The 70,998-nt window shown below is 44.5% G+C and overlaps 1 protein-coding gene across 1 annotated transcript; it reads right to left on the bottom strand.

Annotated features, from left to right (window-relative positions):
* Window positions 1-12,947: 12,947 nt before the first annotated feature.
* On the bottom strand, window positions 12,948-42,507 carry bnc1 (basonuclin 1). The gene is made up of 5 exons (XM_033986617.2): window positions 42,259-42,507; window positions 29,714-29,816; window positions 28,254-28,489; window positions 21,684-23,584; window positions 12,948-15,580 (listed from the first exon to the last, which is right to left on the bottom strand). The coding sequence occupies exons 1-5, from the start codon at window positions 42,265-42,267 to the stop codon at window positions 14,806-14,808; spliced, it is 3,024 nt and encodes a 1,007-aa protein (XP_033842508.1). The 5' UTR covers window positions 42,268-42,507; the 3' UTR covers window positions 12,948-14,805.
* Window positions 42,508-70,998: the final 28,491 nt, after the last annotated feature.

Genomic DNA, 70,998 nt, shown 5'->3' with positions numbered 1-70,998 from the left:
GGAGGAGGAGAGAGGAGGAGGAGAGGAAGAGGAGGAGAGATAGAGACAGGAGGAGAGAGAGGAGGAGGAGAGAGGAGAGAGAGGAGGAGGAGAGGAAGAGGAGGAGAGATAGAGACAGGAGGAGGAGGAGAGAGAGAGGGGGAGGAAGAGGAGAGAGAGCAAGGAGGAGAGAGAGCAAGGAGGAGGAGAGAGAGGAAGAGGAGAGAGAGAGGAGGAGGAATAGGAGGAGGAGAGAGTGGAGGAGAGAGAGAGGAGGAGGAGAGAGAGGAGGAGGAGAGAGACAGGAGGAGGAGAGAGACAGGAGGAGGAGGAGGAGGAGGAGAGAGAGAGGAGGAGGAGAGAGAGGAGGAGGAGCAGGAGGAGAGAGAAAGACAGGAGGATGAGTAGGAGGAGAGAGAGGAGAGAGGAGGAGGAGCAGGAGGAGGAGCACATGTCTTTTCTCAAACATCATTGGTTCATAAAAATAAACCATGTTGAGGCTTTTGACTCTTTCACTTTAATTCATAAAAAAAAAAACTTCAGGTGAAATTTCAAAAGAGGAAACTGAAATGTTTCATATATAAACATAAAAATACAAACATAAAAATATAAACATAAAAATACAAACATAAAAATATAAACATAAAAATATAAACATAAAAATACAAACATAAAAATATAAACATAAAAATATAAACATAAAAACATAAAAACATAAACATAAAAACGTAAAAATACAAACATAAAAACATAAACATAAAAATATAAACATAAAAACATAAACATAAAACTATAAACATAAAACATAAAAATATAAACATAAAAACATAAAAATATAAACATAAAAACAAAAAGATAAAAATATAAACATAAAAACATAAACATAAAAACATAAAAATATAAACATAAAAATATAAACATAAAAACATAAACATATAAACATAAAAATATAAACATAAAAACAAAAAGATAAAAATATAAACATAAAAACATAAACATAAAAACATAAAAATATAAACATAAAAATATAAACATAAAAACATAAACATATAAACATAAAAATATAAACATAAAAATATAAACATAAAAACATAAACATAAAAACATAAACATAAAAACATAAAAATATAAACATAAAAATATAAACATAAAAACATAAACATATAAACATAAAAATATAAACATAAAAACATAAACATAAAAATATAAACATAAAAATATAAACATAAAAACATAAAAATATAAATATAAACATAAAAACATAAACATAAAAACATAAACATAAAAATATCTGATGTTTTTTAAATTCTACTTTTGTTCATTTTCCAGTGATGTAGAAAATTAAAAACAGTTTAACAAAAACAAATCAAAATGTCACAGTTTCAGTCCTGACGTCACTCACGTGTCTCTGCTGTGACACGCCCCCTGCAGGACACTCAGAGCATCACAGTGTCCCAGCAGGGCCTTCTACAGACAAACACTCTGCTCCACCTCGTGACGTCATCATGTGGTCAGAGAATAGAATCATCTGGATCTTTTCATCTCTGGAGTCGTCTCTTCTCTCGACTAAAGGTCAAAGGAGCCGTTCACTCTGTGACATCACAAGGTGGAACAGAGCGTTTTGAGCTTTGGAGACGTGAATGAATGAATTTTATTTTGAGTGTTTACATTTTTATGAAAAAGACAAAAGAGAAAAACAAAACATTTTCTTCATTAATTTCAACCAAAAAAAAAAAAAAAAAAAAAGGATGGAGTTGAAGTAAATCCATTTATTTAATCAACGTCATAAACACAAACGTAAATGTGTGAAGGAACTTTTTATTTTTAAAGGTGATTTTTAGTTTGTTTGTTTTTTTATTTAGACGGTTTTATTTCAGTCAAATTCATGGTTTATCTTTCCAAAGTTTTATCCTTCAGTCAGACACGTCTTTGTCTCTTTAGTTTTTATTTTATTAGATTCAAACTGAAGGACTGTCAACATTTATAAATATATGTGTAAATTTAAAATATTTGATTGTGCAGTTTTAGGACAGACTCAGATTAAAGAGTCAAACATGAGAATGAAACAAACTCCAGGTCTGTTTTTAAAATCTGGATTAAACTTCACTCATTTTATTATTTCAATGTTTCAGTTTCACCAAATCATTTACACATAAACACCTGCATGTGTCAGAGCGTCCAGCAGAGGGCAGCACAGACCCACTGCTCTGTCACGTGTTAAACTGTGCGTCACCAGCAGAGGGCGCACGAGCACAAGTTTAGTTTTATTCCTCAAAACAGAAGAATTAAATCTGTGACTTTAACTTTTACAAAAAACACTGAAATAAAAATGATTTAATTCTGTAAAAACACAATTTTTATTTATTTTGATTCAATATTTGAGCAAAAATCTGAAAAAAAAAACCTTTAGTCTCAATTTTGTGTCAGAAAATATTTAATCAACGAAGAAAAAAAACAAAAACATCTGCACCAAGAAAAGTCCCACAATAAAAACAAAACTGAGGTCTGTCGCCATGGAAACAAACATGTCCAACAGTCCCACGAGGACATGTCCCTCAGAGTCATGTCCCACAGAGTCATGTCCCTCGGAGTCATGTCCCTCAGAGTCATGTCCCACAGAGTCATGTCCCACAGAGTCATGTCCACTCAGTCATGTCCACTCAGAGTCATGTCCCTCAGAGTCATGTCCCTCAGAGTCATGTCCCTCGGAGTCATGTCCCTCAAAGTCATGTCCACTCAGTCATGTCCACTCAGAGTCATGTCCCACAGAGTCATGTCCCTCAGAGTCATGTCCCACAGAGTCATGTCCCTCAGAGTCATGTCCCTCAGAGTCATGTCCACTCAGAGTCATGTCCCACAGAGTCATGTCCACTCAGAGTCATGTCCCACAGAGTCATGTCCCTCAGAGTCATGTCCCACAGAGTCATGTCCCTCAGAGTCATGTCCCTCAGAGTCATGTCCCTCAGAGTCATGTCCACTCAGAGTCATGTCCCTCAGAGTCATGTCCCACAGAGTCATGTCCACTCAGTCATGTCCACTCAGAGTCATGTCCCTCAGAGTCATGTCCCACAGAGTCATGTCCCACAGAGTCATGTCCCTCAGAGTCATGTCCCTCAGAGTCATGTCCACTCAGTCATGTCCACTCAGAGTCATGTCCCTCAGAGTCATGTCCACTCAGTCATGTCCACTCAGAGTCATATCCCTCAGAGTCATGTCCCTCAGAGTCATGTCCCTCAGAGTCATGTCCCACAGAGTCATGTCCCTCAGAGTCATGTCCACTCAGAGTCATGTCCCACAGAGTCATGTCCCTCAGAGTCATGTCCCACAGAGTCATGTCCCACAGAGTCATGTCCCTCAGAGTCCTTCACCTCAGAGTCATGTCCCACAGAGTCATGTCCCTCAGAGTCATGTCCCTCAGAGTCATGTCCCACAGAGTCATGTCCCTCAGAGTTGAGTTCTGTTTTTGTGCAGCGGGACAAGTCTGAACAGAGACATGTCCCACACACGTCTCACACACACGTCTCACACACACGTCTCACACACACACGTCTCACTACGACTACTACTACTACTACATGAGGTACAAATACTGCAGTTGTGTTTTTAAAGTTCAAACTCCAGTGTGATGTTTATGATGAAAACAAAGTTCACTTCCTGTTTCACAAAAATGACACTTTGTTGAGTTTGATTCAAACCTCAGAGTCCGACGTTCCGACACTTTTTCAGATTCTTCAGGTTCAGTTTCGTTTTTCAGATTCAAGTTTTTGTCGTTTGCTCCAAAGAGTCAATTTTTATCTCCATTTTTTTGTGTTTTTCGAGTCGTTTGTTGTGCGTTTGTGTGAGTCGTTTGTTGTGCGTTTGTGTGAGTCGTTTGTTGTGCGTTTGTGTGAGTCGTTTGTTGTGCGTCTGTGTGAGTCGTTTGTTGTGCGTTTTTGTCGACACTTTTCGAGTAAAAAGTGTGAAAAAGTTTAGAAAAACGTCTTTACAAACCAAAACATTGAGTCTGAGTTTGGGTTTATCCTTTATTTTTTCTTCTTTTTTAATCGATTCTTTTTCCAGACAAAGGTTCAGTTTCATCCCCGTCCGTGTGGAGCTCACTAGCGCCCCACAGTGGTCACGTGATGTCACATGATTTAAACAGGCCGGACAGCGCCCTCTGCAGGACGACCTCTTCAGGACAGGTCCTCAGGTGTGTGACAGTGAAAAAGCCCCTTGTCCCGGTTCAACGTCCCATCCACACGTTTCTGTATTTCATATTTAAATTCCTCCTTAATCCAGGACGCTGTTTGACGTCCTCTGTCCCCGTGACCTTTGCACTGTCCCCGTCCAAGATGTGTCTTAAAGTTTGACTCTTACGTCCAGATTCTGACGTCACACTGTCCCGTAAAACTGTTTGGATCCAGGTTTATTAAATTAAATATTAAAATGTGTCTCAGTGCAGAGTGGAGCAGTTTTGTTGTTGCTAAGAGACAAAATTGAGCAAAAATAAAAACTAAAAAAAGTGTTTTGTCTGTTCAGCGCCTCCTCTTTAAAAATAATCCAGACTTTCATTAAAAAAAACAAAAACGCTGAGTCCAAACCCGCTCCTTTAAACTCGAGGACATTCTTTGAGAGTTTTAAACCAACAAAAGTCATCTGCTCCACATCTGCTGCTGCGCCTCCTCCTCCTCCTCCTCCTCCTCTTACCCCCGCAGACAATCCCTTCCTCCCCCCAGAGGGTCCCAGGACGGAGGGGCCGGATCCGGTGTCAGTGCCCCAGAAAGACCCCTCTCTCTGGGACGTTTGAGGAGGCGCTGCTGGCTCCCAGGTGTGGCCCGGAGCCGGAGCAGGAATCTCAGGGAAAAACAGGGAAAAGTCTGGAGTGAAAGGGAAAAGGGAGGGAGGAAAAAAACGACAGGGACGCACAGAGAGAGAGAGAGAGAGAGAGAGAGAGAGAGAGAGAGAGAGAGAGTGACGGCGGCAGATGGGAACGATTTAGTACGGTCTGGGTAAAGACGCACTGAGGAACTTTTCAGGTGGAGGAGCCGTTTGAACCACCGAGATCAACACTGTAGAGAAAACACACTCCAAATCACTCCAGACATGTTTCACATTCAAATAACTGTCTGAATGTTCCACAGTGCGGCTTTAAAGCTTCTGTACATTTTCTTTGGGTTGTTGCTCAAAAACACCTCCGCCCCTCCGCAGATCTGACCTGTAACTCAGCGCGTTCGTCTCTGTGGAGATGGATAAAACTTTAATGTGAAACTGCGAAAAACGCTCCGGGCAAAGCCGTTACATCTCCATGGAAACGGGGAGGCAGAAAAGTCCCACAGTGCAGCTTTAATAATCAGAAAATACATTTGAGTTTTGGTTAAAAAATGTCAGATATTTGGACTTTTACGACTTTGGACTCCACAGACGCTTCACCTCCTCCTTCACCTCCTCCTTCACCTCCTCCTTCACCAAAGGAACAAACCGCAGTGTTTCTTTCAACGTTCGCTCTGTTGCTAACGGCAACGGAAAAGACGAGACGCAGCACATTTCTCCACCATAGGGTCATGACAAGAAGAGAAAGACTCTGAACGGAACGGGAGACGAGAGGAGGAGACAAGAGGAGGAGAGGAGGAGGAGACAAGAGGAGGAGAGGAGGAGGAGACAAGAGGAGACAAGAGGAGGAGAGGAGGAGGAGACAAGAGGAGACAAGAGGAGGAGAGGAGACAAGAGGAGGAGGAGGAGACAAGAGGAGGAGGAGACAAGAGGAGGAGGAGACAAGAGGAGAGGAGACAAGAGGAGGAGAGAGGTTGAGAGAGAGAGAGAGAGGAGGAGGGGACGAGAGGAGGACAGGTGGAGCGGAGACAAGAGGAGGAGAGGAGAGGGAGAGAAAGAAAGAGGAGGAAAGAAGAAGAGTAGGAGAGGAAAGGGGGAGAGGAGCAGAGAGAGGGGAGGAGAGGAGGAGACGGGAAAAGGAGCAGAGGAAGTTTCAAGTGAACTCCTCCTTTTACCTTTAGTTCAGTCGAGATAAGAGACAACTCCAGGACTGAAATGATCCAAATGATTCTATAAATGAAGGTGTGTGGAGTTTAAAAACACAGTGGAGCACTTCCTGTATCACCACATGATGACATCACAAGGTGGAACAGAGTGTTTTCAGTTTGGGAGAAGAAAAACTCAGCCTAAATCTGCAGGTTTGTGTGTTAAACATGTGAGAATGAAACAAAACACAACTCCAGGTCTGTGTGTGACATTAAACAGTGAAACTAAACGTCACAAACACATTTAAAAATATCAGCTCAGTGTGTGTTTTACTTCATCTTCTCCTCCTCTTCTTCTTCCTCTTCTTCCTCCTCCTTTTCTCTTCCTCTTCTTCCTCCTCCTCTCCTCCTCCTCTTCCTCTTCTTCCTCTCTCCTCCTCTTCCTCTCCTCCTCCTCTCCTCCTCCTCTCCTCCTCCTCCTCTCCTCCTTCTCTCCTCCTCCTCTCCTCCCTCCTCTCCTCTCCTCTCTCCTCCTCCTCTCCTCCTCCTCCTCCTCCTCTTTCCTCCTCTCTCCTCCCTCCTCCTTTCTCTCCTCCTCCTCTCTCCTCCTCTCTTCCTCCTCTCTCCTCCTCCTCTCCTCCTCCTCTCCCTCTTCTCCTCCTCCTCTCTCCTCCTCCTCTTCCTCCTCCTCTCTCCTTCTCTCCTCCTCCTCTCTCCTCCTCCTCCTCTCCTCCTCCTCTCCCCTCTTCTCCTCCTCCTCCTCCTCCTCCTCCTCTCTTCTCCTCCTCCTCTTCTTCTTCCTCTTCTTCCTCCTCCTTTTCTCTTCCTCTCCTCTCCTCCTCCTCTCCTCCTCCTCTCCTCCTCCTCTCTTCCTCCTCCTCCTCTCCTTCTCCTCTCCTCCTCTTCCTCTCCTCCTCCTCTCCTCCTCCTCTCTTCTCCTCCTCCTCCTCTCCTCCTCCTCTCCTCCTCCTCTCTTCCTCCTCCTCCTCTCCTTCTCCTCTCCTCCTCTTCCTCTCTCCTCCTCCTCTCTCCTCCTCCTCCTCTCCTCCTCCTCCTCCTCTCCTCCTCTCCTCTCCTCCTCCTCTCCTCCTCTCTTCCTCCTCCTCCTCTCCTTCTCCTCTCCTCCTCCTCTCCTCCTCTCTTCCTCCTCCTCCTCTCCTTCTCCTCTCCTCCTCTTCCTCTCCTCCTCCTCCTCTCCTCCTCCTCTCCTCCTCCTCTCCTCCTCCTCTCTTCCTCCTCCTCCTCTCCTTCTCCTCTCCTCCTCTTCCTCTCCTCCTCCTCCTCCTCTCTTCTCCTCCTCCTCCTCTCCTCTTCCTCTCCTCCTCTCTCCTCTCCTCCTCTCCTCCTCCTCTCCTCTCCTCCTCCTCTCCTCCTCCTCTCTTCCTCCTCCTCCTCTCCTTCTCCTCTCCTCCTCTTCCTCTCCTCCTCCTCCTCCTCTCTTCTCCTCCTCCTCCTCCAGCTGCTCCTCCTCTCCTCCTCTCTCCTCTCCTCCTCTCCTCCTCCTCCTCCTCTCTCCTCCTCCTCATCCTCCTCTCTTCCTCCTCCTCTCCTCCTCTCCTCTCCTCCTCCTCTCCTCCTCCTCTCCTCCTCTCCTCCTCCTCCTCCTCTTCTCTTCTTATCGACTTTCTGAGTCTGTACAAACCTTTTCCAAAATGGCTTCCTCTTAAAATAGCGTTCCTGTTCCATGTTGGAGGACGGCGTCGCCCTCGCGGCCCACGCGGCCCTCACAGGACGCCCGTCCATAACCCCGCCCCCTTCTGGAGTGCTGTTCTCAAACGCACTCTGTCCACTCGTCCTCGCTAATGCACGCGCTCCACGTGGGCCGGACGGGGGACGTTTGTGGAGATATTCAAAGCTTTCAGTCCTCTGTGTTAGCCATACTTCGGGCGTTGCATAATAAATCTGTGTTTCTTTTTACGGTGTGGTCCTGGCCGTTCCCGCGCGTGACCTTTGACCCCGTGTGCGGATAATGCCGCTCTCCAGGTGAGTGAGAGCCTTTTTAGTGGAACAATGGAGTAGGATTTTTAAAGATATATGCAAATGGTCCCACTCAGGTCCAGTGTTATCTCCCTCTGAAGAGTACGGCGGCTCTTTAGGGAAAAACTACAGCTCCCAACGAATGTGACACTTTAAATGTTTGATTCCATCGTTTACTCATGTTTATGTAAATACACAGAGCTAACCTGCTAGCCGCCGCGGAACAAACAGGAAGTGATCGTGTGCACTTCCTGCTCCATCGACTCGTCATTTTGGTCTTAAATGTTCGTATTAACTGATCCTGGGGTCAACCTTCAGCATCCTGGCTCCTGATTGGCTCGTTGGTTGCTATGATACTCGCTCCAGATTAGCGGCTGTACCTGCTTTAGCCTCGATTAGCTTCATTTGGAGCTGAATGTTAAACGCATCTGTCTCTCGTTTATTCAGTTACCAGTGTTTTGTTTAGTTTTTTACTGGAAAATTCCTTGAAAAACATGGATTCTTACTGTGTGTGGGCTCGCCCCTACACAGATCTGACCTGTAACTTGGCTTATCGGCGTAAATCTGCTCGTCTCCATGGAGATAGTGCACAGGACAGGTCTAGATGATGCTCTAATTTCGACTTAATGTGCTGGATAAAACCTTTTGTAAATATAAATTATAGTTTTACACCAATGACATCACTGATGACATCACTGATGACATCACTGATGACATCACACTGGGAGAATTCTGTTAGAAAAAATGGGTTCAAATCTGCAAAATTGATCGTATTTTCTGGACCATAAGTCGCACCAGTGAAAAAATGGATAATAATGAAAAAAAAAACCATATAAGACGAGGATAAGTCACTTTTTTGGGGAGATTTATTCGACAAAATTCGAGACCAGGACAGACATTTTATCTTTAAAGTCAAATTATAATACGAAGAATTAAATAGAGAACAGCAGTGTCTATTAACAGTGTTATACATCTTTGTGAGATTCTGCTAAAACATAGAGATAAAATTGGACAGGAAGTAGTGATGCTAACAGGAAGTAGTGATGCTAACAGGAAGTTGTGATGCTAACAAGAAATAGTGACCAAGAACAGACATTTTCTCTTTAAAGTCAAGTTCTAATAATAATAATAAAATGTGGACCAACAGGCTGAATATCAGTACATCACGCTAACGCTAATGCTAACGCTAATGCTAACGTAACACATTTATATTTATTCAGCTCCATGAAGCACAGACAGAACTGAACACGTGTCTGGTTTGTTAACGTCAGATATTAACAGTTAATCAGATAAATAAAGAAGAAAAAACAACAAGTTTACTCTGGATCTCACTCCAAATCCATAAATCCACTGAATTCATCCTCCTCGGCGTCGCTTCTGAATAACTCCGCCCACTCCAGAGGAAGATGAAGCGCCGATGATGAAGATGTGAGATTATATATTTGAATCATTCCACATATAAATCACGTCTGAGTAAAAGTCGCACCAACGACAAACTATGAAAAAAGTGACACAAGAAACATGTTTTTTATAATTCAACAAAATAAATGTGTTTTCTTCTATTTTTCTTTGTCTGATATTTTTCTTTTTGTGACATTAGTCCAGTTTTTTTGCTCGGTGACAGTTATGTGTGATGTCATGATTTACAACCAGGAAGTAAAATTTGAAACTTAAAAAAAAAAAAACTAAACTAAGGGAAAAAGTGTAAATAAAAGATAAATCTGAATCTTAAATATAAAGATCTTAAATGTGTTTGTGAAATGTCTCAGAGACAGATGGTTGTTTCTATATGGTTCTCATTCAGTGTTTGTCGTTTTACTCTGAGGGACTTTGTCTCGTTTCAGGTCGATTTAAACCATCACTGTGACACTGTGTCAAATATATTTATAAATGTTTTTATAAAATGTTTTTATAAATGTTTTTATGGCCCCTCAGACTCTGTCTCTCCTGTTGAACTTTGACTCGTCTAAAAACTTTGTCTCTAGAACAAAATGGGACAAAATGTTTATTTTACTTCACAAACTCGACCTGAAGGAAAAAGTGGACAAAACCACAGAAGAAACTTTAATAATGTGACACATTTAAACAACGGACCCTGGATTTAGATTTAAAATGTTTAAAATGTTTATTATGTTTATAATGTTTATAATGTTTATAATGTTTATAATGTTTTAAATGTTTTACAGGTTTTTAATGTTTTTAATGGACATGTGCAGGGTTTGTTTTAAATGTCTCCATGGGCTGACCCCTCCATCTCTCTGTCCCTCTGTCCCTCCGTCCTCCCTCTGTCCCTCCGTCCCTCTGACCCCTCCATCTCTCTCTGTCCCTCCGTCCCTCCATCCCTCTGTCCCTCTGTCTCTCTGTCCTTCCGTCCCCCTGTCCCTCCATCCCTCTGTCCCTCCGTCCTCCCTCTGTCCCTCCGTCCCTCTGACCCCTCCATCTCTCTCTGTCCCTCCGTCCCTCCATCCCTCTGTCCCTCCGTCTCTCTGTCCCTCCGTCCCTCTGTCCCTCCGTCTCTCCGTCCCTCCGTCCCTCTGTCCCTCTGTCCCTCCAGTAGAGGATCAGTTCCAGATGGTTTTGATGTTCTAAGGTCCAGAGGATCGACGGTGGCTCAGTTGGTAGAGGGTTTTGCCCACTGATCTGAAGGTTGGTGGTTCAAATCCCTCTCACAGATGAATGCTGTCGTTGTGTCCTTGGGCAAGACACTTAACTCACCCCAGTGTGTGTGTGCACTGGTGTGTGTGTGTGATTCCTTGAGTGTGTTCAAACCCAGAGTGTGAAACACTCTGGGTTTGAACATGAGCTGAGTGAGACTCTTGTTTTGTTTTATCATGTTTTTGTCTGTTTTGTTTTATGTGGTTTCACTTTCTACGAGCTTTGTACAGCACTCTGAGCCGCTGTGTGTGTGTGTGTGTGTGTGTGTGTTTTAAATGTGTTTTATAAAAACATTTGACTTGTAAAGGTTTGTGATCTCACACCAAACTCTGCCTCAACAAATAAACACAAAAATGTTACTGTTTGTGTCAGTGAAGAGTCCAGACGAGTAAAACATGTGACTTTTATTGAACTGCATGAAAACATCAAGAGTGAACAAGTGTGGAGTGAACAAGTGTGGAGTGAACATGTGTGGAGTGAACAAGTGTGGAGTGAACAAGTGTGGAGTGAACAAGTGTGGAGTGAACATGTGTGGAGTGAACATGTGTGGAGTGAACACACGTAAAGTGAACATGTGTGGAGTGAACATGTGTGGAGTGAACACTTGTGGAGTGAACACTTGTGGAGTGAACACTTATGGAGTGAACAAGTGTGGAGTGAACAAGTGTGGAGTGAACATGTGTGGAGTGAACACTTGTGGAGTGAACACTTGTGGAGTGAACACTTATGGAGTGAACAAGTGTGGAGTGAACACTTGTGGAGTGAACACGTGTGGAGTGAACACTTGTGGAGTGAACACGTGTGGAGTGAACACACGTAAAGTGAACACGTGTGGAGTGAACACTTATGGAGTGAACACTTATGGAGTGAACAAGTGTGGAGTGAACATGTGTGGAGTGAACACTTGTGGAGTGAACACTTGTGGAGTGAACACTTATGGAGTGAACAAGTGTGGAGTGAACATGTGTGGAGTGAACACTTGTGGAGTGAACACTTGTGGAGTGAACACGTGTGGAGTGAACACACGTAAAGTGAACACGTGTGGAGTGAACAAGTGTGGAGTGAACACGTGTGGAGTGAACATGTATAAAGTAAACACGTGTCGACCAGTGAGAGGCTCAAATTCTTCTTTTCAATATTTCTCTCATTTTATTTCATTACAATAAAATCAGAACCCAAATACAAAATACTTAATAATATCACGAGACGATGAGCTAACGCATGAAGCTAACGCAGGAAGCTAACGCATGAAGCTAACGCATGAAGCTAACGCATGAAGCTAACAGTGGTGACATCATTTATACTCCATATTTTTTGGTCTCTTAGAAATAAAAAACACATTATTGACATATTTTACAGTAATAAACATGGCGTCGTGTTCAGAGTCGTACAAACGGGACTGTTCAGTGTTGGACTTATTCACAGTAAAATCACACAGGCCCCGCCTTCTGTCACCAACCTGATGTTCTGCAAAAATACTAAATACTAAATAAAAATAATAACACAAAAATAAAATAAAATAATAATAATGAAAATAAAAATATAAAAAATAATAAAATAATTAAAAAAGTGAGTTTTGGGTCGATTGTCACATTAAGTTGCAATTCAAATAATTTCATAATCTCAATGTAATAACAGATGAAACAGTGATTGGATGAGCAGTGGCTTAGTGGTTAGTGTTCGCCCACTAACCCGAGGGTCGACGGTTTGATCCCAGTCCAGTGAGTTCTGTTGTTGTTGTTGTTTCCTTTGGCAGGACACTTCACACGTCTTGCCTGTTACTGTTATTTGCTTCTTGTAAAATTTAGAGTTAAATTTGCAAATGAGAGACAAGGTTGAGTCCACGAGATCGAGACAAAACGAGATTTGAAATAATTTTGAATAAATAAAGTGACGTCCTGGTTTAGTCCTGGTTTAGTCCTGGTTTAGTCCTGGTCTAGTGCCGTTTTGGTCCTTGTTCGGTCCTGGCACGGTTCTGGTTTGGTCCTGCTTTAGTCCCGGCTCAGTCCTGGTTCAGTTCTGGTTCAGTCCTGGTTTAGTCCTGGTTTAGTCCTGGTTTAGTCCTGGTTCAGTCCTGGTTCAGTCCTGGTTTAGTCCTGGTTTAGTCCTGGTTTAGTCCTGGTTTAGTCCTGGTTTAGTCCTGGTTTAGTCCTGGTTTAGTCCCGGTTTAGTCCCGGTTTAGTTCTGGTTTAGCTCTGAGCAAAGTTCACCCTTTTTTATCCAAATGTAAAAATATGAAGGAAAATAAATCTGTCGTGATCTCGTCTCGTCTCTAAACTAAAACTGCGTAGATTCAACTTTTTTTACATCAGCAAATAATGAAAAACAAGAACAACAACAAGAGATAAAAAGAGGAAAAAATAAAACAAAAAATGCCAAAATAAACGTGTGGAAATGTGATGTGAAATGTGCAGAAGCGTCAGAGTTTGGGACGTGTCCAGTCAGTCAGGAAGTACCACAGAAGAACAAGAACATGTGAACACGAGCGGCTCCTCAAACACAACTTTATTTACAAAACGCCCAACGCATCAACACTGTGCTCACCTAAAGCTGCACTGTGGAACTTTACTCAGGGAGGCTGTCAGTCAGATCTGTGGAGAGGCGCGCGCTCTCACAGTAAGAACGCAGCTAAAGAGTTTTTTTTAACGCAAGATCGAGCCGTTAAAAGAGAAACAACCGTAGACTCTTTACATAAATGGACGTCGCTAACCTGCTAGCCGCCGCGTAACAAACAGGAAGTGATCGTGGGCGCACTTCCTGCTCCACTTCCTTTCCTAGCGTCATAGCAACAGGTTTGATTTGACAGCGTTGCTAAGGGCGTTACCTTCAACAGCCTCGCTCCTGATTGGCTCTTTGGTTGCTATGATACTCGAAGTCATCTCCATGGAGACAAAAGCCACACCCGCACCACCAGAAAAGTTCCACAGTGCAGCTTTAGCATAAACCTGGGCTGTTTTATTTAATACTGCAGACCCCGTACTCTCAAAAAAGGGGAATTTTCTGTACAAACCTGTGGAATGGCAAAATCTTTGGTCAACATCGGCAACAACCAAAACAAGACGAGCACCGTACAATAAGTTATCACGACACGGAAGATGTTCAGCCAAAGAATCTTCGTCCAAAAGAAACGTCGATGTGTAAAAAGTTACTTCAAAAAGTCCAAAACACTTTACACACAACACGAGCGACCACAGAGGACTCACAACGGAAACGTCTGGACCACGACGGACGGGCGCGGGGCGGGAAGGCAAACCGACGCTGAGACTTTTATCGTTTTTAAAAGACGTGAAGAAGAAGAAAAAAAACAACTCTGTAACGTGAAGGATTGTCCAGTTTGAACCGACGAGAAGCTCAAACGTCCAAACGATGCACCGGAGAACTCGTGTCTGCATCTTTTCAGCCCTGAACAGCATTTTAAAATCTCAAGTATAAATACGTTATAGTGATTTGGCAGGATTTTAAGCTAGATGCCCTTCCTGTCCATTACATCGCTGTGATTGAACAGGCAAAGCGAAGACGACGACGCACGACAGTGGCTCAGGCGGTAGAGCGTTTGTCCACAGATCCGCTGAAGGTCGGCGAACGCTCCGAATCTCGACAAGCGTCACCGTTCGAGCTGCCACGGACGAATGCCATCGCGTCGTCGGGCAAGACACTTAACCCATCTCGCGCCAACATCTGAAACGTGAAAAACGCCGCGTAAAAATGTGACCGTTTACCAAAAATGAAACGTAAACGCAACACCATGAACCTCTAGAATGATCTGATCCGACCGCCTTCTGGAATAACGGCAAACGCTCAACATCTGTGCCACTGTCGCTGCTACTGAGAAAGCGTTTTGGTCGTAATAGTATCATCGGGTCACTCGGCGTCTTTAAAACGACTTCGATTGCGACGCGTTAACACCAAAACGCGCCGTGAGACTCTGAGAGATAACTGTGATTGTCAGGACCGTGAAACGTACAAAAGTCTCCCGCAAATTCCTTAAAATTCTAAAAATCCTACGTCTAGAGTAAACATCTCGTGCCGCGTTGTACCGATCTTTGAATAATAATACTTTGCCTTGAAAAATTTGAGAATTGCGTTTAAAAATCTGTATAAAAAGATCAGATGCGGTGGTTCGTTTGTGTCTTTTGGCGAAGGATATGAAAGTGCAGACGGGTGAGCCTTTACAATACAAAAACATACAAACATCAACACAAAACACATTAACCCAGATGTTCAGTGGCGTGTTCAGGCTCTACTCCTGGTCCGTGTTGGGCCCTGAGTTCACCGGGAGGTTCCTGTGTAGATTTGGGTTCTGGCTGTGGCGGTTTCGACTCCTGACGGACGAGAACGACGTGTTACAGCCGGGGACTTTGCATTTGTGGAGCAGCCTCAGATGAACAGTTTTGTAATGTGCTCTGAACGTGCCCTTGTTACTATAGACTTTCTGACAAACGTGGCACGTGATGGGAGACCCCGCCCCGTTCGCCTGCGCGGCTCCTCCCACGTGTCCGCCGCAGTTCATCGTCCCGTCGGTCGATATCTCCTGGTTCTTCCCCGCGTTTCCGTCGCAGCTTTCGTCGCTGTCCTCCATCGGCATGTCTAAATCCTCCATCCCTTCCTCGCTCCCGGCTCCGTCCGAATCCCAAGACGACCTCGCGCTGCCGCCGCCGCCGCCCCGAACGACGCCGTAAGAGGAAGTGCTCAAATCTAAAGCGGCGCCGTCTTCCCCGCCGCCTCCTGTCTCCTCGTCCAAAGGGTCTCGTGCGGGGGAGTTGTGGTTGGAGATGCTGGAGATCTTGCTCATGGGGTAGACCAGGCCCATCCGGTTGTGTCGGGTGAAGATGACGGAGGTTTGGGTGGCGGGGTCGCGGGTCAGCGGGTCCCTCGGCTCCAGGGGGTCGGGGGGGAAGTCCCGGTCGGCGGCGTCGCGGTCTCGGCACAGGGACAGCGGGGAGAAGCGGCCGCTCGGGGGGCTGTAGGGGTCTTTGGTCAGGAGCTTGTGATGGAGGTTCAGGTTGGAGCTGTGTCTGTGGAGAGAACAGACTTTTGTTAAGTTGTTTAGTAAAAAAAAATAAAAAAAATCCAAACTGTACAAACGAAAACTAATCGACCGACTTCTGCGTTATGTTCTTTTAATGTCCTGTGTGTGTTTAAAGCTACGCCTGCCCCTTTAAATGACCACGGGGACAAATAATGACACCTGATTGGTTGATAAACGTACTGGAGACAAACAAGTGTCGACACAACAACAAATACAAAACAAACTTAAATAGAAGAAAATATAAATATAACCTTTATTTTTATGTGTGTGAAACGTCAGTGTAATATTTAAGGAAATACTATAATTTTGTGTTGGAAATCATGTTCTGTTGAATAAAAGGTTTTCAAAGCTCATCGAGGCAAAAAAATAAATAAATAAAATAAAACAAAAATAAAATAATAATATTAAAATAGTAAATAAAAAATATAAATAAATAAATAAAACAAAATAAAATAATAATAAAAAATAATAATAAATAAATAAAACAAAACAAAATAAAATAATAATAATAATAATGATAATAAAATAAAAAATAAAAATAAATAAATAAAATAAAACAAAATAAAATAAAATAATAATAATAAATAATAAAAAAAAATAAATAAAATAAAATAATATTAAAATAGTAAATAAAAATAAATAAATAAATAAAATAAAGCAAAATAAAATAATAATAATAAAAATAAAAATAAATAAATAAAATAAAACAAAATAAAATAATATAATAATAATAATAATAATAATAATAATAATAATAATAATAATAAATAAAAAAAATAAATAAAATAAAACAAAATAATAATAAAATGTAGTAACTGTACTAACATACTGCAGTACTTCACTGCTGTGTACATCTGTGTATCCTGGTGAGTTTGAGTGTTTTTGGTGTAAATGTTCGATCTGAATGTGATGAATATGTAAACACATTCTGCCTTAAACATGAGGACAGTGAACACACGACACAAGAATGTCCAGATCGATATGTGACCGCACTGACCCCTCCAAACAGATCTGTGACCACACTGACCCCACCAAACAGATCTGTGACCACACTGACCCCTCCAAACAGATCTGTGACCACACTGACCCCTCCAAACAGATCTGTGACCGCACTGACCCCTCGAAACAACAGCTGCTTCACTTTTTATAGATGTTTCAGCTTCTGGCACGAAACGGCACATTTCCACATCCAAGTGAAATAAGTGTGTGAGAAACGACGATATGAGCACGTCAACATATTAAAGTGAAGTAGAACAGAGGACAAAGTGTGTGTGTGTGTGTGTGCGGGGGTGTGTGTGCGCGCGTGTGTGTGTATGAAGTGTGTGTCGGGGTGCGTGTGTGTGTGTATGAAGTGTGTGTGTAAATAACTGTGTGAGAAATGACGATATGAGCACGTCAACATATTATAATGAAGTAGAACAGAGGACAAAGTGTGTGTCGGTGTGTGTGTGTGTGTATGAAGTGTGTGTGTGTATGTGTGTGTATATGAAGTGTGTGTCTGTGTATGTGAGTGTATGAAGTGTGTGTGTGTATATGAAGTGTGTGTCTGTGTATGTGAGTGTATGAAGTGTGTGTGTGTATATGAAGTGTGTGTCTGTGTATGTGAGTGTATGAAGTGTGTGTGTGTATATGAAGTGTGTGTCTGTGTATGTGAGTGTATGAAGTGTGTGTCTGTGTGTGTGTGTGTATGTCCACCTCAGGTTAGAGGCAGAAAAAATCGAGTCGTGCAGTGAGAAACAGGAAAAAATCTGAAATGTTTGGAAAAGTCAGTGTTTAAGTGAAAGAAAAATGTAAAATTGTTCTGGAAATAAAGGATTTGATTAAACAGAAAGACACACACACAGATACACACACATCTACACACATACATATGCACACACACACACACACACACAGTAAAACCCTGTACTCCAGACGTGTCCGACTCAAATTCACATTGAGCCAAATTTGGGCCAAACTAAATATTTATTGAAAATTTTAAACAAACCTCTGTGTGTTTTTCAGAGGATTAAATCTGAGGAGTAAATAATAATGAGCATCACCAGAAGTGATGGGGGCGGGGCCAGCACCTTTGTAAAGCATTGTGGGATTTGTAGTATCAGAGGTGTTTGTACTTGTGCGGCGGCTCTAATACATATTTGATATGATCTCACGGGCCAAATATAATTATATTGAGGGCCAAATTTGGCCCATGGGCCTGAGGTTGACATGTCCGCTCTACTCTATATGTTTTTTTCAACCAATGAATCGATACAAAGCTGATCTAAATGTGTTCATGTTGTGCGTCATGTTTTTCTTGTTTTGCTGATATATTTGAACGTGGTTTTATTATTTTGTTAAATTGATCTAATCCTGATTCACATCAGACACAGAGAGCACATTTAATCTGTGTTTTAAATTATGTAAATGCACAACTGTTGCTATAGTAACTAGCTAATTTAAACAACATGTTTGAATGGTGAAAAAGGCTTAAAATGTCAAATATAAATCTGACCTAAAACAAAGAAAAGCCTGAATGACACAGTCCAGACTGAAACATATGAGACGTTTATGTTCAGTCCTGTATGTTCCTCGTCCTGGAACATTTATGTATTTACAGACAAACAAAAGAACAAATAAATACATACAAAATAAAAATAATACATTTGTAATAAATATAAAATGCAGAAAATAAAATTAATAAAAATAAATAATAGTTGCAGTAAAATTTCTTCTAATAAAAAGATACATTTTTACAGTGTCTCAATAGAAAACAGAAGGTTTATTTACTTTAGTCAAACAAAGAGCTTTTTAAATAAATAATTAATAAATTAATAATATATAATACAATTAAATAATAATAATAATAATAACAATAATAATAATAATAATGAATAAATACATTTTCATATAATAAGTCAATGCTCATATTTTAATAAAAATAATAAATATTATTCCAGTCAAACTAAAATATTTCCTCTTCAAAATATCAGTATTTAAAATCTATATTTAAATGACAAACTCCACCCAAATGTCCCCTTTAACTTCACCTGTCTCTGTCCTCCTGTCCCCCTCCTCCCCCTCCTCCCCCACCTCCCCCTCCTCCCCCACCTCCCCCTCCTCCCCCTCCTCCACCTCCTCCCCCTCCTCCCCCTCCTCCTCCTCCTCCCCCTCCTCCACCTCCTCCGTCTCTTTATAAACCCCACTCTGTTTCCTCTGGAGCGTCTTTGGCCCTGGTCCAGACTTCAGCCGAACGAGAGTCAAACACAAACACAATGAATAAACCATTAGCTCCATCGTCTTTGTGTCGACGTTTACACAAACATCCAGCCTCGTTTTCACTGCGGCTAACCCGAGTGCACGAGCGCTAATCCGAACCGCCCGTGTGAACCGCCAATCTGAGCCGCCCGCGCCGCCAAACCACACGTGAAAACTGAGGCCTCATAAAACACAGACACCGCCGTTTGTAAAAATCAGAGCAGTTAATGGATCAGACTGAGCAGCTACAATGTGCACAGCTCAAATACTGATTTTGGTTTAAAGAGGGGGTGATGCTAACAGGAGGCACTGCTCTGTCTGAGGCTCTGTTAGACTTAGATCTGAGTTTTGTTTTAACACAATCTGACCATAAAGAGCTGACATATCTGAACTTCAACAGGTGATTTGTTAAACACGTCTCTCAAATAACACGATAGTCACAAGCTAGTTAGCATTAGCATTAGCATTAGCATTAGCCAACAGTTTTTCAAAACGGGCTCTTTAAATACAGTTTGGATTTTTTCATGAGTTTTCAGATGATCTTTAAACTTTTTGAAGGTTGCTCATGTGTGCTTTGTGTCTCCATGGTAACTGCTGAACATTCCACCATAGACATACTTTTAGAATCCCCCATGTTGCTATAATCAATCCAATCATATCTAATACAGATGGAGCAGCTGAAATGAATCTTGTTCAAATGTGGAGAGTTATGTCCAGTAAAAACAGAAAAGACCAGGTCCTGTGCATTTACCCTCAATTTACCCTCAAGATGTTTCAGTCGTTTGATCTGAGCAGATGTTTAGTTATGAACGATAATAAAAATATAAATCATATGACCTAAGAGTCTTCTGTCTCTGTGTCACCTGTCTCTGTGCACGTCTCACCTGTCTCTGTGTCACCTGTCTCTGTGTCACCTGTCTCTGTACGTCTCACCTGTCTCTGTGTCACCTGTCTCTGTGTCATCTGTCTCTGTGTCACCTGTCTCTGCATGTCTCACCTGTCTCAGTGTCACCTGTCTCTGTGTCATCTGTCTCTGTGTCACCTGTCTCTGCATGTCTCACCTGTCTCAGTGTCACCTGTCTCTGTGTCATCTGTCTCTGTGCACGTCTCACCTGTCTCTGTGTCATCTGTCTCTGTGTCATCTGTCTCTGTGCACGTCTCACCTGTCTCTGTGTCTCTGTCTCTGTGCATGTCTCACCTGTCTCTGTGTCACCTGTCTCTGTGTCATCTGTCTCTGTGTCACCTGTCTCTGTGCACGTCTCACCTGTCTCTGTCTCACTTGTCTCTATGTCACCTGTCTCACTTGTCTCTGTGTCACCTGTCTCACTTGTCTCTGTGTCACCTGTCTCTGTGTCTCTGTCTCTGTGCACGTCTCACCTGTCTCTGTGTCTCTGTGCATGTCTCACCTGTCTCTGTGTCACCTGTCTCTGTGCACGTCTCACCTGTCTCTGTGTCACCTGTCTCTGTGTCATCTGTCTCTGTGTCACCTGTCTCTGCACGTCTCACCTGTCTCTGTGTCATCTGTCTCAGTGTCACCTGTCTCTGCATGTCTCACCTGTCTCAGTGTCACCTGTCTCTGTGTCATCTGTCTCTGTGTCACCTGTCTCTGCATGTCTCACCTGTCTCAGTGTCACCTGTCTCTGTGTCATCTGTCTCTGTGCACGTCTCACCTGTCTCTGTGTCATCTGTCTCTGTGTCATCTGTCTCTGTGCACGTCTCACCTGTCTCTGTGTCTCTGTCTCTGTGCATGTCTCACCTGTCTCTGTGTCACCTGTCTCTGTGTCATCTGTCTCTGTGTCACCTGTCTCTGTGCACGTCTCACCTGTCTCTGTCTCACTTGTCTCTATGTCACCTGTCTCACTTGTCTCTGTGTCACCTGTCTCTGTGTCTCTGTCTCTGTGCACGTCTCACCTGTCTCTGTGTCTCTGTGCATGTCTCACCTGTCTCTGTGTCACCTGTCTCTGTGTCTCTGTCTCTGTGCACGTCTCACCTGTCTCTGTGTCTCTGTGCATGTCTCACCTGTCTCTGTGTCACCTGTCTCTGTGTCTCTGTCTCTGTGCATGTCTCACCTGTCTCTGTGTCACCTGTCTCTGTGTCTCTGTCTCTGTGCACGTCTCACCTGTCTCTGTGTCACCTGTCTCTGTGTCATCTGTCTCTGTGTCACCTGTCTCTGCACGTCTCACCTGTCTCTGTGTCACCTGTCTCTGTGTCACCTGTCTCTGCATGTCTCACCTGTCTCAGTGTCACCTGTCTCTGTGTCATCTGTCTCTGTGCACGTCTCACCTGTCTCTGTGTCACCTGTCTCTGTGTCATCTGTCTCTGTGCACGTCTCACCTGTCTCTGTCTCACTTGTCTCTATGTCACCTGTCTCACTTGTCTCTGTGTCACCTGTCTCACTTGTCTCTGTGTCACCTGTCTCTGTGTCTCTGTCTCTGTGCACGTCTCACCTGTCTCTGTGTCTCTGTGCATGTCTCACCTGTCTCTGTGTCACCTGTCTCTGTGTCTCTGTCTCTGTGCATGTCTCACCTGTCTCTGTGTCACCTGTCTCTGTGTCTCTGTCTCTGTGCACGTCTCACCTGTCTCTGTCTCACCTGTCTCTGTGTCACCTCTCTGTGTCTCTGTCTGTGTGCATGTCTCACCTGTCTCTGTGTCTCTGTCTCTGTGCACGTCTCACCTGTCTCTGTGTCACCTGTCTCTGTCTCACTTGTCTCTGTGTCACCTGTCTCTGTGTCACCTGTCTCACCTGTCTCTGTGTCTCTGTGCAGATCTCACGTGTCTCTGTGTCACCTGTCTCTGTCTCACTTGTCTCTGTGTCACCTGTCTCTGTGTCTCTGTCTCTGTGCACGTCTCACCTGTCTCTGCTTCGTCGCGAGGGGAAGGCGGCGTTGCACCCGTCCACGGTGCAGAGGTGCGTGTCCTTCAGGTGGACGCTCTGATGATGCATTTTGGCGCTGTACGTGTTTTTGAACGTCTTGTTGCAGATCTCACAGTGATGCGGCGTCTCCGACTCCTCGTCCACGTTCGAATCTCCAAACTCGTCGAGCTCGTCTTTCTCCGGGTCTACGTTCTGCGGCGAGTTCCCGTTGGTCAGTTCGCCGTTGTTCCACCTGTGCTCTGAAATCTTGTGCGTACTAATTTCGTCTTTTTCGTCATCGTCATTTGCTAAGATTTTTTCTGATTTTTCAAACGGCGACGTCGCACAAGTGATCACTCCGGTTTCAATGTGTCGGCCATCTTGTTTGTCAAAATGGTCGCCTAAATTCTGCTTGTCCATAGTTTCATATTCACTTTTTCTGGCGAGTAAATGATTGTCAAACTCCTCCTTCCCGTGCAGCGTCTCGTCTTCGGAGCTGGCGCCTTTATCCATGAGTTCACTGTTTAGTTCCATCGTCTCTTTCTCAATTTTGATTGGCATACTCGATTTGCGCGACTTTTTCTTTGGTATCGGGTCCAACACGCACGGCTCTTGCATCGGCGTCGGTTTTACGGGAACCGACGACGACAAAAGCGGCAGAGACGGCAAAGTCCCCGGCGTATTCGCGAGTTCGGCTGGCGTCACCAAACTTCGATAAAACGGCAACACTGGCTGCACCGTTTTCAGATTCGGAAACAGTATCCCGCTTTGTCCGATACTCGAAAACGACGAGTTTAGCTTCGATCCGCTGTCGACTTGGCTAACCATATAACTCGGCATGGACTTGTGATTGTCTGACATCGGACTTCCGTAATCGTTCCGTTTCTCTTGCGAGTTCTCGTCGGCGGATAAGCTCCCGCGCAAATCCTTATCTCTGTTATTCCTGTTCATCGGCATGTGCAAGCGGGGGTTGGGGTTAGCGCTGTGACGGTTGCGGCTACGTAGCGAGCTAAAAACCATGTTACAGCCCTCGATGGTGCACTTGTGTTTGATTTTGAGATGAACGGCGTTATAGTGGATTTTCAAAGTGCCCTTATCGTAAAAGGTTTTCTCGCAAGCGTTGCAAAACACACGGCCTTTCTTCATCGAGCTAACCCCCCCTGCTCCTATCCCGCCGTTGCTTGTCAAAACAGCACCTCCGCCGCTTGGCCCGTTTCTATCTAGGGAGCGCATCTTTCCCTCAGGCGACAGCTGCGCTACCTCTGAGCTCAGCGAAGGCGTGCAGGGAGTCGAGGGTCCATCTGAGTAGTTATCGCTCGTGGAAAAATCCTCCGGTTCGATTTTCGTGGTTGCGTTTCCTTGGAGACCGTCCAACTGCTTGTCAGAATCCAAATCGGAACCGAACGGAGCCATGCCCGACCCCAGGAGCCCGCCGTCGTTCGTGTGCGAAAGAGTCAGTGAGTTGTTGGCGAGACTGTCCCGACTTGCTTCATCTCGCCTTTGGTTGTCCATGGACCCGCGCTGCTGGTGTTGTTGGAGCACGCTGTTCTGCGAGCCTAAAAACGGGGCGGGGACGGATCCGAGGAGCTGGAACGGAAGCATAAACGCCATGCTGTTGATGAAGTTCTCAAAATGGTGCATGCTGTTCCCGCTCAGCTTCTCCACGTTGGCGGCGGTGAGGTTGGCGGTGGTCCTCGGCGTGTTGCGTTCGATGAAAGTGCGGATGTCGGAGTTCGTGCGCGTGCTCGGGACCAGCACGGCCTGGCCCTCCTTGTCCTGCAGCGCCATCAGTTCAACGATGGATTTGGTTTCTCCAAAGCGAAGGAACTGCTGCAGCGTCGCGATCTCCTCCTCGAACGTCATGATGGCCCAACGGTCCAGAACTTTACCAGCGACATCCTGGAACAGAACAAGAAGACGATGTAATAAGTGAAAAAAATAAAAGAAACACTTAGTCTGCTTAGGACTACTTAAAGATCCTACATTACACAAAACGCTCTGTTCCACCTTGTGATGTCATCAAGTGGTAGTTTTCAAGTGAACATCTCTTTTTACCTTTAGTTCAGTCGAGATAAGAGACAACTCCAGGACTGAAATGATCCAAATGATTCTATAAATGAAAGTGTGTGGAGTTTAAAAACACAGTGGAGCACTTCCTGTATCACCACACGATGACATCACAAGGTGGAACAGAGTGTTTTCAGTTATAAATCTGCAGGTTTGTGTGTTAAACATGTGAGAATGAAACAAACAAACAAAAAAACAAAACAAAACATATGGGCTCTTTAAGTATTTAGTGTATGAAAAATGATGTTGTGGCTTGCCTCTCCACAGATCAGACCTGTTAGAATCATCTTATTGTCTCCAGGGATAGAGTAAAGTTTATCATCAGACTCTTTTCTGGCTCCTGTCGTTGATTTCACGTATTTAGCGTTTAGCATCTTTAGCATTTTAGCATTAGCGTTTATGATTTCATTATCAGTCATTTAAAATAGTGAACTAAAATAACAGTGAGATCCTCTGATGTACGATTTTACTTTGAGAAATGCTCGCGGCGCCGGGGGACAGAGCAAGGTCAGAGCGAGCGAGCGGGGAGGCGGGAGCGCGAGGAGCGAGCGTGAGGGAGCGCCGGCGTCGTTAGCATTGAGCCTGTATCCTGCGCCTCATACATATTCAAACGGGGTTTCACGTGACATAACCCATGAAGCAGAGTGGCAGCGCGGCTAAATAAAGGAGTTACAGTTAGCGCTAATCGTAGCGGGCAGCTTAGCGTTTCATCTCCCAGGTCGTTCTTCTTCATTTGAATCACTGGAGTTAGCGCGTTAGCCGCCGCCGTCGTGTTTAAGCTAGCGCTGACATACGCCCTGGTGCGCCCACTTAGCATTGTACAAGCATCCCATCAGAAGTTATACTGACGCACAAGCAACGTATGTACAAGCTAATGCTAACGTGCTAATGCTAACAGAGCTGTTTCCTGTTACAAAAATACTAAAAGACGTGTTGTTTGTTCTATAAAAACTGGGATCGAAAATAAATATTGAGATGTACTATGGGTAAATATGGAGGGTCGCCGTGGAGATGTTATAGTGATGCTTTAGCTGAAATGTTCCACAGTATGGCATTAAACTTAATATTAATTGTATTCAAATACAGGTACTATATATGCTAATTTTTAGAGATATTTTTGGAATTGTCACCAGGGCTCCATTTTAATTTTACATTTTAGTCACATTTGTCTTTTTCAAAATAAAGTAAACTGGGCGACATTTATTTTAGACATATTTTTTTCTATATTATAATAATAATTTATATATTTTAATCCTTTCTATTTTATCCAACTACAGTTTATTGATTTGTATTTATGTAAACTGTAAACCAGGGGCGTAGACGGGGGGGGGGGGGGGGGGGGGGGGGGACTAAACCAGGACCAAACCAGGACTACACCAGGACTAAACCAGGTCCCTGAAGTCCTCAGTGTGAGATGTTTATTCTCTGAGCCACACGTGTGAAGTACTTCCTGGTTCTAGTCAGGACTCGCTCCTTATTTGCGTTTGATAAATGTTTAAATGATAAATAAAAAATAAATAATGACACATTCTGAACGTGTCAAACACAAAATAAATCCTTCAGAATCTGTTGAGTAAAAATATGAGGTGAGATCATTTCTAAATAAGATAAAACATGGTTGTGGTGAGTAATCCCACAGCAGCTTCATGTGAGGGTCTGTGTGTTGGAGTTTATGATGAGGCCGCCGCTCGCCGCTCGCCGCCTCACTCCGCCTCACTCCGCTTTAATCACATGTGAGCCCGGCGCCTTTGAAACGCATAACCATGTTTAATATTTGATCACACGGCATGAACTGAGCGCCTGTCGAGGATTCTGACTCCGACTGGCCATTAGACAAGCTAACATGAATTAAACGCACCCCTCCAGAATACAAGATCATGAGCCGCCCCAGAGGAGGAGGCGGGGCGGGGGGAGGGGCGGGGGGAGGGGGCGGGGGCAGGAACACGCCGAGAAAACCACACGCTAATTATAAAAATACAAGAATTAAAGTGTTAGTTTGATCTGAGTAAATGTCACTCGACAAGAAAATGAACAGAACAAGACAAAAGTAATAATGTGGATCAACTTAAAGAGGAGGTGTTAAAGAGGAGGTGTTAAAGAGGGGTGTTAAAGAGGGGGTGTTAAAGAGGGGGTGTTAAAGAGGAGGTGCTAAAGAGGAGGTGCTAAAGAGGGGGTGTTAAAGAGGAGGTGTTAAAGAGGAGGTGCTAAAGAGGAGGTGTTAAAGAGGGGGTGTTAAAGAGGAGGTGTTAAGGAGGAGGTGCTAAAGAGGAGGTGTTAAAGAGGAGGTATTAAAGAGGAGGTGTTAAAGAGGAGGTATTAAAGAGGTGTTAAAGAGGAGGTGTTTAAGATGAGGTGTTTAAGAGGAGGTGTTTAAGAGGAGGTGTTTAAGAGGAGGTGTTAAAGAGGAGGTATTAAAGAGGAGGTGTTTAAGAGGAGGTATTAAAGAGGAGGTATTTACTTCTACGTCGTATTAAAGAGGAGGTATTTACTTCTATGTGGTATTAAAGAGGAGGTATTTACTTCTATGTCGTATTAAAGAGGAGGTATTTACTTCTATGTTGTATTAAAGAGGAGGTATTTACTTCTATGTGGTATTAAAGAGGAGGTATTTACTTCTATGTCGTATTAAAGAGGAGGTATTTACTTCTATGTCGTATTAAAGAGGAGGTATTTACTTCTATGTCGTATTAAAGAGGAGGTATTTACTTCTATGTCGTATTAAAGAGGAGGTATTTACTTCTATGTCGTATTAAAGAGGAGGTATTTACTTCTCTGTTGTTTTAACTGTGACACTTCACATATTTAGATCCATGTTTCCTTTTATTGTTTTGAAAATGTTAAATTCGCCCAAATCAAAGTATTAACATGTTTTATCAGTTTCACTTTCGTTTTTATCGCTCTGAGTCCAAAGCCCCGCCCCCTTCACGGCGCTATCACATCACAATCAGCGTTAATGAAACTACTGCACATCACACCAGGTTTGTGAAGCTGTAGTGTGTTGTTTTGTGTCATGTTTTTGTATATTTATGGAGGATTGTCGTGTGGGAGCGTGGGTGATGTAGGCCTGTGGGCGGAGCCTCGTACGGGAGGGTTTGAACAGGGCCTGGGAGAGATCTCTAGATGACTCAAACATGCATGGATGATCTAAAACCTCTTCACACGTGATTTTGACAAGGATCAGAGTCAGAACATGGGACAAACAAACAGAAAAACGTTGATTTTGTAGAACACCTCCTCTTTAAAATATAAAAACTTCATCTTTATATAATTTTCCTTCTGTGGCTCAGATCCTGGTTTTTGCGGCTCACACATGTGGCTCAGATCCTGGTTTGCGGCTCACACAGACTCAGGGCGTTTGGCTCCGTCATTAGAGTAAAGTCTTGGTCTTTATAAATGCAGCGGTGCCGAGTGGAGACGTCCCGCTTCGCTCTGGGGAGGACACGCAGGAGCAAAATGGTCTCGCCCCAAACTCCCTGCTCCTCAGAAATTCCTTCAGTCCTCCCTGCGCCCGCCGCATCACTCAACAGCGGCGTCCTGTGTGAGCCGCGGCGTCGGGTTTGGGCCGCGGCCAAGTGCCCGGTCCAACCAAAACAACATGGGAAATGCAAACGTCGGCGTGTTTTAGTCATGAGGAAGATTAGATTTATGTGAGGGAAGAGCTCTGTGCGTGTGTGGACAGCAGGGGGCGCCACTCAGGTTCAAAACTCCAGATTCTGTTTGTTATTTCACAAAAATAATAAATAAGCCTCATTGTCCAGTGGGATTTGAGTCACACGGGTCAAATTCGACCCAATACCAGAGATGCCCCGAGCGTAAACGCCATTAAAGGAATAATACGTGTTTTTCACAGACAGGGGGCAGTATCTCCACAGACCTGACTCGTCCTGATTTCTTCCTGTGGGTCGATCTTAAAGAAAAGGTGTTTGTGAATAAACCTCAGACGATAAACGACTTAAAAACGTGACATCGAGGATCAAATAAGAGACGTAAATGATTTAAATGTGACGCAGAGTGAGTTCAGGGAGAAAAACAAAATGGCGGACACTTCCTGTAGTTTCAGTCGTGATAAGTTCAAGTGTAAATGAACAATTATAACTGTATTTATTGACAAAAATCTCATTAGGTTCAGTTTATCTGCTGCTAAAATTTGGTGAGTTTAATTTAAGAATCACAGGAGCGACTGGAGATTTAAAAGAGTCAGTGACTTTTGTCAAACGTGTTTAAACTTCTGACTCTGAAAAACGTCACAAAAAAGTGTCTAAAAAATCCTCCTCTCATTATTCTGACATTCAGCAAATAGAAATAATTTAGTTAATTCAAACTGAACTAAAACAGTAAAAGTTTAGTCTGATTCGTGTCAAACAAAGAGAAAAGAAAATCACACGTGTGTTTTTATATCGCGTGTAATCGTCCGGTTTCAGCTGTTTCTTTGTGTGAATTTAAAGATTTAAACTTTAAAATAATCCACAAAAGGCGACGGTGTGAGTGATAATCCTCTGACCTGGAGCACGTATCCGCGGATGTAGTCCTGCAGAGTCCAGTCCAGAGCGTTGAGGATCTGGATGACCTCTTCCTGTTTGAGCACAGAGAACAGACGGTCCAGGAGGATTTTGAGGCGTATGGGGACGGCCTGCGTCCCGTACAGCATCAGGCTGCAGATATCAAACACCACGTTGGAGTGAACGATCTCCACTTGGCTGCTCTGGTACATGTGGTGCACCTTTAGTTTGCTCAGGGCTACAACACAAACACAGAGACGGAGAGAGGGTTAGACCGACGGGCTGAGGCGGACATGTCCCTGAGGCCGGGACAGGAGACGGGAGACAGAACAGAGGACGCAAAACCACACAGAGCTTTAAAAATGTATGAGCTGACCACAGGGTAGAGCAGAAAACATCTACAAAACTTTACCTTTGAGCCTGTGCTCCTCTCTGCACACGCTTTATTCAGTTATAAAAAATAAACTTTAAATAAATCTACACTTTATTACCACAGACGGTTTATATAACGGACAGAGCTAACCTGCTAGCCGCGGATGCTAACAGGAGCGACCTCGGGGAAAGGAGGCGCCTGATTTGTGTCAAAATAAAAGATAAAAAAAAACACCTGAAAATAAAATGAAAAAACAAAACAAACCCTCAAAATAACTAAAAAAAATAAATTTAAAAAATAAAAAAATAAATAAACTCAAAATTACCTCAAAAAACACAAAAAATAACTGAAAAAAAATCTCAAAATGGCAAAAAAATAAATAAATGAACTCAAAATGAACTAAAAAAAAAAAAAAAAATAAACTCAAAATAAAAAATAAAAAAACACCTGAAAATAAAATGAAAAAAACAACAACAAAAACAAAACTCAAAATAACAAAAAAATAAATAAAAATAAATTAAAAATAAATATAAAAATAAACTCAAAATGACTTTGAAAAAAGAAAAACACCTGAAAAAAAGAAAAACTAAAAACTAAAAAACTAAAAATAAATAAAAAATAAATAAATAAATAAATGAACTCAAAATGACTTTTAAAAAACCCCACGAAAAATAACTGAAAAAAAAAACTCAAAATAACAAAAAACTAATAAATGAACTCAAAATGAACTAAAAAAAATGAATAAATAAATAAACTCAAAATAAAAAAATAATAAAATAAAAAAATAAAATAAAAATTAACTCAAGATCTCTTAAAAAATGACAGACAGTGGCGGAGTGGACTGGATTTGAGGGTTTTAACATCTATGAGATAAAACGTGTGATTTGTCTGTTATTAATGTTCATAACAGTGAAATAAAAACCCCAGGATCATGTAGAGGGTGAACACACACATAACTACATCTATTTACATAAACAGTCTGTGGGTCTATGACAAAACTCTGCAGTGTTTGTTGCTCTGAACCTCATTTTAATGTTTTTTAGGGCGATATTGACCAAATAAATATAAACCTGATCCTGATCGTCTCACCGTGAGCCACCCAGCCATGTTTGCAGCTGTCGCACTGCCTCCGCTTCAGCTTCCCCGGTTTGAAGCTGTCACAGTTACAGTTCACCAGAGTACAGCAGATCGCCTACAAACACACAGAACACACAAAATACTGCCATTACACACAGTACAACGTGAAGTACTTTTTATTCCAGCGTTTTGCCGCGTGGAGGAGAAAAACCAAACGATGGACGACACGTTTCACTACAGGATTAAACAGAGGAGTAAACACAGGGAGCAGCTCCAGTGTTTCTTCATTCCGAGTTGTGCAAACGTCAGGATTTAGAAACACTTTGCAGATTAAATTAAATTAAATATATTTGTCTGACGCGTTGCACAGATGTAAAAGCAGCTCCGTAAATACATCTGCAAACAGAGATAACGCTTTTGTTTCGTAACGACTTTGATTTATGCAACTGCCAACGAAGATGCAGAAGAAATGAGGGTCAAACTGCACGTCGGAGGGATGAGGGTGACGAAACGGGTCAGATCTGCGGAAAGGCGGGCCCACTCACAGAGACTCAAAGAGAAGAATCGACTCAAACGTGGCCAAAATGTGAACAGTTTAATCCCTGATACTTTGAGTCTCCAGTTGTTGTTTTTTTTATTTTTATCAGACACGTTTGACTCGGGGCGATTCCAAACCCGCACCTTTAAACCCCCTCGTGACCTCACAGATGGGTCTGATGGGTCCGATCGTCCCACAGCTGGACTCTTTTGTCCCGTGACTGTGGCCTCTCTGTGGGACGGGCCTGAGGACTGAAGCCCCTCTGCTCCTCTCGCTCACATAATAAAGATAATCCCATCATTACAGCCGCAGAGCCAAACACAGGGGTCCAATTAGGCTAATCCCATCCCCGAGTGGGACCCCCGACCCCCCCCGCTGGACCCCCGACCCCCCCGCTGGACCCCCGACCCCCCCGCCCTCCGTGTACGTCTCTATTCTGTGCACCCCGCCCTCACCTCGTCCCGGCCTGAGGACATCTACACTGGACCAGTTTGTACAGAGTCATTCAAAGTGTTTTACAGAAGAAGAAACATTAAAATCACAAAACGACAAATCAGAACATAAATAATTTGAGTTTTTTCCCGTGTTATTCACAGAAGCAGCGACGCCACAGATTAGACGAGAACCTCACAGACAAACACCTCACAGCTCAGGACAAACACGACTGGACGAGATCTTTGGACGTTAAATCCATGTGCATTTAATTTATAACAACAGAGACAAGGACAGAGACAGAGGGACAGAGGGACAGGGACAGAGGGACAAAGGGACAGGGACGGAGACAGAGGGACAGGGACAGAGGGACAAAGGGACAGGGACGGAGACAGAGGGACAGAGACAGAGGGACAGAGGGAGCGTCTCTAAACTGGACGTGGCGTTGGCGTCTCTAAACTCTGTGGCCGTTGTTTTCAGACGGGAGCAGACAGACTGGACTAAACCTGTTTTCACATGTTGAATTTTCTAACTTCCAGTTTGTTTCTGAAACGTGTGAGTCCAGCTGTGTCTTCATTCTGTCTGCAGTGAAATGGAGCAAAGGATCATGGTCCTTGTAGTTCCTCTGAGCTGTGTTTCTGGTTCTGGTTTTATAGAAGTTAAATGAAACTGGGACAATGAGGGGCACATGAGAGATATAGACTTATCTGTACAAACATGTGTAAAACATGTGTACAAACATGTGTAAAACATGTGTACAAACATGTGTAAAACATGTGTAAAACATGTAAAACATGTAAAACATGTGTAAAACATGTGTAAACATGTGTAAAACATGTGTAAAACATGTGTAAACATGTGTAAAACATGTAAAACATGTGTAAAACATGTGTAAATATGAATAAAACAGCAGCACATGGGCTCAGTGTGATACGTCACAAACCTCCACATGTTTAATCTGCAGTGACTCTGGAGTTTAGAATAAATACAAAAATACACAGTAGAGGTTTGACATGAGTATATGTAGTACAAGTGTAAATATATACATAGTACATGTGTAAATATATACATAGTACATGTATAAGTACATACAGTACATGTGTAAATATATATAGTACATGTATAAGTACATATAGTACATGTATAAGTACATATAGTACATGTATAAGTACATATAGTACATGTGTAAATATATATAGTACATGTATAAGTACATATAGTACATGTATAAGTACATATAGTACATGTATAAGTACATATAGTACATGTGTAAATATATATAGTACATGTATAAGTACATATAGTACATGTGTAAATATATATAGTACATGTATAAGTACATATAGTACATGTATAAGTACATATAGTACATGTATAAGTACATATAGTACATGTGTAAATATATATAGTACATGTATAAGTACATATAGTACATGTGTAAATATTCATATGACATAAAGTCTTTGATTTGTCTTGTCCCCATATCACCCCCTCTGTCTCACTCTCTCTTTCACTCTGTCTCCCTCCCCCCTGCACTCTCTCTCTCTCTCCCTCCTTCTCTCTCTCTCTCCCTCCTTCTCTCTCCTTCTCTCCCTCCTTCTCTCTCTCTCTCTCTGTGGCTCTAATCTTTGTTCATTCACAGATAATTGTAGTAAATGGAGAGTTTATTTAGTGACGCCTGAGTCCACAGATCTGACTCTGACTCTGACTCTGACTCTGACTCTTTGACTCCGGCTCCAGCTCTCACTCTGTACATATAGATTTCCTGTTGGAGCCGTAGGTTGTGGCTCAGATGCCCTGATGCCCTGATGCCCTGGACTGAGGCTCTTGTTCTTCTGGACTGAATCATGTTGAGTCTGTTTCTCTCTGCGCTGCCCCCGGTGGTCAGACGGTTTAAGGCCTCAACATCATCTAATATTTATGTGTTTATTGATCAGGAGAAAATACAACGTGTACGGAGGAGAAAGAGGAGGAGGGGAGGAGAGGAGAGGAGGAGGAGAGGAGAGGAGAGAGGAGAGGAGGAGGAGAGGAGGAGGAGAGGAGAGGAGGAGGAGAGGGGGAGGAGAGAGGAGAGGAGGAGGAGAGGAGAGAGAGAAAATACAACGTGTACGGAGGAGGAGGAGGAGGAGGAGAGGAGGAGGAGAGGAGGAGGAGAGGAGGAGGAGAGGAGAGGAGAGAGGGAGAGAAAATACAACGTGTACGGAGGAGAAAGAGGAGGAGAAAGAGGAGGAGAGGAGGAGGAGAGGGGGAGGACAGGGCAAGAGGAGGAGAGGAGGAGAGAAAATACAATGTGTGCGGCAGAGAGAGAGGGATAAGGAGAGAGGGAGGCGGAGAGAGGGAGGAAGAGAGAGGGAGGAGGAGGAGAGGAGGAGAGAAAATGCAACGTGTACGGCTCGGAGAAAGAGGAGGAGAGGACAGAGGGGGAGGAGGAGAGAGGAGGGAGGACGGAGAGAAAATACAGCATGCACGGCACGGACAGAGGGATGAAGAGGAGAGGAGGGGAGGAGAGGGGAGAGGGATGAGAGGAAGGGAGAAGGAGAAGAAGAGGAGAGGGGGAGGGAGAGAAGATACAACATGTACACCAGGGAGAGAGGGATGAAGAGGAGAGGAGAGGAGGGAAGGAGAGAGTGATGAGGGAGGGAGAAAAGATACAGACCAAACATGTACACCAGGGAGAGGAGGAGGAGGGAGGAGGGAAGGAGAGAGGGATGAGAGGAGGACGCTCCATTAAACGTGTGGACTGTGATTATCAGTGGAGCTGAGGACACATTTAAAGCTTCACTACGTCACTTTTCTGGGGGAGGAGTGTCTCTACAGAAGAGTCAGTGCTTCTGTCTAGAATGTTCCACATTATGGCATTAAACATACATCTTGCATTTATTTAATTACTGATGTTTTGAAATTTTATTTTGTGTTTTTAATACTCAATAATAAAAACATGCCCCCCTCTCCACAGATCTGACCTGTAACGTGATCAGTAGATAAGTTAATGCCACACAATGGAACTTTCCAGGCAACAATAGACCAATAACACAGATATATGACATCTACACACACACACACACACACACACACACACACACACACACACACACCCCACACACACACACACACACACACACAGACTGTGGGAGAAGTGTGTTGCCCGAGGACACAAACACAGTGCATTTGTCAGAGGAGTTGTGCGTTCGCTCTTCAGTCTTTATATAAAATCACAGTGTGTGTGTGTGTGTGTGTGTGTGTGTGTGTGTGTGTGTGTGTGTGTGTGTGTAGCTGAGGTCAGTGAGTCTGGACCGGTCAGCGCAGAAAGTGCCTGAGTGCGTTTCCATGGCGACATCTAAACCTATGACCACAGAGACATTTTGAACTTTTTACTTTCTCTGCATCTTCCTCAAACTTTGCACTTAACTATACACACTCAGAATATGTGTGAACTTTGACCTCTGCGGACGGAAGCCTCCACACGCCACTGAAGAGACGAGAGACAGGAGACGGGAGAGGAGAGAGGAGGGACGGGAGACGAGAGACGAGAGACGGGAGACGAGAGACGGGAGACGAGAGACGAGAGACGAGAGAGGAGAGACGAGAGACGGGAGACGAGAGACGGGAGAAGAGAGAGGAGAGAGGAGAGACGGGAGACGAGAGACGGGAGAAGAGAGACAAGAGACGGGAGACGAGAGACGGGAGAAGAGAGACAAGAGACGAGAGACGAGAGACGGGAGACGAGAGACGGGAGAAGAGAGACAAGAGACGGGAGACGAGAGACGGGAGAAGAGAGACAAGAGACGAGAGACGAGAGACGGGAGACGAGAGACGGGAGACGAGAGACGAGAGACAAGAGACGAGAGACAAGAGACGAGAGACGAGAGATGAGAGACGAGAGACGGGAGACGAGAGACGGGAGAAGAGAGACGGGAGACGAGAGACGGGAGACGAGAGACGCTAGACGAGAGACGGGAGAAGACAGACAGGAGACGAGAGACGGGAGAAGACAGACAGGAGACGAGAGACGGGAGAAGAGAGACGGGAGAAGAGAGACAGGAGACGAGAGACGAGAGACGGGAGACGAGAGACGGGAGACGAGAGACGGGAGAAGAGAGACGAGAGAGGAGAGATGGGAGACGAGAGACGGGAGACGGGAGGCAAGAGACGAAAGACGGGAGACGAGAGACGGGAGAAGAGAGACAAGAGACGGGAGACGAGAGACGGGAGAAGAGAGACAAGAGACGGGAGACGAGAGACGGGAGAAGAGAGACAAGAGACGAGAGACGAGAGACGGGAGACGAGAGACGGGAGACGAGAGACGAGAGACAAGAGACGAGAGACAAGAGACGAGAGACGGGAGATGAGAGACGAGAGACGGGAGACGAGAGACGGGAGAAGAGAGACGGGAGAAGAGAGACGGGAGACGAGAGACGGGAGACGAGAGACGCTAGACGAGAGACGGGAGAAGACAGACAGGAGACGAGAGACGGGAGACGAGAGACGGGAGAAGAGAGACGAGAGAGGAGAGATGGGAGACGAGAGACGGGAGACGGGAGGCAAGAGACGAAAGACGGGAGACGAGAGACGGGAGACTGGAGACAAGAGACGAAAGACCAGATATATGTGTGAACTTTGACTTCTTTGGATTGAAAGCCTCCACACGACTGAACAGAGACGAGAGACAAGGGACGAGAGACAAGGGACGAGAGACAAGGGGCGAGAGACAAGGGACGAGAGACAAGGGACAAGACACCAGAGACCAGACCACGGATGGACCTGAATGTCTTGACCAGTGATGTTTATGTCGAGAGCGGGATTCAAACCTCCAACCTTCAGATCAGTGGGACAAACGCTCTACCAACTGAGCCACCGTCGCCATTCACCTTTTTCCTTTACCACATAATTCCAAACGTCTGACGTGTCTATAAAATAATAATAAATAAACACTGAATGAGGCTGATCTGTGGGATTTGAACTACCAACCTCAGGATAAAACAGGTTTATGTTTCACTCAAACATATTTTAATGCTCCTTTAGTGAACCACATGTCCTCAGTCTTTACTAAAAAAGTCTCTGTCAAAAAACATGAAATGTCTTGCCCAAGGACACAGCAATAGTATGAACAGAAGAGCAGAAACTGAACCGACAACCATGTAGTTAAATGTCAACTGCTCATCCGACTAATCCACCCCAACGACCACTTTATAATCCTCTGTACGGTTTTGTAACAAAGACCTGAACTCGACTCTGTGTGAACCATGAGCAAAACAATCAAACATTTGACGTGGATTGTCCTGTTGGCTCCATAAGTGTCTTGCTCAGGGGCACATCAACAGTGAACAGAATCAAACCACAAACCGTCACCAGGACCACGTTTCCTCCTGTTGAGTCTTTCATGTCTCAAAATAATCACAACAATCTATATTTATGAATATGAAAGTTTAAATTAACACGAGTTTGAAAACTGATTTAGAACAAACGACAACAACAACAACGACGACAACAACTACAACTGCAACAACAGGAGCCACAACAACAACAACAATGACAGGAGCCACAACAACGAAAATAACAACAAAGACAACTACAACAGTGACAACGACTGGAGCCACAACAAGAGGAAAGTTACATGGTGGTGCTTTAATGTGGCTCACATCACTGCACTTTGTATTTTCTCTCTATGACCCGACTGGACACAGCACTGTCCTCTCTCTCTTTTCTCTTTCCTCTCTTCCTCTCTCTCTCTTTATTCTCCCTACATTCCTTTTCTCCCCCTCTCCTCGTCTTCCCTCTGCTCCTCCTCTTTCCTCTCCTCTTCCTCCCTCCTCTCTCTTTCTCCCTATTCTTTTACCTCCTTCCTCTTGCACCAATTCTCCCCTTTCTCTCTCTCCTCCTCCCTCTCTCCTCCCACTCTCTCCCTCTCCTTCCATCTCTCCATACCTTTTCTGCCTCTTTCTCCTCCTCTCTTCTTTCTTTCCTCTGCTTTTATCTTCTCTCCCTCCTCCTCTATCTCTCTCTTCTTTATCTTCTTTTCCTCCTGTTCTCCTCTCTCTTCCCCTTCTCTCTCTCTCTCTTTTCTCCTCCTACATTTCTTTACCCTCTTTCTTTCCTCCCTCTCTCCTCCTCTTCCCTCTCTCTTTTTCCCCTGTTGTTTTATCTCCTTCCATTCCCACTAACCCTCCTCTTTCTCATCTTGTCTTTCCTCTTGTCTTTCCTCCTCTCTCTCCATCCCTTTACACTGTCTCCTCCTCCTCCTCATCTCCTCCTCCTCTCCTCCTCCTCTCCTCCTCCTCTCCTCCTCCTCTCCTCCTCCTCTCCTCAGAGCAGGTATAAAGTCACATGTAAATAGAAAACAAAGTGTCATTTAATGTGGAATGTCATCATCCTGGTATCGGTATCGGTATCGAGTCGATTCCTTAGTATTGAAATCCAGTTTTATTTCATTTTCTTTCAGTTCATTTTTCCCGTGGTGTTCCGGGGCGCTCCGAGGTCTAAACGGTGCATTTGTCAGGAGCCCAGTGGAATTCAGGGGGAGGACAGAGCTCCTGGTACGAGCGCCTCCCCCTCCACCCCCACCCCCACCACCCCTGACACCTCCACCCCCTCCACCCCTCCACCGAGAGAAACTGACCACCACGGGAGGGCATCTGGACCAGTGTGTGGACGGGATTTAAAGAGACACTGTGTTTTATGACATTTTCTCAACTGTTGAGTTGTATTTTATATTATTATTATTATTATTATTATTATTATTATTATTATTATTATTATTATTATTATTATTATTATTATTATTAACATTATTATTATTAACATTATTATTATTAGTATTATTATTATTGTTATTATTATTATTATTATTATTATTATTTTATTTCATTATTCTTTGCTGTATTTTTGATTTGTTGTTTTATTGTCTTTCTGTGAATCTGTTTTTGTTGTTTATGTGAAGTGTTTTGGACAGATTAAGTTTTATTTTAAATCTGCTACAGAAATAAAAGTCAATTGAATTATTATTATTTTTTTAATCCTCATGTGACGTGTTTTTCACATTTAGGACGAGCTCATGTGTTTCTTTTTTCCAGTGTAGATCTGATAAACTTGATGAAAACAAATCAGTCCCAAAATCACCTGTTTAAACCTAAACCCTGATTTTAGATTCATCTGAGATTAATCTGAGCCTGATCCTGACGGTGAAACAGTTTGATGAACATAAACATTATCTGTCGTCTTCTGTGGAAATGTGTTGGGGAAAAGTCAAATTGACACATGGTTCTCTGAGTCCAGCTCTGAGACACGAGCAGCCACAGCCGCCCCGGGGCAGACGGACACGAGCCTGGACACTCTGAGTCTGAAGAATATAGTGATCTGTAGAGTCCAAAGCCCCAAACCTGAGGACTCTGAGGACACAAGTCTCTACAGAGACAGGACGAGACAGACCTGGACACACTGGGACGACTGGGAAGGAGAGAGGAGGAGAGGAGGAGAGGAGGAGAGGAGGAGAGAGGAGAGAGGGGGAGAGAGGAGAGAGGGGGAGAGAGGAGGAGAGAGGAGGAGAGGGGAGGAGAGAGGAGGAGAGGAGGAGAGAGGAGGAGAGGGGGAGAGAGGAGGAGAGAGGAGGAGAGGTGAGGAGAGGAGGAGGAGAGGAGGAGGAGAGAGGAGGAGGAGGAGGAGAGATGAGGAGAGGAGGAGGAGAGGAGGAGGAGAGAGGAGGAGGAGGAGGAGGAGGAGGAGGAGGAGGAGGAGGTGGAGGAGAGAGGAGGAGAGGAGGACAGTCCAGGCCGATGTGCCGCTGACTCTGGGACTGAAGTATAAAACATTTACTTTTAAAATGAGTTTGAATTTATGAAACATTCAATTAAAAACAATAAAGATTAAGATTAAGATTAAAATAAAGATTAAGATTAAGATTATTTAAGATTAAGATTAAGATTAAGATTAAAATAAAGATTAAAATTAAGATTAAGATTAAAATTAAAATTAAGATTAATATTAAGATTAAGATTAAGATGATTTAAGATGATCCTTGACTCAGACTCGGACTCGTGGCTTTTGCTCAGTTCTGTCTCTTAGCAACAACAGAAGTGACATGTTTCATCTTTAATGAAGCTGCTCAGAGTCACATGTGACGTTTTCCCACAATGCACCTGTCCACAGACTCTGAACGTCCCACAAACACCAAACTTTACCATCTGAGACCGAACAAGAGTCTGACCAAACAAACTGAAGGATTTTTAAAAAGATCTCATTTAAATCTTATTTATTCAAGTTTAAACTCAGAAAAATGAGGAGAAATTTGATTTTTTAGGCTCATTTTGAGTCAGATCTGATTTATTCAAACTCTGAGTCTGAAGTGACACAAACATTAAACTCCACGTTTCTGTTTAGAATCTCACTAAAGGTTTTTACACAAAAAAACTTTTATTTTTAAATGAAACTTTACATTTGTTTTAGATTTTTGTGAGTAAAGGACGCACACATTTCACACACACACACACATTTCACACACACACACACATTTCACACACACACACACATTTCACACACACACACACATTTCACACACACACACACATTTCAACAACACACGCACACACACACAAACATATACACCCCGACACACACACACACACACCCCCACACATTTCACACACACACACCCACCAACATATACACACACACCCACACACCCCCACACACACATTTCACACTGATGTTTCTTCATGACTTCCGTCTTTGTTCATGTTTTATTAACGTGTATTTCATATAAAAACTCAACATCATTTTATTTATTTAGACAAAACTTAAAATAATGTGACATGTGTATAAATGTGTGGAAATAAAACACACACGTCTGTAAAAACATGCGACAAAATGAAGTGTAAACACAAACAAATAAAAACATGAATGTGATGAAATAAAACAAACATATTAACATAAACGTCAGAGTGAAGCGGCACAGAGGTGTGTGTGTGTGTGTGTGTGTGAGTGTGTGTGTGAGAGAGAGTGTCTGTGTGTGGGTGTCTGTGGGGGTGGGTGTGTGTGTGTCTGTGTGTGTATTATGTGTGTATATATTTATGTGTGTGTTTTTACATTTGACTCAGTTTTTTCTCTTGTGTGACAGATTCCCACAGGGGCTGACCACAAGAGGGCGCCGCTCAGTGAGTCTGGACACAGAGGAAATGTGTGTGTGTGTGTGTGTGTGTGTGTGTGTGATTTAACACAAACTGAACAGGATCATGAGCTGGATCAATTATTATTATTATTATTATTATTATTATTATTATTATTATTATTATTATTATTATTATTATTATTATTATTATTATTATTTTAATTTAAACACAGATTCCGTTTGTAAAATCTGAGTTTTCAGATTCATTTGAAGTTTATAAATTGAAGGTTGGATTTATATTTGACAGAATAAAAAAAACACAAACTCGTCGTGTGACCTTGAGTTTTTCTGAATATAAATCTCGATCACTTCAGTTTTAAAAATCCATTTTCTCTGATGTTTTGTGCGACTCATGGACTTTCATATTTTATTTTTAAAACATATTTTACTAATAAAAGAAACAGATCATTTTTTATTCTGTTAAGTTTTTTTGCTCCATTGACGTAAAAATGTAAAAGTAAAAAAAACAAAACAAATATAAAAATATAAAACACAAACAGGTTTGAAAAATGAACAGTTTGAGTTTGGCGTAAATAAAAAGTCTGATTTTTCATTTATAATATTTATATTTTATAATTATTTATAAAAGTGAATCTGAGCCGAGAGTCGACACACAATTTACACACAACAGGAAAATGACACACAATTTACACACAACAGGAAAATGACACACAATTTACACACAACAGGAAAATGACACACAATTTACACACAACAGGAAAATGACACACAATTTACACACAACAGGAAAATGACACAAACAAACCCTAAAACTAAAACAAATGTTTATGTCTCACTGTTTTATTTATATTATTATAAACAACACAACACTGGACACACACACACACACACACACACACACCACACACAGACACACACACACCACACACACACCCACAAACACACACACACCACACACACACAAACGCACCCCCACACACTCCAGACAATACTGCATTAAGTACTCACAAATACTGCAGAACGTATGCACAAATACTGTATAAAGTTTTCACAAATACTGCATAAAGTACTCACAAATACTGCATAAAGTACTCACAAATACTACAGAACGTACTCTGAAATACTGCAGAAAGTACTGCAGGAATCCTGCATAAAGTACTGACACATACTGCATAAAGTACTGATACTATATAAAGTACTGATACTACATAAATACTACATAAAGTACTGATACTGCATAAATACTTCATAAAGTACTGATACTGCAGATCCTCCTCAGGTCGAGCTGCACAAATATTTGGATCAAATTTTGAAGTGATTTTTTTTTTTGTCATTTTAAATTTTTTAAATCCGAGTTTGGACACGAGGAGTTTGAGTTTGAGCGAGAAGAAGAAGAAGAAGAAGAAGAAGAAGAAGAAGAAGAAGAAGAAGAAGAAAGAAGATGAAGATGAAGAAGAAGAAGAAGATGAAGATGTGACGTTTAACTCGAACTTAAACCAGGAAACGACTGTAATAAAAATAATGTGATATTTATGAATCTGCAGTTTGATCCTGTGTCCAGTGAAACAGAACAAGAACGAGAAGAAGAAGAAGAAGAAGAAGAAGAAGAAGAAGAAGAAGAAGAAAGAAGATGAAGATGAAGAAGAAGAAGAAGAAGAAGAAGAAGGAGGAGGAGAAGAAGGACAGGACTGAGGCCTGAGTGGAGCCTGAGGATTTAAGATTTTTAAACCTCGTTTCAGATAAAGTCTTTTCCAGCGTCAGTTTCAGCTCTAAATATAAACGATAAATGAAACGATGGAAACGGTGAAACGTTTGACCTGAAACGAGTCGTCAGCTTCAGCCTAAACACAGAGTTTAATCAAGTGTAATATTAAAGTTACATGGTGAAGCTTTAAACTGAACAAACTGATAAAAGGCCAAACACAAACATTTTTATTTTTGTCTTTTTTGTCTTTTTCTTTTACAGAAACGTGAAAAGTGTTGGATTTAAAACACAAATGTGACAGTTTCACGTTTGAGCTTCTGACGTTTCAGTTTTTAATTTAATAAAGACAAAAGTCGAGCTTCAGTTTAGAATTTAGTTTTGATTTTATTTTTTTTATTTTTTTTTATGAAGTTTTGATCTTAATAAAAATATAATTCTCATAAATTTAAATATATTTGTGTTTTGTTTTTTTAAGAGTCAAATTAAACATGTGTAAATATTTCAGTTTAAATCGTCTCAAACTTTTTTTTCTCCAAACTTTCATTTCAAACTTCACAATTTCCTCAAACATTTTTTTTTTCTAAACTAAAAAAAAAAAAGTGAGACGTTTCAGGCTGAAGCTCGTCTGTGTCGATTCAAACAAACTCTAAAGAAGCTGAAGTTTAAACCCCGGGACACACACACGTCCACACGCCGCCGCGGAGACGCTCGCCCCTCCACAGACGCGGCTCGTCCTTTTGTGTAAACTTAAATAAACTCACCTCGGCCATGGTCACTATCGGGACAGGTCCTGGGACGCGCCGCACTCTGCCATTCCTCTAAAGTCTCTGCTCCTCTGTGCTCCTCTGTGCTCCTCTGTGCTCCTCTGTGCTCCTCTGTGCTCCTCTGTGCTCCTCTGTGCTCCCCCACAGCGCAGCCACAAGTACACAAAGTAGTCGCAGTAGCAGTAGTAGTACTCGCAGTAGTAGTAGTCACAGTAGTAGTTGTTCCTCCGTGCTGCCGTGTGTCTGGACTGTTGTCGGGGAGAGGAATGAGAGATCCTCCCACTCGGAGCACCTCAGGATCCGCTCTGCCCCCTCCTCCTCCTCCTCCTCCTCCTCCTCTCCCCTCCTCCCTCCTCCCTCCTTTCCTATGGCTCCTCTCTCCTAAGTCCTTTCTCTTCGCTTCTGTCTCCTGTGTCCTAAGTCCTCTCTCCTAGATCCTGCCTCCCAGATCGTGTCTCCTGGCTCCTCTCTCTTTGCTCGTGTCCTGTCTCCTCTGTCCTACGTCCTGTCTCCTCTGTCCTAGGACCTGTCTCCTCTGTCCTAGGTCCTGTCTCCTCTGTCCTAGCTCTAGGAACCTAGATCTTGTCTCCTAACTCTTCTTTCCTTGCTCCTGTCTCTGTTTTTGGAGCTCTCTCTTTGCTCCTGTCCTCTAAGTCCTGTCTCCTCTGTCCTAAGTCCTGTCTCCTCTGTCCTAGGTCCTGTCTCCTCTGTCCTAGGTCCTGTCTCCTCTGTCCTAGGTCCTGTCTCCTCTGTCCTACGTCCTGTCTCATTTTTATTTTCTTGTTTTTATTTTTCTCTCTGTTTTTTTATCATTTAAATTAAACATGTTGCACTTTTGTTTTATTTTCTCGTCTTAAATTTTCCTCCTCGAACAAAAAAAACCCTACAATATTTCAAATTTAAAAATACAAAAAGACGACGTCTCGTCCAAAACAAAACTCAAGTTTAAAATTTGCAAAAAAAAGAAAAAAAAACAACTAAAAACCAAAAACAAAACTCCAGATTTGAGTCTGTTTCTCTCTTCTTCTGTTTTTCCTTCTCTCACTCCTTTTATTTTCATATACTCCTTTTTTTCTCTCTCTCTCTGTCGCTCATCTCTCTCTGTTCTTTCTCTCTTCCTCTATTTCTCTCTCTCTCCTGTCTTCCTCTTTCCTTCTCTCGTTTCTCTCTCTCTTCTCTTACTCTTTCTCTCATCCCTCCCTCTCTCTTTCTCTCTCTTTAAGTGACACACTAAATGTTTTGTGAATAGTCAAAGTCCTCCTCACTCTCTCTTTCTCTTCCCCTCTTTTTCCTCTACTACCCCCCTGTTTCCTTCTCTCTCTCTTTCTCTCTCTCCTGCACACATGTGGTCTGTAGGTGTGTTTCCCCCCCTCCTCCTCCTCCTCTCCTCTCACTCTTCTTTCTTCTCTCTCCCCTCCCCCTCGCTCTCTCCGTCTCTCCCCTCCCCCTCTCTCTTCCTCCCTCTCTTCTCTCTCTCTCTGTCACGGGTCGGTCCCTCACAGCTGGAGGAGGCCATGACACTCATCTTTCACAGAGATCTGATCAAAACGCAGACCCTCCCTCTCCTCCCCCTCTCCTCCTCCCCCCTTCTCCTCCCTCTCTCCTCTGTCCTCCTCCTTCTCTCCTCTCCTCCCTCTCTTCTCTCTCTCCTCTGTGGATCAGACTAATGCTCCTGAATCACTGTTTGTTTCAGAGACATCGGATTCTCTCATAATGAGTCTACGACCAGAGAAAGAACGAGCGAGAGAGACGGGGCAAGAGGGGCATTAGAGAGGGGGTATTTAGACCTACGGGGCATTAAAGAGGAGGTACTTACTCCTACGGGGTATTAAAGAGGAGGTATTTAGACCTACGGGGTATTAAAGAGGAGGTATTTAGACCTACGGGGTATTAAAGAGGAGGTATTTAGACCTACGGGGCATTAAAGAGGAGGTACTTACTCCTACGGGGCATTAAAGAGGAGGTACTTACTCCTACGGGGTATTAAAGAGGAGGTACTTACTCCTACGGGGTATTAAAGAGGAGGTACTTACTCCTACGGGGTATTAAAGAGGAGGTATTTAGACCTACGGGGCATTAAAGAGGAGGTACTTACTCCTACGGGGCATTAAAGAGGAGGTACTTACTCCTACGGGGTATTAAAGAGGAGGTACTTACTCCTACGGGGTATTAAAGAGGAGGTACTTACTCCTACGGGGTATTAAAGAGGAGGTACTTACTCCTACGGGGCATTAAAGAGGAGGTATTTACTCCTACGGGGTATCAAAAAGAAGGTATGAAAGAGGAGGTGTTAAAGAGGAGGTATTTACTTCTCTGTTGTTTTAACTGTGACACTTCACATATTTAGATCCATGTTTCATTTTATTGTTTTGAAAATGTTAAATTCGCCCAAATCAAAGTATTAACATGTTTTATCAGTTTCACTTTCGTAGTCCAAAGCCCCGCCCCCTTCACGGCGCTATCACATCACAATCAGCGTTAAAGAAACTACTGCACATCACACCAGGTTTGTGAAGCTGTAGTGTGTTGTTTTGTGTCATGTTTTTGTATATTTATGGAGGATTGTCGTGTGGGAGCGTGGGTGATGTAGGCTTGTGGGCGGAGCCTCGTACTGTAGGGTCAAACATGCATGGACGACTCTAAAACCTCTGCACACGTGATTTTGATGAAGAACAGCATCAGAACATGGGACAAACAAACAGAAAAAAGTGTATTTTACAGAAAAACTCGTCTTTAAAAACTCTGAGGTCCTGTCACATGACCACGTTCCTTTTCCCTCGTGGTCGTTTGAGGCCCGGCCCTCGCTGGACCTCACACAGAGCCTGGACTTTTCCTGGTGTGAGAGTCAGTTTTCCTGTTTCACCTTAACACGAGCGCGTGAACACGGCCTGACAAGTCACGCCTTGTGTGGACAGGAATGTGTGAGCCATTTCACACCAAACCCTCGAACGCACCGCCGTCTAAACTGTACGAGACCAGAGAGAGGCCCTCGAACGCACCGCCGTCTAAACTGTACGAGACCAGAGACAGGCCCTCGAACGCACCGCCGTCTAAACTGTACGAGACCAGACAGAGGCCCTCAAACGCACCGCCGTTTAAACTGTACGAGACCAGAGAGAGGCCCTCGAACGCACCGCCGTTTAAACTGTACGAGACCAGAGAGAGGCCCTCGAACGCACCGCCGTTTAAACTGTACGAGACCGGAGAGAGGCCCTCGAACGCACCGCCGTCTAAACTGTACGAGACCAGAGACAGGCCCTCGAACGCACCGCCGTTTAAACTGTACGACACCAGAGACAGGCCCTCGAACGCACCGCCGTTTAAACTGTACGAGACCAGAGACAGGCCCTCGAACGCACCGCCGTTTAAACTGTACGAGACCGGAGAGAGGCCCTCGAACGCACCGCCGTTTAAACTGTACGAGACCAGAGACAGGCCCTCGAACGCACCGCCGTTTAAACTGTACGAGACCAGACACAGGCCCTCGAACGCACCGCCGTTTAAACTGTACGAGACCAGAGAGAGGCCCTCGAACGCACCGCCGTTTAAAGCTCCTGTATGACACAAACTGACTCTTGCATCTTTAATCCATGTTATAATTTTGTTTTCTCCTCAAACACACACTGGAGTTGTGTTTTGTTTCATTCACATGTTTGAGGTGCGGTCTCTGGACAGGTGCGGTCTCTGGACAGGTGTGGTCTCTGGACAGGTGTGGTCTCTGGACAGGTGTGGTCTCTGGACAGGTGTGGTCTCTGGGCAGCTGTGGTCTCTGGTCTCTGGACAGGTGCGGTCTCTGGACAGGTGTGGTCTCTGGACAGGTGTGGTCTCTGGACAGGTGTGGTCTCTGGACAGGTGTGGTCTCTGGACAGGTGCGGTCTCTGGACAGGTGTGGTCTCTGCACAGGTGCGGTCTCTGGACAGGTGTGGTCTGTATTTAATTCATTATACGTGATTTAATTCCTTGCTGATTGGACTCTTACTATAACGGGCTCGCCTCTCCACAGATCAGACCTGCAGCTTGGCCCGGTGGTCGTCAGGGAGACAGATCAGTTGCTCAGGAACATTCAAGCCAAACCAAAAACTCCAAACTTTACAAACTGAACAAGATTTTAACCAAACGCACAGGAGGATTTTTAAATCTCTATTTCCAGTTTGATTTATTCAAGTTTTATCTCAGAAAAATTAGATGAAATTTGAATTTTTAGAGAAATTTTCAGTCTCATTGAATTTATTCAAATATTAAATCAAATCAAACTGTTTAGTGTCTGATGTGACTCAAAGAATGTGGAAAGTTTTTATATATTTATAATTAAACTGTGGCGTTTGGCCTCATGAAGCTTTTCTTCAGTTTAACTCCATTTATTCAAGTCAAGAACATCCCAGCAGTAACGTCTCCATGGAAACGGGCTGAAAAGTGACATAATGCACTTTTAAAGTCGGGAAAAAATGTCAGACGAGTTGTGTCAGGTTTTAGGTTTTGTCACTGGAGCCTCAGAGTCACAGCTGCAGACCTCGTGTTTGAGGCCCTCGGACCTCGTGTTTGAGGCCCTCGGACCTCGCGTTCGAGGCCCTCGGACCTCGCGTTCGAGGCCCTCGGACCTCGCGTTCGAGGCCCTCAGACCTCGTGTTTGAGGCCCTCAGATCTCGTGTTTGAGGCCCTCAGATCTCGCGTTCGAGGACCTCGGACCTCGCGTTCGAGGCCCTCGGACCTCGTGTTCGAGGCCCTCAGACCTCATGTTTGAGGCCCTCAGACCTCACAGATTCACTGGAGCTGTTTCGTCTCTTGTGTCTCTGAGTTTTACCCATTAGAGGCGTCGACTAATCCCCAAAGTACAACACGAGTTTGGACAAGAACAGAGGTGTGTGTGTGAGTGTGTGTGTGTGTGTGTGTGTGTGGGGGGGGGGGGGTCATCTACTGCACTCCGTGTGCAGTAGATGACTCCTGTGTGTGGCTCCTGTGTGTGGCTCCTGTGTGTGGCTCCTGTGTGTGTCCTGTGTGTGGCTCCTGTGTGTGGCTCCTGTGTGTGTCCTGTGTGTGGCTCCTGTGTGTGGCTCCTGTGTGTGGCTCCTGTGTGTGGCTCCTGTGTGTGGCTCCTGTGTGTGGCTCCTGTGTGTGGCTCTAGAGGGGAATTGTTGAACTCCAGCTGCAGCAGTGCAGGTTTTTTCAACAGTATGTTGTTTTTTTTTTTAGCAGGGTGTTTGTTTTTTGTTTGTTTTTTCCAGCAGTGTTGTTTTTTTTACACCAGTTTGTTTTTTGTTTTTTTCTTCTCCCAGCAGTGCGGGTTTTTTCAGCAGCGTGTTTTTTGTTTTTTTTTTGTTTTTTTTTGTTCAGCAGCGTGTTTTTTGTGTTTTTTTCAGGAGTGTTGTTTTTTTATACCAGTTTTTTATAATTTTTTTTATCAGCAGTGTGGGTTTTTTAAACAGTGTGTTTGTTTTTTGTTTTTGTTTTTTGTTTAGTAGTGTGGGTTTTTTCAGCAGTGTATTTTTTGTTTCTTTGTTTTTTTACAGCAGTGTTTTTTTTTTTCAGCAGCGTGTTTTTTGTTTGTTTGTTGTTTTTATTCAGCAGCGTGTTTTTTGTTTGTTTGTTTGTTTGTTTTCAGCAGCGTGTGGTTCAGGCAGATGTGAATTTAAAACAAATCTGGACGTACATTTTTCTGATTTTCTAGATTAAATTACACTGTGTTTTTTTCCTCGTCCTCCTGATAAAGTCTCAACTCAAAACCACAGACTGTTTACACAAACGCACAACCTGCTCCAAACAGGAAGTGACCATGAGCACGACTCAAACCGGCGGTGCGGGCTGAAGGGGCGTTACCTTCAACAGCCTGGCTCCTGATTGGCTCTGTGGTTGCTATGACACTCGCCTTCATTTGGAGCTGGAGCTGTGACGTCACACTCGCTCAGTCACGTCTATGGTGGAATCAGATCGCTGAGTACTCGCCGATACCTGAAAGTATGCAGTATCGGAGCTTGTGCCGATACCAGGATCAGTATCGAAACAATCCTGATAGTACTAAGTGTAAACCGGCGTGGGAAAGTGCTTTTTTGTTGAAGTTTTTTGAGTATTTCTGACTTGTTTTCCTGCCGTGTCTCAAACCACCGTCTGTTTCTGAAAAGGCTGCGGCGCTAACCACTCTGCCGCTCCGCGTCGTCTTCGTCAGTCTGTCTGATTCACCTCGCGCTCACCTCCCCGATGTTTCTGGGTGTTATTTTGTTGTGCTGTGGGCGACGTTAAGGATCAAGGATACGCTCTTCCTCTGCCAAAGGAACTGGACCGGAGCCATAAAGAAAAGAACATGTCCCTTTGTGAAATGTTTCTGCGAGTGTCAGCGCTGCCCACAACACAACAGTACAAACGCACACGGAGCAGCGGCAGAGTGGTTAGCTCGCCTCCCCTTCACCACGGAGGCTGAGGGTTCAATTCTTACTCATAACAACAGACTGAATAAAGAAGCGGCCTGAGGGAGAGTGACGTCACCGCAGCTTCAGCGCCAAACGGAGCTCGTCCGGGCTACGGCGGGTTTAGGGGCCAATCTGGAGTTTAATGTTCTGAATTCCAGCGGAGAGTATCATAGCAACCAAAGAGCCAATCAGGAGCGAGGCTGGTTTAGCAGGGAGCGGACGCTTAGCAACGCTGTCAATCAAACCTGTCGCTAACGCTAGCAGGAGCGACCTCGGGGAAAGAAGGACCTGAATGAGTCTGAAGCAGCAGAGACAGAGAGAGGGGACAGTTTAAAAAATAAATAAATAAATAAATAAGATTAAAAAAACAAAAAAAACAAAAAACAAAAAAAACTCAAAATAACAACAAAAAAAACCCCTCAAAATAACAACAAAAAACCCCCTCAAAAATAACAAAAAATAAATAAATGAAATCAAAATTTTAAAAAAATCAAGCCAGAGTCGATGGAGCAGGAAGTGCGTCCACGATCACTTCCTGTTTGGAACTTGGCGGCGGCGGCGGCGGGTTAGCTCTGTACATTTATATAAACCGTCTATTCTACAAACCTGTCAAATCTGTTGTATGTCTCCTGCTTTGCCCATGTTCCACAGTGTGGCATTAACAGCATCTGTCCTCACTGATACAAACAGGTGACTCTAACGTACAGGTCAGATCTTTACAGAGGCAAGCCCACGCACTGTGAGAATATGTATTTTCACCAATAAAACACACAGAATTTGATAAACGCAAGATACGCAGGTTTAATGCCACACCCTGGAATATTACAATGGAAGAACGTCTCCATGGCAACAAGCGGATGGCGACGCGGCGACCGGAAAAGTTACGTTTGGTGCAATTTTAATGAAACAAAACTAATTACAGCCACAAACACACCAGCTATAACAGCTCTCCAGGTCAAAATATCATTTAATTACACATGGTTTATTGAGCGAGAGTCAGGAAGTGCTCGGTTAGCATGCAGGTTTATGACAATTATGATGCTCAGAATAAAGTGGGGAATAACTCACTGCAAACTGTTTAAAATGAACTTTAACAGCAGAAAACACGAGGTAGAGCGCCTTTAAACTCAAACGAACTATTAAAAGTCCTAAATATGTTAAATCCAAGAGCGTGGGGGTTTAAATATTAAAACGATTCCGTCTCTGGACACGCCGCCGCTCGTCTTAAACCCTCAGAATCACAGTTATGTCCGGTTCCATTTCCATTTCACATAAAAAGTGCATTAACTCTGCAGACGCTCGAAATAATCCTGTTTCCATCCTGTACTGGACCAGCAGCAGTGCGTTGCTCAAAGGCAATCGGACTCTAGCGCTTTAGAGGCAACTCATCTGCAGCTCTCCGCCCACAGTCGCCCCTAAACCATCTCCTCCAATCAGCTGCCGCCTGCCGTGGATTAGCCCCGCCTCTTTGCGCTCTGACACAGGCCGAGTGTCGACTGATAAAAACATGGCTCATTTCCCTTCAGGTCCGACATTAAGAGCGCCGGGTTTTTTCTTGGGAGATCAAAGTTGGAATTATTTGCGGAAAATCGTGGACATTTGGAAAAATCGTACATATTTGGAAAATAAACGAGGCCCCGCTCCTGCTCCCGGAGACGCCACACCTCAGGGATCCACAGAGAGAACCGCCCAAAGCTCAGAGCGGAGAGATTAACACTGTCAGAGAGCACTGTGGAGGAGGAGAGGAGGAGAGGAGGAGGAGGGGAGGGGCCCGAGGAGGAGAGGAGGAGAGGAGGGGGAGGAGAGGAGGAGAGGAGGGGGAGGACGGGAGGAGGAGGAGGGAGAGGGGAGGGAGAAAGAGAAGAGAAGGGAGAGTGGAGAGATTAACACCGTCAGAGAGCACTGTGGAGGAGGAGAGGAGGAGAGGAGGGGCCCGAGGAGGAGAGGAGGAGAGGAGGGGCCCGAGGAGGGAGGAGGGGAGGAGGGGGAGGGGGGAGGAGGGGAGGAGGAGGGGAGGGAGAAAGAGAAGAGAAGGGAGAGTGGAGAGATTAACACTGTCAGAGAGCACTGTGGAGGAGGAGAGGAGGAGAGGAGGGGCCCGAGGAGGAGAGGAGGAGAGGAGGAGGAGGGGAGGAAGGGAGGAGGAGGGGAGGAGGAGGAGGATAGGAGGAGGAGGGGAGGAAGGGAGGAGGAGGGGAGGAGGAGAGAGAAGATGTTGTTTTCATAAAAGGGGATCAAATTTTGACATTTGAAAATTGCAAAAATCTCAATGTAATTTTGCTGCACAAACCGTGACACAAGTCGACACAAACTGGACTTCACTTTTGAGGACTTCACTTTTGAGGACTTCACTTTTGAGGACTTCACTTTTGAGGACTTCACTTTTGAGGACTTCACTTTTGAGGACTTCACTTGTGTAGATGATGTACATTGAACTTGTCCTCAGTATAAAAGACACAACCTCAAACAGTCAGACTCAAACTCCACTATGGACAAGACCAAAGAGCAAAGGAAACACAAACAAAACTGTAGACACCAGGCCCCGAACACTCAATCTGCAACAGGTAAGAGCTGGAGTCAACAAATCAACTGTGGAGCAAGTATTACAAAATGGAACAAGACCAAGACCTGGGGCTCCACCAAGATCTGACCCCGTGGGGTCAAAATGACACAAGAACAAAGAGCAAAAACCCCAGAACCACACGACCGAGTGAATGACCTGCAGAGAACTGGGACCAAAGTAACAAAGGGACCATCAGTAACACACTACACCACCAGGGACTCAAATCCTGCAGTGCCAGACGTGTCCCCTGATTAAGACGGGACATGTCCAGGCCCGTCTGAAGTTTGATAGAAGCATTTGGATGATCCAGAAGAGGATTGAGACAATGTCACATGGTCAGATCAAACCAAATTATACAACTTTTTGCCAAAAACTTGTCGTGTTTGGAGGAGAAAGAATGCAGAGTCTCATCCAAAGAACATCAGACCTACTGTGAATCATGAGGGTGGAAACATCATGCTTTGGGGCTGTTTTTCTGCAAATGGACCAGGACGACTGATCCGTGTAAAGGAAAGAATGAACAGGGCCAAGTATCGTGAGATTTTGAGTGAAAACCTCCTTCCATCAGCGACGGCACTGAAGATGAAACGTGTCTGGGTCTTTCAGCGTGACAATGATCCAAACACATCGCCCGGGCAACGAAGGAGTGGGTTCCTTCCAACAATTGCCAACAAAGGGAATATAACAAAGTATTGAGATGAAATTTGTTATTGACCAAATACTTATTTTACACCAAATTAACTCATTAAAAATCCCACAGTGTGATTTCCTGGATTATTTCTTTCTGTCTCATAGTTGAAGTGAAACTATGATGAAAATTCCAGGCGTCTGTCCGTCCGTTTGCGCCTCCTCCAGCGCAGCACAAAGGCCCCGTTTAAAGTGACAGTTTTAATGAACACATACACACAGTGAACACTAGGGGGGCGCCGCGATAAAAGACCAGACGATGTTCTCTGAGGAAGCACGACGACGGATTTGAATATTCTGCACGTTCTCGTCCAGTTTCTATCTCAGAATCAACGAGAGGAACATGGGCTGTTTATGTCTGATTCAACCAAACGTAAAAAAACCCCAAAAAACACAAAACCGACTTCGTTCCGTGTGGTTCAAACGGTGAGAAGCAGTGACAATTTGAAACATTACATTTGCTCAGGATCAGGCCTCCTCTCGTTTCATGATCTGTTAAAACACCAGAGTGAAGAAGTGAAGAACACTCGAGCACAAATGGACCAGGACGAGGGTGGGCGTCTGTACCGTGGAGAGGTCACGGGGGTCAAGCAGCTCTCGAATCTGACAATGAGCTCACAACAATGAAACACGATCTCACACAGAGCCACGTTTAAGCTGCTGTGAATGTAAAACTGATGAGATTCGATCGGAGATGTTCCACAAACTGTTCAGATGTTTCTCCACGTTCTGGTCGTTTCTTTCTCGTTGAGCCTCTGGAGTTGAAGATTCATGTTTGAGTTTAATCTTTAATCGCTCATTTTCAAGACGCCGTTTTGTCGATCTGCCCCCGTTTAACTTCCACTGTGCCACGCCCCCTGTGACACGCCCACTGTGCCACGCCCACTGTGCCACGCCCCTTCTCCAGTTTTATTTTCTTAATGGTTGATACTCGTAGGATTCTGCAGCGTCGCGTTGTAATTTTGGTACAAATATAAAAAAGCGCTGCTCTAGTGCGACGTGCATCTGTCCACAGGGGGCGCTACAGTATGAGGCGCTTTGTCGTGACGACGTTTACGGCGACGTCAGCTCCTATTGGAGTTGTTTGTTTTCTTACGCGGTTTTAGATGAATATTGTGATTTAAAATGTGTAAATTATAACAGAGATGATCCACAGAGATGAGAACCATAGAGACTCAAGCTCAACAGGACTGACTTAATCGTCTTAAACTCGCTCCTCTTCTTCTTCTTCTTCTTCTTCTTCTTCTTCTTCTTCTTCTTCTTCATGTTTATTTTTGCCTCATGTCATGTAGAGATCTGCAGATCCACAGAAGAGAAAGAAGAAGAACGTTTCTGTGGAGCAGATGTGAGCGCTCTGATGCTACGTGTGTGTGTGTGTGTTACATGTGCGTGTGTGTGTGTTATATGTGTGTGTTATGTGTGTGTCCGTGTGTGTGTTATATGTACGTGTGTGTGTTATATGTGTGTGTGTGTGTGTCCGTGTGTTATGTGTGTGTCCGTGTGTGTGTGTCGGAGCCTGAGAGCTCTCCACATGTTTCTCTGCGTCGCTCCACTCAGAGCCACACGATCTGGAGAGCTAACGTCCACATGAACGCTCCGCTAATGGAAACGCACTCCACACAGATTAGCTCGTGGCGGCGGCGGCGGCGGCGGATACAGGAGACGCCGAGGACGCTTCGATTTGGATAATAGTGTTTTTGAGCTTCAGGACAATCTGTTTATTGTTATTTGAAAATCACACTTCCTCATGTCGCATTTAGCAAACATCCTCTGCTCTGATTGGTCCATAAATCAGATGCTTCTTCCTGTTTCTGTAAAAACGACACAGATGTGGCACTGACTCAGAGGTCGGTGGTTCAATTCTCGCTAACTACAGTTTTCTATGTAAAAATGATCATAGTCCACTGATATTTATGTCAAGAGCGAGATTCAAACCACAAACAGATCAGAGGACAAACGCTCCATCAACTGAGCTACTGCCATGTGAGCTGCCGTCGTGTTATTGGGCAAGACACGTTTTTTGTATTTGTCTCATTCAAAGTACATGAGTTTGTGTATGTTTAAAGAGGAGGTGTTCTGTAAAACTTTGACTTTTTGTATCTTTCTCCCATGTTCTGATGCTGATCCTCGTCAAAATCACGTGTGAAGAGGTTTTAGAGTCGTCCATGCATGTTTGAGTCATCTAGAGATCTCTCCCGGGGCCCTGTTCAAACCCTCCTGTACGAGGCTCCGCCCACAAGCCTACATCACCCACGCTCCCACACGACAATCCTCCATAAATATACAAAAACATGACACAAAACAACACACTACAGCTTCACAAACCTGGTGTGATGTGCAGTAGTTTCATTAACGCTGATTGTGATGTGATAGCGCCGTGAAGGGGGCGGGGCTTTGGACTCAGAGCCACAAAAACGAAAGTGAAACTGATAAAACATGTTAATACTTTGATTTGGGCGAATTTAACATTTTCAAAACAATAAAAGGAAACATGGATCTAAATATGTGATGTGCCCTCGTCTCCTGTAGCTCCGCCCCCCGTGGCCTCGTCTCCTGTAGCTCCGCCCCCCTCCGCGCGTCGGCCCCCGTGCCCTCGTCTCCTGTAGCTCCGCCCCCTCCTCGTCTCCTGCACATCTGGCCCTGTGACTCTGGGCATTACTCAGGCTTAAATTGATACGCTCGGGACCGTCCTGCGCCGCTCCACGCCGCCCCCACCTCTCCCCATTATCCCGCCCGCTCCGGGGGTCTCTGCCGGGGCCTCCACCTCAAAGCCCCCTGTCCTCTGTGGAGCGGCGGTGGAGGAGGTGGGAGTGTGGATGTGAGTCTGGGGGGCCCGTGTCCAAACTGGTTTTATGCACTGGTCTAGTGACGGGACTTTCGGCTCTTTTATGGGATCCGAATCTTTTGGATCGGTTCATCCCAAAGAGCCGTTCAAAGGACAGAAGCACAGACTGTAAAGAAGTGACAGAGTGTGACGACACAGCTTCAGCTCATCGAGGCAAAAAATAAAAAATAAAATAAATAAATAAAATAAAACAAAATAAAATAATAAATAATAAATAATAAAAATAAATTAATTAATTAAAACAAAATAAAATATAAATAATAATAAATAAATAAAGCTCATTTAGGCTTGCAGTCATAGTGATTAATTTGGAAGTTTAGAGTTTCACATTTGGAAATCCTGCCATGAGTATCATAGCAACCAAAGAGCCAATCAGGAGCGGGCGCTTAGCAACGCTGTCAATCTAACAGGAGCGACCTCGGGGACAGAAGGACCTGATTTGTCTGTTATTAATGTTCAGATCTTGATTTACAGACACAATAGTAAATTAAAAACCCCAGGATCATGTAGAGGGTTAATACGAACATTTAAGACCAGAATGACGAGTCGATGGAGCAGGAGGTGCACCATGATCACTTCCTGTTTGTAGCGCGGCGCTAGCAGGTTAGCTCTGTCCATTTCTATAAACAGTCCATGGTCCTAACACTACTGTCCCATAACTGTCTGAGCAATGAGACGGTTTTTCCACATGTCCAGGTGTGTTTGTCTGGGGGCCTCACAGGAGAGAGACAGCTGCTCCACAGACGTGAGCCATTGTTCCTCAGTCTGCGATGACATCACCACAGTAAAACTGGAACGAAAAAAGAAAGAAAAATGATTCGTCTGTTCATTTAAAGCTCCTGTATGACATAAACTGACCCCTGTGAGCTTTAATCCGTTAGAACATCACTATCTCATCAAAAACAGACCTGGAGCTGTGTTTGTTTCATTCACATGTTTGAGTCACTTTATTATTAATCTGTAACATCTACAAAGATCAAAATGCGACGTTCCACCTTGTGATGTCATCAAGTGGGAGCTTTAACAGCTCCTTTTACCTTCAGTTCAGTCGATATTATACAAATCCAGGAGCTGAAATGATCCAAAGGTGTGTGGAGTTTAAAAACACAGTGGAGCACTTCCTGTATCACCACATGATGACATCACAAGGTGGAACAGAGTGTTTTCAGTTATAAATCTGCAGGTTTGTTTGTGTTAAACATGTAAGAATGAAACAAAAACTCCAGGTCTGTCTGTGATGAAACATTAGATCATGATTTTGTGATAAAACCTGAGCAGAACTTTGATTCTTCTCCTTTATCTCCGTCGTGACAAACAGATGAGACACAGGACACAGGCTCCGCCCTCCATTTAAGACTATGACATCATCACGCTGTTGGGCCTGACCACAGACTGACCACAGACTGACCACAGACTGTGTAAAGACGTGGACTAAGTGAGTCTGACGTCACAGCTTCAGCTCCAAATGAAGCTCATTAAGACTAGAGCAGGTGTAGAGACCACGAGTGTCATAGCAACCAGAGAGCCAATCAGGAGCCAGGATGTTGAACGGATCATGTAGAGGGTTAATACGAACATTTAAGACCAGAATGAGTCTGAAGCAGCAGAGACAGAGAGAGGACAGAGAGGACAGAGAGAGGACACAGGTTATACACAGAAAGTGAATTGGAGCCAGAGTCAAAGGAGCCACTTTGCTCCTGTCCTCACTTCCTGTTTGGAGCACGGTAGCTAGCGCGTTAGCTATGTGCACTTATGTAAACAGTCCATGAGCCTGACGTCGGCCATGTTGGATCCAGAGCAGTTTAAAGTCACATTTAGCAGAGTCTTTGTTTTAAAGGAGGGACGGCGTTTGACCCGTTTCAGCTCTGGTCCGTCACAGCTCCACCCGCTGGGCGTCTGTGGTCGATGCGTCTCATTCACTTTAATAGAAACCTGCCTCCATCGTGTTTTATCTCACGCTGATCCGTCGTTACATCATTGAGCCGAGGTTTATGTCGCGGCGACGTGTGAGGATCATAAAACACGATCATTACATTTCATTTGTGACACTTTCACTTTAACGATTCTCGATCTGATCAGCCGCCGCGCTACAAACAGGAAGTGATCATGGGCGCACTTCCTGGTCCATCGACTCCAGTTCAGTTTCTATTGATAATCTGTCCTCTCTCTGTCTCTGCTGCTTCAGACTCATTCTGGTCTTAAATGTTCGTATTAACCCTCTACATGATCCGTTCAAAAGCCTCGCTCCTGATTGGCTCTCTGGTTGCTATGACACTCGTGGTCTCTACACCTGCTCCGGCCTCGTTGAGCTTCATTTGAGCTGAAGCTGAGACGTCAGATTCACTCGGTCACGTCTTTATCTGTGACTTAAACTCAGAGAAGTGAATATTTCCTTCTAACAGACGATAAATGAGCAGATGTGAGTTTGTTAAAAGTCCGAGCGCTCGTCTGTGGATCTGTGACTCCTCCCTCTATTCTCTCCTCCCCTCTCTTTTCCCTCTCTCTTCCCCTCTTTCTCCTCTCTGATCCCTCATTCTTTCACTCCTCTTTCTGCGTCTCTCTTCCCTCTCTTCTCTCTTCCTTCTGATCCCTCATCCCTTCTCTCTCCTCTCTGATCCCTCGTTCCCTCTCTCCTCTCTGATCCCTCGTTCCCTCTCTCCTCTCTGATCCCTCATTCCCTCTCTCTCCTCTCTGATCCCTCGTTCCCTCTCTCCTCTCTGATCCCTCATTCCCTCTCTCTCCTCTCTGATCCCTCGTTCCTTCTCTCTCCTCTCTGATCCCTCATTCCCTCTCTCTCCTCTCTGATCCCTTGTTCCTTCTCTCTCCTCTCTGATCCCTCGTTCCCTCTCTCCTCTCTGATCCCTCGTTCCCTCTCTCCTCTCTGATCCCTCGTTCCCTCTCTCTCCTCTCTGATCCCTCGTTCCCTCTCTCCTCTCTGATCCCTCGTTCCTTCTCTCTCCTCTCTGATCCCTCGTTCCCTCTCTCCTCTCTGATCCCTCATTCCCTCTCTCTCCTCTCTGATCCCTCGTTCCTTCTCTCTCCTCTCTGATCCCTCATTCCCTCTCTCTCCTCTCTGATCCCTTGTTCCTTCTCTCTCCTCTCTGATCCCTCGTTCCCTCTCTCCTCTCTGATCCCTCGTTCCCTCTCTCCTCTCTGATCCCTCGTTCCCTCTCTCTCCTCTCTGATCCCTCGTTCCCTCTCTCCTCTCTGATCCCTCGTTCCTTCTCTCTCCTCTCTGATCCCTCGTTCCCTCTCTCCTCTCTGATCCCTCATTCCCTCTCTCTCCTCTCTGATCCCTCGTTCCTTCTCTCCTCTCTGATCCCTCGTTCCCTCTCTCCTCTCTGATCCCTCGTTCCTTCTCTCTGGAGTCTGTTATTGATCAGAGGCATTAGCAGCCTGAGCTTTTATCATAATCTCACACTCCTCCTCCTCTTTATCCTCCTCTTTCCTTGTTCTCTCCATCTCTATCTGTCCCTTTCTCTCTCTCTCTCTCATAATGGCCCTGCATCAGACACACAGGCCTCTATGGTCCACACCTGAACCTCTCTCTCTCCCTCCTCCTCTCTCCCTGTCTCTCTCCTCCTTCTCTCTCTCTCTCTCTTCCTTCCTCTCCTCCTCCTCTCTCTCTGTCTCTCTCCTCCTCTCTCTCTATCTCTCTCCTCCTCCTCCTCTTCCTCTCTCTTCCTCAGACAGGAAACTCTCCCGGAGTTTCCAGGAGCTGAGGAGCTGCCGTCTGAGAAAGTTTCAGATTCTTCACATGACAAATGAGCTTCAGACAGAGCAGTGCCTCCTGTTAGCGTCAGGAGTGTGGATGACATCATCACATCATCAGACAGAGCAGTGCCTCCTGTTAGCGTCAGGAGTGTGGATGACATCATCACATCATCAGCTTCATGAGTCCAGTGTCGTCCACGAGTCAGAAGTTTAAAGACGACTCAGACCTGCAGAGGAGAGAGAGAGAAGAGAGAGAGAGAAGAAAGAGAGAGGAGAAAGAGAGAGGAGAAAGAGGGAGAATGAAAGAGAGAATGGAGAGAGAGAAGAAAGAGAGAGAAGAGAGAGCAAAGAGAGAGAAGAAAGAGAGAGAAAGAAAGACAGAGAAGAAAGAGAGAGAAAACACAGAGAGAGAAAGAAGAGAGAAGAAAGAGAGAGAATAAAGAGAGAGAAAACACAGAGAGAGAAAGAAGAGAGAGAAGAAAGAGAGAGAATGGAGAGAGAAGAAAAAGAGAGAACAAAAGAGAGAGAAGAAAGAGAGAGAGCGAAAGAGAGAGAAGAAAGAGAGAGAAAACACAGAGAGAGAATGGAGAGAGAGAATGAAAAGAGAGAGAATTAAGATAAAGAACAATGAGAGAAAGAAGAGAGAACACAGAGAGAATGAAGAGAGAGAAGAAAGAGACAGAATGGAGAGAGAGAAAAAGAGAGAGAATGAAAGAGAGAAGAAAGAGAGAGAAAACAGAGAGAATTAAGAGAAAGAACAAAGAGAATGAAGAGAGAAAATGCAGAGAGAGAACAGAGAGAGAGCTCTGGTGGGACTTCATATTTAAAGGGGCAGAGAGACTTTGGAGACACTTTAGAGCTGAACATCTCAGCTTCAGTTCTGTCTGTCACAGTCCCACAAGAGAGAGACTGAAACGACTGAAACGACTGAAACACCTGAAGAGACTGAGGCGACTGAAACGACTGAAGTCCTTTACAAATGGCACCTTCAGACTTCAGCCTGTTCACACAGTTTGTACATGATCCCGCCCACTTTTCCCACCCGGAGGCGCCACTTCCTGGTTCCTGTGGGTCCATCTGTTTGTCCCACAGACTGAGTGACGTCACCACAGCTTCAGCTCCAAATGAAGCTCATCAGGCTAAAGCAGGTTTAGCTAACACCTCTCACTGGCAACGCTTAGCAACGCTGTCAATCAAACCTGTTGCTAACGCTAATGCTAACGCTAACAGGAGCGACCTCGGGGACAGAAGGACCTGATTTGTCTGTTATTAATGTTCATATCTTGATTTACAGACACAATAGTGAAATAAAAACCCCAGGATCATGTAGAGGGTTAATACGAACATTTAAGACTAGAATTGTCACGATCCGCACTTTCCGCTCCATGTTTTACCTCCTGTCCTGCTCCTTCCCTCCTCCACCTACCGGAGCCGGAGCTGGGCTGGGCTCCTGGCTCCACCCACTCGCACCTGCAGCTCATCAGCGCAATCAACACCACCTGCCGTGGATAAGAGGAGCCAGGACCAGACACATGGGGCCAGATCGTCCGCGTGTCCACATCCTGTCTTCTGGACCACCCCGGCTGCTCCACCCTCTGCTCCACCCTCTGCTCCACCCTCTGCTCCACCCTTCCCAGACCTGGTACAGTCCTGTCTCGCTTTGTTCACCGCACACTACGCCACTGGACCCCGCTCTGCTCCTCTCCCTGCTCCTCCCCCTGTTCCTCTCCCTGCTCCTCTCCCTGCTCCTCTCCCTGCTCCTCTCCCTGCTCCTCTCCCTGCTCCTCTCCCTGGCTCTGGTCGCCCTGTCCACGTCCCTGTGCTCCACGTTCTCTGCCGCACCACCCGTCCTGTCCCTGGGTCCCGTCCTGTCCCTGGGTCCCGTCCTGCACCTCCCCCCTGTCCCCCTCCAGCTCAACCCACGTTATTGTTTATTAATTCACAACCTGTAAATAAACACTGTAAACTTTCCCTGAGTCGTGCGTCTCTTGGTCCGATTAGTCAGATTTACGACAAAAATGAGTCTGAAGCAGCAGAGACAGAGAGAGACACAGATTTTAGTGATGAAATGTCCCACCTGGAGGAGGAGGAGGAGACTCAGGACACGCTCTGGGGGCTGTCTCTGTCCTGGGACCTCCTCAGAGGAGCTGGAGGAGCTGGAGGAGGTGTTTGGAGTGAGGAGCGTCTGGAGTCCCGTCTCAGACTTCAGCCTCTGTGTCTCGTCCTGATGAAGCAGGAGACACTGAAGCTTTAACGTCTCACTGTGAAAGAAGTAAATACTTTATTTAAAACTCTGGTGCGTTTGGTTTAAAAACGAGAACGAATTTTTTCAGACTTAGAGGCCACAGAAGCCTCCCCCTCCACCAGACGCTTCTAACCGCGAACCCCCCTCCTCCTCCTCTCTCCTCCTCCTCCTCCTCTCTCCTCCTCTCTCCTCCTCCTCCTCCTCCCTCCTCCTCTCTCCTCCTCCCCCCTCCTCCTCCTCTCTCCTTCTCCTCCTCTCTCCTCCTCTCTCCTCCTCCTCTCAGTCTCAGTTCCAAACTCTTCTCACATCTTTGAAATTAGAATTAACAAAACTTTATTAACTTTATTAAATTTCAGTTGATGACAGGACCTCCCCTGTTCTCCTCCTCTTCTCCTCCTCCTCTCCTCCTCCTCCTCCTCTCCTCCTCCTCTCTCTCGCAGCACTAGTCTCCTTGGTGGGGGTAGGAGGTGCAGATGGTGATAGATGGCCGTGTCTCTGAAGTGCACTGTGCTCCATTAGCTCCTGTGTTTTACCGACAGGACCGCGCCTGTCTGGCCACATCGCACCGGGCCCCGCTGCGGTGGGCGGGGCCAACGGATCAATACACCTCACTGTCTGTGTGTTTTCCAGTCAGGATCACACACACACACGGCGCTCGTAACGTCAGCTCCAGACACGGAGCTGATGGACGACGTGGGACTGAGACACGATCAGAGACAAAGTTTGAACAGTTTGAATTTGGTGCATTTTTAAACTTAAAATTTAACTTTTCAGAACAAAACAAAGTGTGAAGAGCAGGTCTGGAGGATTCTATAAAACAGATTAAAAATAAATGAGGTTTTACACAAATCAAGAAGCAGTTTGTGAAGAAAAGATGAAAAATATGTAGAAAATGAGGAGGAGGAGGAGGAAGTCCCACACTGATGACATCACACTGATGACATCACACTGATGACATCACACTGATGACGTCACACAAGAAACACATTTTTCTCACATTTTTCTGACACTTTAAACATGATTCAACAAATTAAAGGTGTTTTCTTATATTTTTATTTGTCAAACCTGATACATTAGAGGAGTTTTGGCCCAGTTACCACATGGTTGCTGGGTAACAGTTATGTAATTGTGTGATGTCACCATTTCCAACCAGGAAGTAAAATTTGAAACATAAAAACACTGCCACACTGGGGAAAAAATGCTAATATGTTTATGTAAATCTAAACTATAATGATCTTATGTGTGTTTTAGTCACGTGAAAACCTAATGTGTCTTAATAACATGTTCTTAATAATCATTTAATAATAATATTAATACATAAATACATTTAATATCGCGCTTTTCAAAAGAAACAGGTGAGAGACCCGGGGTGGTCCAGAGGCGGGGCAGCGATGTCGAAGGCTCCGCCCCCTCAGCTCCGCCCCCTCAGCTCCGCCCCCTCAGCTCCGCCCCCTCAGCTCCACTCCTTTCCTTTGACTGTGGAGACGTTTGAATGAGCTCAAAATATTTCTTTCATTCTTGGATTCATTCTTTCTGTGGAGGCGGAGTCGTCTTTCCACAGAGCTGACCCGTAACTTGGTCCAGTGCAGTGGTTCACGATCCCCCCCAACAGTTTACGGCTGAGGAATCAAAAAGAATCGATTCTCAGAAAAATTACAATTAAAATCTGTGTTTTGAAATTCAGTTTTGCACATGTGTTAAATTCAGTTTTGCACATGTGTTAAATACAGTTTTGCACATGTGTCGAATTCAGTTTTGCACGTGTCAAATTCAGTTTTGCACATGTGTCAAATTCAGTTTTGCACGTGTCAAATTCAGTTTTGCACATGTGTCAAATTCAGTTTTGCACATGTATCAAATTCAGTTTTGCACGTGTCAAATTCAGTTTTGCACATGTGTCAAATTAAGTTTTGCACATGTGTCAAATTCAGTTTTGCACATGTATCAAATTCAGTTTTGCACGTGTCAAATTCAGTTTTGCACGTGTCAAATTCAGTTTTGCACATGTATCAAATTCAGTTTTGCACGTGTCAAATTCAGTTTTGCACATGTGTCAAATTCAGTTTTGCACATGTGTTAAATACAGTTTTGCACATGTGATAAATACAGTTTTGCACATGTGTCAAATTCAGTTTTGCACATGTGTCAAATTCAGTTTTGCACATGTGTCAAATTCAGTTTTGCACATGTGTTAAATTCAGTTTTGCACATGTGTTAAATACAGTTTTGCACATGTGTCGAATTCAGTTTTGCACATGTGTCAAATTCAGTTTTGCACATGTGTCAAATTCAGTTTTGCACATGTGTCGAATTCAGTTTTGCACGTGTCGAATTCAGTTTTGCACATGTGTTAAATTCAGTTTTGCACATGTGTCAAATTCAGTTTTGCACATGTGTCAAATTCAGTTTTGCACATGTGTCAAATTCAGTTTTGCACATGTGTCAAATTAAGTTTTGCACATGTGTTAAATTAAGTTTTGCACATGTGTCAAATTCAGTTTTGCACATGTGTCAAATTCAGTTTTGCACATGTGTCAAATTCAGTTTTGCACATGTGTTAAATACAGTTTTGCACATGTGTCGAATTCAGGTTTGCACATGTGTTGAATTCAGTTTTGCACATGTGATAAATTCAGTTTTGCACATGTGTCAAATTCAGTTTTGCACATGTGTTAAATTCAGTTTTGCACATGTGTCAAATTCAGTTTTGCACATGTGTCAAATTCAGTTTTGCACATGTGTCAAATACAGTTTTGCACATGTGTCAAATTCAGTTTTGCACATGTGTTAAATACAGTTTTGCACATGTGTCAAATTCAGTTTTGCACATGTGTCAAATTCAGTTTTGCACATGTGTTAAATACAGTTTTGCACATGTGTCGAATTCAGGTTTGCACATGTGTCGAATTCAGTTTTGCACATGTGTTGAATTCAGTTTTGCACATGTGTCAAATTCAGTTTTGCACATGTGTTAAATTCAGTTTTGCACATGTGTCAAATTCAGTTTTGCACATGTGTCAAATACAGTTTTGCACATGTGTCAAATTCAGTTTTGCACATGTGTTAAATACAGTTTTGCACATGTGTCAAATTCAGTTTTGCACATGTGTAAAATTCAGTTTTGCACATGTGTTAAATACAGTTTTGCACATGTGTCGAATTCAGGTTTGCACATGTGTCGAATTCAGTTTTGCACATGTGTTGAATTCAGTTTTGCACATGTGTCAAATTCAGTTTTGCACATGTGTCAAATTCAGTTTTGCACATGTGTTAAATTCAGTTTTGCACATGTGTTAATGCAGTGGTTTTATTGTCGAAACATCACTGTTTCTTCTGAACGTTGCATTTTCACACGCGTGCTCTCGGGTTTGTCGAGGCGGAGGTACATACACTGAACATATGTACACACAACACACACACACACACACACACACAAACACACAACACACAAACATGACTGAGGGGCTTTTCAGACACTCACACGACTCCAGACTCACAGCCTCTCCCCCTGCAGTGGTCAGGCTGACACTGCACTCACATGAAGCTCTCAAACACGTCTGCAGGACAGTCCACACACACACCACACACACACACTCCACACACACACTCCACACACACACACACACACACACCCACACATACACACATGAAGCTCTCTGCAAACAACATGAATAAATATCCAATGTGGCTCTTTCTCCTGCAGCGTCTGTGGAGCTGGACAGACTGAGCCCAGAGCAGTGACCACCACAGTAACACACAGACACACACACCACACACACACACTCTACACACACACACCCCCCCCCACCCCCTACACACACACCCCCACACACACACTCCACACACACACACACTCCACACACTCCAACTCCTCTCAGAGTCTGGCCTCAATTGTCTCATATTATAAATTTTTAGACCTTAGATTTTTTTTTTATTTTACAAGGATGATATTGGTATAAAAAAACAAAAACACATTATGAACATGACAAAAACTCTCACATCCAGCCTGGAAAACTTCAGACATATTCGACCTGGTGTGTCCTTGGACGCTGCAGGACGTTCATACTCACACTGGGGACAGGCTGAGGAAACGTCCTTCAGAGTCAAACATAAACGAGACTTAAAGATGTTTGATAAAGACTCTCCATCACTGGAACATCTGGGCAAATATCGTCTTTTGAGTCTTTAAAACCACACACTCTTTTACAAACCTGCTTTTCAAAATGGTTGTGTTTGAAGGACTTTCTGAGCCGTCGTGCTTTCTGCGTGTCAAAGTTTAATCAAAGACTTTTACCTTTAGTGCAGTCGAGATTGGAGCAGTTCCAGAAGTTAAATCCTCCAAATGATTCTATAAATGAAGGTGTGTGGAGCACTTCCTGTATCACCACATGATGACATCACAAGGTGGAACAGAGTGTTTTCAGTTATAAATCTGCAGGTTTGTGTGTTAAACATGTGAATGAATCAAAACACAACTCCAGGTCTGATGAGGAAACAACTTTATAAAATCAGAGCGTGGAGTCACATGGGCCTTTAACCCATTTCCCATCATGCATCAGTGACACCAACATGGAGTTTGGACGTGTTTTCTCTCTGGTCGCGGTCGCCGTGTGATTTAGCTCCACAGCTCTGGTTCTCTTGGCCCCTCTGACACTTTTAATGGCCCCTTGTTGAACCTGATAAGTGGAGCTCTTTGATGGAGGCGATGGCCCCAGCGCCGCTTCCATCTGGGGTAAAGGGGGCGGGGCCTCGGCCTGGGGGAGACGACCAGGGATTAAAACGACATTTTTCTGAAAGGATTCACCGGATTTGTTTGTGTTCTACACGGGACAGAGGAAATGGTTTAGGAAAAATGTTAAAATATTGTGTTAAGCGGAAAATGAAACGTTAGCTACGCCCGTTTATATATATACAGTCTATGCTAGCATGTTAGCTACGCCCGTTTATATATACAGTCTATGCTAGCACGTTAGCTACGCCCGTCTATATATACAGTCTATGCTAGCACGTTAGCTATGCCCATTTATATATACAGTCTATGCTAGCACGTTAGCTACGCCCGTCTATATATACAGTCTATGCTAGCACGTTAGCTACGCCCATTTATATATACAGTCTATGCTAGCACGCTAGCTACGCCCGTTTATATATACAGTCTATGCTAGCACGTTAGCTACGCCCTTTTATATATACAGTCTATGCTAGCACGTTAGCTATGTCTATTTACATATAGTCTATGCTAGCACGTTAGCTACGCCCATTTATATGCTAGCACGTTAGCTATGTCTATTTATATATACAGTCTATGCTAGCACGTTAGCTACGCCCGTTTATATATACGGTCTATGCTAGCACGTTAGCTACGCCCATTTATATATACAGTCTATGCTAGCACGTTAGCTGAGTTAGCACGTTAGCTGATGACTCATAACTGGATTTAACTGAATCTTGATTTAATTTGTTGCTAAACACAAAAATAATGTTTAAAATGGTTTACACAGAGAGGACACTTTTGTTTTGGTGTTTTTGTGTCGTCAATTGTGACCTCATTTTAAACACTTTGTCCTGTCCTGTCTTTTTTCCCGTCAGACGTTTTGTGGCGTTCGCTCGGTGTCACAGGTGACGCTTTAAGACGCCGCTTTGAACGAAAAAATGTGCCCAAGTGACTCAGAAGAGAGAGGGAGGAGAAGGAGAGAGGAGGAGGGAGGAGGGAGGAGGAGGGAGGAGGGAGGAGGGCCACCTGGACACCATCAGTCTCAGGGAAAGGTAAACATCTCCCACATTCCTCCCGGCACACTGGCCCGCACAGGTCAAAGGTCATGATGACAAACGGGTGACCCAGCAGCACTCAGGGGCGAGAGACGAGCCCTGGAATCTCTCAGAGGGCGGAGCCAGAGGGAGAGGCCGGGACTGGACCAGGACTGGACCAGGACTGGACCAGGACTGGACCAGGACTGGACCAGGACTGGACCAGGACTGGACCAGGACTAAACCAGGACTGGACCAGGACTGGACCAGGACTGAACCAGGACTGGACCAGGACTGAACTAGGACTAAATCAGGACTAAACCAGGACTAAATCAGGACTAAATCAGGACTAAACCAGGACTGAACCAGGACTAAATCAGGACTAAACCAGGACTAAACCAGGACTGAACTAGGACTAAATCAGGACTAAACCAGGACTGAACCAGGACTAGACCAGGACTGGACTAGGACAAAATCGAGACTAAAACAGGACTAAATCAGGACTAAATCAGGTCTAGACCAGGACTAAACCAGGACTAAATCAGGACTTAATCAGGACTAAACCAGGACTGAACTAGGACTAAATCAGAACTAAACCAGGACTGAACCAGGACTAGACCAGGACTGAACCAGGACAAAATCGAGACTAAAACAGGACTAAATCAGGACTAAATCAGGTCTAGACCAGGACTAAACCAGGACTGAACCAGGACTAGACCAGGACTGAACCAGGACTAAACCAGGACTAAATCAGGACTAAACCAGGACTGAACCAGGACTAAACCAGGACTAAACCAGGACTAAATCAGGACTGAACCAGGACTAAACCAGGACTAAATCAGGACTGGACCAGGACTAAACCAGGACTGGACCAGGACTGGACCAGGACTAAACCAGGACTGGACCAGGACTAAACCAGGACTAAATCAGGACTGGACCAGGACTAAACCAGGACTGGACCAGGACTAAACCAGGACTAAATCAGGACTGGACCAGGACTAAACCAGGACTGGACCAGGACTGGACCAGGACTAAACCAGGACTGGACCAGGACTCACATCAAGGACTCTTCGAGGTTCATCAGGTCTGTCCTGGGACAGTCTGAGTGTAACAGAGGAGCAGGCTGTTGGCAGGGCATCTGGTTTAGTGATTTCTGGGCAGATTGACTCATGGACCAGAGCCATAATGTGAGCCAGACCTGAGCTGACCACAGCAGTGACCTGAGCTGACCACAGCAGTGACCTGAGCTGACCACAGCAGTGACCCCAGTGACATAATAAATGAGCCTTTGTCACTCGCAGGTGGAGAGGTCACGTGTTCAACTCTTAAACTTCTGTGGCGTCCAGTGGAGCCGCCGCCGTAAACGTCATCACACTAAAGCGCCGCTGTAGCGCCCCCTGTGGACAGATGCACATCGTAAAACTGGAGAAAAGGAAGCATTTGTCACATTTCCTGCTTATCGCCCACATTCAGAAGGGTGTGATTGACAGGTGGATTAGCCAATCAGCGACCCACATATCAAAACAAACATGGCCGCTTACAGGAGAAACAGAAAGTAAAACAAAATATCTCAGACGCTGTGGATTTGAGTCGATGAGCAAAACATAAACTGTTCATCTGAAGTGAGACCAATGTGATTTAATTCAAAATAATGAGACCAATGAGCTGCTTTGTTTCACATGTGTCACTGAAATAAACAGATCTGATTGGACGATTGAACTTGGTTCTGTAAATTCAAATCTGTTCAGTTTTTTTTTTTACTATGGATTGAACCTGGACGTCACATCTGCCATTTTGTATAAAAATGTGATCAATACTTAAACGCACACTCAGGCCGTGTGCTCTTTATAAACCTCACAGTGGACAGAGGAGTGGACAGAGGAGTGGACAGAGGGGTGGACAGAGGAGGGGACAGAGGAGGGGACAGAGGAGTGGACAGAGGAGGGGACAGAGGAGGGGACAGAGGGGTGGACAGAGGAGGGGGCAGAGGAGGGGACAGAGGAGGGGACAGAGGAGGGGACAGAGGGGTGGACAGAGGAGGGGGCAGAGGAGGGGACAGAGGAGGGGACAGAGGAGTGGACAGAGGAGGGGACAGAGGAGGGGACAGAGGAGTGGACAGAGGAGGGGACAGAGGAGTGGACAGAGGAGGGGACAGAGGAGGGGACAGAGGAGTGGACAGAGGAGGGGACAGAGGAGGGGACAGAGGAGTGGACAGAGGAGGGGACAGAGGAGGGGACAGAGGAGGGGACAGAGGAGTGGACAGAGGAGGGGACAGAGGAGTGGACAGAGGAGGGGACAGAGGGGTGGACAGAGGAGGGGGCAGAGGAGGGGACAGAGGAGGGGACAGAGGAGTGGACAGAGGAGGGGACAGAGGAGGGGACAGAGGAGTGGACAGAGGAGGGGACAGAGGAGGGGACAGAGGAGTGGACAGAGGAGGGGACAGAGGAGGGGACAGAGGAGTGGACAGAGGAGGGGACAGAGGAGGGGACAGAGGAGGGGACAGAGGAGTGGACAGAGGAGGGGACAGAGGAGTGGACAGAGGAGGGGGCAGAGGAGGGGACAGAGGAGGGGACAGAGGAGTGGACAGAGGAGGGGACAGAGGAGGGGACAGAGGAGTGGACAGAGGAGGGGACAGAGGAGTGGACAGAGGAGGGGACAGAGGAGGGGACAGAGGAGTGGACAGAGGAGGGGACAGAGGAGGGGACAGAGGAGGGGACAGAGGAGTGGACAGAGGAGGGGACAGAGGAGTGGACAGAGGAGGGGGCAGAGGAGGGGACAGAGGAGGGGGCAGAGGAGGGGGCAGGGTCCAGACAGAGCGAGTCCTGGGGGTCCACAGCTGAGCCTGACCACAGCCTGACCTTTGACCTCTGACCCTAACACCCTGATATGGAGGATAGATCAGATAAGGCGCTGTCGTTAGGCCTCTCAGCGACAGGCACCACCCTGGGTTTAAGGGGATTAAAGAGGAGGTATTAAAGAGGAGGTGTTAAAGAGGAGGTGTTAAAGAGGAGGTATTAAAGAGGGAGTATTAAAGAGGGAGTATTAAAGAGGAGGTATTAAAGAGGGAGTATTAAAGAGGAGGTATTAAAGAGGGAGAATTAAAGAGGGAGTATTAAAGAGGAGGTATTAAAGAGGGAGTATTAAAGAGGAGGTATTACAGAGGAGGTATTAAAGAGGAGGTATTAAAGAGGGAGTATTAAAGAGGAGGTATTAAAGAGGAGGTATTAAAGAGGGAGAATTAAAGAGGGAGTATTAAAGAGGAGGTATTAAAGAGGGAGTATTAAAGAGGAGGTATTACAGAGGAGGTATTAAAGAGGGAGTATTAAAGAGGGAGTATTACAGAGGAGGTATTAAAGAGGAGGTATTAAAGAGGGAGTATTAAAGAGGAGGTATTAAAGAGGAGGTATTACAGAGGGAGTATTAAAGAGGAGGTGTTAAAGAGGAGGTATTAAAGAGGAGGTATTAAAGAGGGAGTATTAAAGAGGAGGTATTAAAGAGGGAGTATTAAAGAGGAGGTATTACAGAGGAGGTATTAAAGAGGGAGTATTAAAGAGGGAGTATTACAGAGGAGGTATTAAAGAGGAGGTGTTAAAGAGGAGGTATTAAAGAGGGAGTATTAAAGAGGAGGTATTAAAGAGGAGGTATTAAAGAGGGAGTATTAAAGAGGAGGTATTTACCTCTATGGGCAGAGCACTATCAAAACACAATGAGCTGCTTCCCACTGATGAAACTACTGCACATCACACCAGGTTTGTGAAGCTGTAGTGTGTTGTTTTGTTTTTTATATATTTATGGATAAATTTTACCTATGGGTGAAGTTTCTTGTTGCGTTCACAGTAAACACAAACAGATTTCAGGACTGGGGACATTGACTTACATTCATTTCCTGGAGACTTAATTGTCCTTACGCCTCACACAACCTAACATGCTAACACGCTAACACGCTAACAACCTTTGAAGACTATGCTTTTGTAATTCAGTCCAGATCAGAACCTCGGGACAAAGACTCATGTGATTGACCTTAAATCGCCCCAAAGGCTGAAAGTGAAAGTGAAAGTGAAAGTGTGTCATCAGCTCTGTATCTTTAGAGTCATTAGAGGAACCCGCCTCAGGCCCATAGTCACAGACACACCTCCACCATCTGGGACCAGCACATGAATGAACTCTACACTGTGATGAGGTCATACTCCAGATGGGGTCAGGGGTCAGGGGTCACACACAGGTCTATTGATCACACTGGACTTTACCATGAAATATTCAAAAAGTGAAGTCACAAATGTTGAGCCTGAGCATTTCTGTTAGAGACGAGAGCCAAGAGCTCACTGAGATACAACAACAACAACAACAACAACAGTAATGACACCAACAACAACAACAACAACCACAACTACAACAACAGCCACAACAACAACAACAGCAATGACACCAACAACAACCACAACTACAACAACAAAAACAACAACCACAACAGCAGCAAACGCAATGACACAACAACCACAAAAATCACAACAACGGCAACAACGATGACAACAAC

This window comes from Periophthalmus magnuspinnatus, chromosome 3 (genome assembly GCF_009829125.3).
Source record: "Periophthalmus magnuspinnatus isolate fPerMag1 chromosome 3, fPerMag1.2.pri, whole genome shotgun sequence".
Classification (NCBI taxonomy): Eukaryota; Metazoa; Chordata; class Actinopteri; order Gobiiformes; family Gobiidae; genus Periophthalmus; species Periophthalmus magnuspinnatus.
The sequence above is the reverse complement of the archived record's forward strand: the minus strand, read 5'-3'. Positions and strand labels throughout refer to the sequence as shown.

Excerpts from the sequence above, each read along its gene's own strand:
- bnc1 (XM_033986617.2), bottom strand. Across the intron at positions 28,490-29,713 it reads ACATGGCTGGGTGGCTCACG|CCCTGAGCAAACTAAAGGTG; the intron begins GTGAGACGATCA and ends TTTGTGTTGTAG. Across the intron at positions 23,585-28,253 it reads TCCGCGGATACGTGCTCCAG|GATGTCGCTGGTAAAGTTCT; the intron begins GTCAGAGGATTA and ends GTTCTGTTCCAG.